Raw genomic sequence first — 72,089 nt, 5'->3', positions numbered from 1 at the left:
AAGATCGTTTTGAATGTTTAATTTGAAAATTTCAGTTCACGTAATTTTAATTAATTTTAAAATTAATAATTTAAATTATTTTCTTGGATTTTAATTTTGAATATTGTAATTATAATAAATTTTATTTATTCTAATTATTTTACTAAAATTAAAATCATGAATTAATTTAAATACGACTGAATTAAATTAAACTTCTGGATTCAATTATAAATTGATATGAGCTTTAAATTTTAATTAAATTTGTATGTTTCCGGTTGGACTAGAAATACATTTTTATGTTTAAAATTAGTAAAGTATATAAATTTATTGGTTTAAGTGGGAGCGTTTTTTAGTCATAAACTCTTGATTAGGTCTACAAATCCTTAAGGTTAAAACAACTTGATTAGAATTAATAAGGACTGAATAATTGGTAGATTATTGGTGCCCTTGATTAATTGCTGCAAATGTTTACGTGATGCATAATGTGTTTTACTAACCAGCTATGTGGGCCATTCATGATAATGAATGGGTGAATGGTATATATTGTATATGTACTGTTTTGCAGGTTATGAAGTGACTAGTATGGCCCAAATAGGATAGAAAATATGGTCTGCGTACCATTAATTTGAATGTAATTGGTCTAAAGTACCAAAGTTGTTTTTCAATTCAAATATGGTCTGCGAACCATCAAATAGTTGTAATTAGTTATAGCTTATCCTATTTGAAGAAAATGGTGCCTCCCACGGAGATTTTCAAGACGGACTTTGAAGTCAAAGCTTCAAGATGAAGTCGGGCCATACTAGATCACAAATATCTTATGCATGTTTTAAGTTATTTATTGCTTTTAAATATGTCTTAAAATGCATGAGATCAAAAGCTTGATTATGTTGCATGATTAAGGATTTTAGTTCACTTAAAATCTAACCAACATAGTAAGAGCCTTAAGTTCCAAACTTAAAAATTGAGTTAAAAGGTGCCATGCCAAAATATACACTTGCTTGGATATCCTTTACATCAATCTAGTAATAGTTTTCGCTCAGCGAGGTGTTACTTATTGGTCCTAAAGGGGCAAGGTACACAAATAATTGTGAGTACATGTTAGTTTTGGTGAAACTCAACGATATAAGTAAGGAGTCCTTTTATGTCGTGGCAAATTCGATAGGTTTACCTAATAAGTTCTTAGACGTACCTATCAACCAAGAATAGTTTCTAGACTATTAGCAAAAGGCTTTTGCTTACCTAAGATGTTCTAGGATTAAGTCGACAAACTGTGCTTAGTTCTTCAATGATTTTAGGATCTTGGAATCATTTTATTCACACCTGCCGGAACACATAATTTGAATAAAATGCTTAATAAACATTGAATTATGCATGTATGCTAGAATTTAAGTTTATTAAGAGAAACTGTGAATGGTTATTTATTTGTTTATTCTTTTCAATTGTAGTTTTTAATATGGCAAACAACAATTCATTCAACATTCGATCAATTCTCGAAAAGGAGAAGTTGAACGGGAAAAACTTCCTTGACTGGCAAAGGAACTTGCAAATAGTTCTTATGCAGGAAGAAAAGGAGTATGTCCTAGATGAGGCGATGCCCGAAGCTGCAGGCGACGGGGTCACTCAGGCAGCCCTCAATCGTTGGATTGATGCCAACAAGGATGTGAAATGTCTAATGCTCGCCACCATGAGTGCGGATCTGCAGAAAACGTTCATCAACTCAGATGCTTTCACAATCATCAGTGAGTTGAAGAACATGTTCCAAGATCTGGCTCGAGTCGAAAGATTCGAGACTCATAGGCAAATTCTTGAGACCAAGCTTAAGAAAGGCGAGCCCGTAAGTCCACATTTTCTCAAAATGATTGGACTCATTGAGAATATGAGTCGGCTGGATCAGCAATTTTCTCAGGAAATGGCTATAGACACCATCCTCCATTCTCTTCATAGCGGGTATGATCAGTTCAAACTGAACTACAGTATGAATAGTCTGGACAAAACGCTCACTGAGCTTCACGGTATGCTGAAGACCGCTGAAAAGACGCTCAAAAGTGATAAGCAGGATGTGCTTATGGTGCGTGGGGGCAAGTTCAAGAAATCTGGAAAGAAGAGGAATGCTAAGAAAGGTGGCAACAAGGCCAGCCCAACTAAGCAAACTGGCGCCAAATCTGCAAAGAGGAAGGTCAGTCAACCCACTTCTGAATCCGAATGCTTCTACTGCAAGAAGAAGGGGCATTGGAAGAGAGATTGCTTGAAGCTAAAGGAAGATCAGAAGAACGGAACAGTCGTTCCATCTTCAGGTATTTTCGTTATAGACTGTATACTTGCTAATTCAACTTCTTGGGTATTAGATACAGGTTGTGGCTCACACTTATGTTCCAATCCACAGGGACTAAGAAGAAGTAGAAAGTTAAGCAAGGGTGAAGTCGACCTACGAGTGGGAAATGGAGCACGGATTGCTGCATTAGCCGTAGGAACTTACTATTTGTCGTTGCCCTCCGGGCTAGTTTTGGAACTGGAAGAATGTTTCCATGTTCCAAGTCTTACTAAAAACATCATTTCAGTTTCTTGCTTAGATGCTAAGGGATTTTCCTTTTTAATAAAAGACAATAGTTGTTCGTTTTATTTTAAAGAGATGTTTTATGGATCTGCTAGATTAGTCAATGGACTTTATTTATTAGATCACGACAAACAAGTATATAACATAAATACCAAAAAGGCCAAAAAGGATGATTCAGATCTCACCTATCTGTGGCATTGTCGATTAGGCCATATAAACTTGAAACGCTTAGAAAGTCTTCAAAAGGAAGGAATTCTAGAACCATTTGACTTAGAGGATTATGGTAAATGCGAATCATGTTTACTTGGCAAAATGACAAAGCAACCTTTCTCTAAAGTTGGAGAAAGAGCAAATGAACTATTGGGTTTAATCCATACAGATGTATGTGGACCAATGAGTACAAATGCTAGAGGTGGTTTCAGCTACTTTATCACTTTCACTGATGACTTCAGTAGGTATGGTTATGTCTACCTAATGAAGCATAAGTCTGAATCCTTTGACAAATTCAAGGAATTTCAGAGTGAAGTAGAGAATCAATTAGGCAAGAAGATTAAGGCACTGCGGTCTGATAGAGGCGGTGAATATCTGAGCTATGAATTTGATGACCATCTGAAAGAATGTGGAATTCTATCAGAATTGACTCCTCCTGGAACACCACAATGGAACGGTGTGTCGGAACGGAGGAACAGAACCTTGCTAGACATGGTCAGGTCAATGATGGGTCAGGCCGAACTTCCATTAGAATTTTGGGGACATGCACTAAATACAGCTGCACTCACTATAAATAGAGCTCCGTCTAAAGCTGTCGAAAAGACTCCATACGAATTATGGTTTGGAAAGCCTCCAAATGTGTCTTTTCTTAAGATTTGGGGATGTGAAGTATACGTCAAACGATTAATTTCAGACAAACTTCATCCAAAATCTGACAAATGTATCCTTGTGGGCTATCCAAAGGAAACAAAGGGGTATTACTTCTACAATACATCTGAGAACAAAGTGTTTGTTGCTCGAGATGGTGTCTTTTTGGAGAAGGATCACATTTCCAAAATGACAAGTGGGAGAAAAGTAGACCTCGAAGAAATTCGAGTCGAACAACAAACTCTAGAGAATGCTCAAGATGACATTCAGGATGAAACTCAGAGATCTTTAGAAGAATCTGGTGAGAATCATGGTCAATCTAGAAATGTTACCCCGCGTAGATCGCAAAGATATAGATCTCAACCGGAAAGGTACTTAGGTATTTTGACGAACGAGAGCTATGACGTTCTATTACTTGAAAGTGATGAACCTGCGACTTACAAGCAAGCTATGACGAGCCCTAGCTCCAAGCAGTGGCAAGAAGCCATGCAATCTGAATTAGACTCCATGTCTGAAAACCAAGTATGGGATTTGGTCGATTTGCCAGATGGCTACCAAGCCATTGGAAGCAAATGGGTTTTCAAACTGAAAAAGGACAAGGATGGGAAACTTGAAGTTTTCAAAGCTAGATTGGTCGCAAAAGGTTACAGGAAAGTCCACGGTGTGGATTACGATGAAACCTTTTCACCAGTTGCAATGCTAAAGTCTATTCGAATAATGTTAGCAATCGCTGCATATTACGATTACGAAATATGGCAGATGGATGTCAAAACTGCTTTCTTAAACGGCGTTTTAACAGAAACTGTGTTTATGACACAGCCTGAAGGTTTTGAGGATCCAAAGAATGCTAAAAAGGTATGCAAGCTAAAGAAGTCAATCTACGGATTGAAGCAGGCATCCAGGAGCTGGAATATACGTTTTGATGAAGCAGTCAGTGACTTTGGTTTCATCAAGAACGCGGACGAATCTTGTGTATACAAGAAGGTCAGTGGGAGCAAAATTGCTTTCCTAGTATTATATGTCGACGACATATTGCTTATCGGAAATGACATTCCTATGTTGAACTCTGTCAAGATTTGGCTTGGGAAATGTTTTTCGATGAAGGATCTAGGAGAAGCACAGTACATATTGGGCATCAAGATTTATAGAGATAGATCTAAAAGGATGATTGGACTTAGTCAAAGCACTTATATCAATAAGGTGCTTGATAGGTTCAAGATGGCGGACTCCAAGCGAGGCTACCTACCCATGTCTCATGGAATGACTCTAAGCAAGACTCAGTGCCCAAAAACACTTGATGAGCGTAGACGAATGAATGGGATTCCATATGCATCATTGATTGGTTCAATAATGTATGCTATGATATGTACACGCCCGGATGTTGCGTACGCACTCAGTGCTACGAGCAGATACCAGTCAGACCCAGGAGAGGCGCATTGGACTGCTGCCAAGAATATTCTGAAGTACCTGAAAAGGCACAAAGATGACTTCCTGGTCTATGGTGGAGATGATGAATTAATTGTTAAAGGCTATACGGATGCAAGTTTCCAAACCGACAAAGATGATTTTAGATCACAGTCTGGGTTTGTCTTCTGCCTCAACGGAGGAGCAGTAAGCTGGAAAAGTGCTAAGCAAAGCACCATTGCGGATTCTACAACTGAAGCGGAGTACATTGCTGCACATGAAGCAGCAAAGGAAGCTATATGGCTAAGGAAGTTCATAGGAGAACTTGGTGTAGTCCCCTCCATTAAAGGACCAATAGCCCTGTATTGTGATAATAACGGAGCTATTGCACAGGCAAAAGAGCCTAGACACCACCAGAGAGTCAAGCATGTACTTCGTAGATTTCACCTTCTACGAGAGTTCGTTGAAAGAAAAGAAGTCGAGATAAGAAAAATTGGAACTGATGACAACATATCAGATCCATTAACTAAACCTCTGCCGCAGGCGAAGCACAACTCGCACACTGCAGCTATGGGAATCAAGCATATTGGAGAATGGCTTTGATGTCTCTGTTTAATGTTTTAAAGTTTTAGAGTTTAAATCTTTGTAAAACATTATTGGTTAATCATTCACAATAAATGAAAAGAATTCATTTTTCCATTTAATTTGTGGTTTATTAAATGATGAGTCCCTTCAATTTGACGATATATTCAAGATAGACTGTCAGGACCAGTCCTGTGACTAAGAAATGTCTATCAAGTGAACTTGAATGTCAAAGGTTGAAAATGGTCCCTAATCGGAGTTTTCTATAAAATTGGACGCATAGAAAACGTTAGACGATTAGAATGCAAGATGACTAGTAGTTCTGTTTCTTGAACTATGTGGACATGGCAATGTCATAATCATTTGCATAGATACTTACTTTGGGAAGACTAGTATCGGACAAGACCTATGAAACTTTACTGTAAGAGATGAAAATCTGTCATGAGTAAATTTCATTAAATTATTAGACACTAAATCCTCAATACCTGAGTGATTTGAGATTACTTGTTTGAGAACTGGTTGCTTTGACGTTGACCAACCGTCGCACCGTAAAAGGAGGCTATAAAGGCAACGCTCAGGTAATCACCTATCAAACGAAGTCTAATCTCAAGATCGCAAGATTGGGATTGTCCTCCCATAAATCGGGATGAGATGCTTAAAAGTTGTACAAGGCCACTCGGAGAGCTAGAAACTGTGAAATGCATGGCCGTGCTCGGATGAATCATAGGCTATGATTATCTGTTTATTTGATCAGTTGAACTCTGAAACCGAGGAACACCTCTGGACGTAATAAGGATGACAACTCTTACCTTATGTTCAAGAGCAAGCATCGAGCGACAAAGGAATTAGGAAATGCACACTTGTCCCTAAGGACAAGTGGGAGACTGAAGGAAATAATGCCCTTGGTCCAAGTATGCATTCTATGTTAAGTCTAATAAATGCGGTTCAGTATTAATTAACAAGTTAATAATTCAGTGAGATCAAGTGAGCTGAATGCCTAGCTAGAGGCCGCTTCAGTTCAAGTGGAATTAATGATATTAATCCACAGCTTACTCTTGACTGAACCCGTAGGGTCACACAAATAGTACGTAAACGGATCAAGTATTTAATGGCATTAAATACTCCATCTATGAATATTCGGAACCGACGGATCTTGGTTTCAGTGGGAGCTAAGATCGTCACAGGCAAGAAATGAATACTCCGGAAACGATGATATTGCCGGAAACGGAAATATGGATCGTATCGGAAATATAAATATTATCCAAGTCGTAGATGTTGCCGGAAACGGAAACATGGTACGTATCGGAAAATATTATCGGAAATGGAAATATTGCCAGAATCGGAAATATTGCCGGAAACGGAAATATTGTCAGAATCGGAAATATTACCGGAATCGGAAAATAATTCCGGAAACGGAAATATTAAATATTTGTTCGAAACGGAAATTAATTCCGGAATCAGAAATATTAAATATTGTTCGTATCGGAAATGAATTCCGGAATCGGAAAATTTAATCGGAAGCGCATCGTACGAATAAGCATCGGACGAGGCCTGCCGGACGAGGCCCAGCACGAAGCCAGGCCATCGCCCAGCAAGCCAAGCGCGCCGCACAAACAGCCACGCCAGGCCCAGCGCAAGGCCAGGCCCAGCAGGCTGCGCAGCGCGCACAGCACGCACAGCGCGCACAGCACGCGCAGCGCGCAGCGCGCGCGGGCGCTGTGTGGGCTGCTGCTCGCGCGCACGCATGGGGCCCATCGTGGCAGCCGTGCGTGTGTGTGCAAGTGTTTGTGTTCGTGCACGTTTCCTAAAACATGCAGAGTTCGGTTAATGATTAAATTCCTAATTCTATTTGATAAATTAATTAAATTAGAGTTCTTGTAGGATTCTAGGTTTAATTAATTTGTATCTGAATAGGATTTCGATTCCCTTTCCATACCCCTATAAATATGAGGCTAGGGCTCACAATTTATAACAAGTTTCAAAGTATTCAAAAGTGAGTTTTTTGAGAGAAAATTAAAACACACATCTTGCTCATAAAGTGCCGAAATTTTCTAGTACCTTAAGGGCGATTCTAGTTGGTCAATCTTAAGGCGGATCCGGACGTGCTGTGGACTATCTACGGAGGGACGACACTTGGAGTCCTAAAGACTTGTTCTTGTTCGGTTCGGGCGCAGCTAGGGAGGGCACGCAACAAAGAGTATGCATCTAAATTATGCTATATGATTATGTGTAAATAATATGTTGTCCTGGGTTAATGGTTGTTTCCGCATGATCTATGTAATGTCATATGTATCATAACCTAACAAGAATATCATACATATTCAGTTGCGTGCTTTGAGTGACGGATTTCTAACTCCCTGTCAAGTTCAATACGAAAGTCACTTGGTAGGAAAGAGACCATATCTTAAATGTCACTAAGTGTTAATTCAAATCGAAAGATATTGACACCTATTCAATTGTTTTGTTTTGCCCAAAATCAATATCTTTATCTTCTTTCTTTCTTTTCCACATCTTCGAACCTGTGGGGGATTGTTGGAAGTTCTGTTTGGGAAACACAGAGAAAAATAGTGTAATAAGAGAGTCTCACATCGGAAAAACTCCTCATCTTCTCTTTGTTTATCAATTGGAGTGTGGGTGTAATTCTTGTTTGAAAAAGTGTGAGAGTGGTATGGGTGGACACGTAACACATACGCGCGTGTTGGGACGGACTCAGGCCGTGGGCCATGGACTTTTGTTGTGACTCCAAAATACGATAGTCCTAATTAGAGGAAGAACAAGAAACCTGATTAAGATGAAAGTTGCGTGTGATTATTTGTCCAACAAGTCTTTAATCCCATGTTATGCATGTATTTTTTTTTCAAAAATACCAATGGTTAATTTTTAACTAGTTTTTGCGTCCATGCAATGTACGAGTTTACTCCTAATTCAAAATAGAAATTTCTTTGGAGGTGAGAATTTTTTTAGGATATCTAGAAAACATCCTTTAACATTGTGTTTGACAACTAAATGCATGTAATGTGGAAAACCAAGTAAAACTGTAGCTAGATTTGTATGAGTTCCTCAATTTTACCATATTTGTTTATTGAAAGTGGAAACAATAGAAAAGTAAATGTGTGGACGTAAATTCTTATTTATAAGTGGTGTACAATAAATATTGTATAGCGGAGTAAAAGTTAACCTAAGAAACTTAAAATGGACCCTTATACTCCGTATAGGTAATAGTTATCTATTTTTTGGTGATAAAAAATTTCATTTTAATAAAAAAAGTTTTTCAAAATCACTAATATGGTATAAAATTAATCATTTACCTCTTGAAAATGTTTATCTATTCACTTTTTTTCTAATAACATAAAAAGTTAATAAAAACATATTAAAATCTACAATAAGCAAATTATAAAAAAAACTGGGTAAAAATGATTTTGAAGTACAATAAATTTATTGTACATCTTGTACGTGCAAGACCTTTTGATATGGGGAAGTATATGAAAAAAATTAACTCAAATATTTTCTATAGTTTTTCCATCAAAATCAATGAAAAAACTGTATATCATTTTACTTTTCAGTATTTAGAAAATCGCTTCTCCTAGTATAACTACAATGGTAAGTACTTAGGCCCTGTTTAGTTCACCTTATTTCAGGACCTTATTACTTATTTCAGATTTAATCAGATCAGATCAGACCAGATCAGAAAAAATAAGTTCATATCAGATCATATCAGATCAGACCAGATTATTATTATTATTATTATTATTATTATTATTATTATTATTATTATTATTATTATTTATTATTATTATTATTATTATTTTTATTATTTTTATTATTATTATTAATTTATTATTATTGTTTTATTATTATTATTATTATATTATTTTATTATTTATTATTATTATTATTATTGGTATATGGTTATATCATTGTAATTATATTTAATATTTTATTAATATTATTGCTTTAATAAAAAAATAATGTTGTTGTCGGTGCAATTAAAATCTACTCCGTATTATTTAAGGCATAAAAAAACATTAACAAAACATTCAAATTCATCATGTCCAAATTAAAATCATTATGTTTAGATCAGAAACGATATGATCAGGTCATGTCCATATCAGAATTGATTTTTATAGATCATAACCATTATATATCCAGACCAGAACTGATAGGATCAGATAATATCCAAATCATAATTGATCTGTACAGATCATGTCCAGATCATGTTCAAAAATCTGCAAAGATCTTGTCTACATCAGAACCGATCCTTACATAACCAATATGTTCAAATCAAAACTGATTTGTACAGATCATGTCCAGATCAGAATCGATATGTCCAAATTATAATTGGTCTAGATATCGACTCTGTACAGATTATGTTCAGATCAGAATCGATCTGCAAAGATCATGTCCATGTCAGAATTGATTTGTACAGATTATGACCAGATTAGAACTGGTCTATGCAGATCATGACCATATCAGAACTGATCTGCATAGATCATGTTCAGATCAGAACTGATCTGTACAGATCATGTCCAGTCAGAACTGATCTGTACATATCATGTCCAGTCATAACTGAACTGTATAGATCATGTCCAGATCGGAACGGATCTATACAGATCAGAACTGATCTGTACAAATCATGTCCAGATCAGGATCGATATGTACAGATCATATCCAGATCAGAACTTATATGTCTAGATCATAACAGATCTATCTAGATCATGTATAGGTCTATCTAATATAAGGAATAGTTAAATCATGCGCAAAGTCAAATAAATAATAACAATATTATAAATTTGTGTAATATTTATTTTACACGTAAGTCGTTTAATATTAATGAATGCAGATTTTTGTTTAAACTTAATTCTGAAGAATCAGATCAGATCTGATCTGATCTGATCTGATCTGATCTGATCAGATCAGATTAGATCAGAAAAAATAAGTTCAGATCAGATCAGACCAGATCAGATCGGATCAGGAGAAATAAGGTGAATTAAGCAGGACCTTATTTATGTGTAATGATTGGAAGGATTACTTTAATCTAAGCTTTGTTTGGTGTGTATGTGTTCCAATACCACACTGATTGTTTGCTTAATCTAAGTATTAAGAAGTAGTTCAAGAGTAGTAGTTGATATTTTCGTGTTATTATTTGGATGGGACGCGCTCGATGTAGTATCTGTACTCGATTTTATTCTTCATCAAATTATAATTTACCATGCTCTTCACGATCCCAGTTGAAAAACATCACCAAGGAAAGCACCAAAGTCACCCGAAATCATCGGAGGGGACGTTCTTAATAAACTTGATGCCGGAAGTTAAAATACCTCAGAAAACTATTTCCGAGTGAAGATAAAAGTCCTGATGCTATGATTTTGGTGTTATAATTTTGGGTGAAAAATGAAGAAGAAGGATGAAAAAAGTATGTTATAAAGAAGAGGAATTCGTCGTGGAAGAAAGGAGGGAAAAAAAAAAATGGAAAATGAAATAATGGCCCCATAAACGGAAAACTTAGCAGTTTTCGTTAAGTGGTGGTAGTAGCTTTGAAGGCTTATGTAAATACGTAGTATAAGGTGATAATTTTGAAATAAAATTTTATAAGGTGTTAATTTGAAAAAGTGAACTTTATAGTTTATAAGGTGTTAATTATGAAAAATCCTTAATAAATCAAACAAGTGGCAATTATAATTTCCATTACTTTACTTTTCCACATATTTCCATAGTTTCAATTTTTCAGATTTCTCCTCTACTCGAATTCTCAAACACACTATAAGAGAGGAGGTTGTAGGCTGTTTTTGGTTATAACTCCCTAGGATTAAGGAGTCTAGATTGTTCTAGGTTAAACAAAGCAATCTTTCCAAAACACTTTAGTAGCTTTATAAGAGTGAGTATATCCATCATATTCAATCCAAAATTTAGACTCTGTCACATCATTTTTCACTAACTTTTACCTACATTTTTATTATTTATACGACATTTTATGTATACATCTATTTTTTTTAGGGGAATATTGAAATGATGTTTTCTTATGCAATAAAGTAACTTATAATTTGGAAAAAAAAAATGAAAATAAAACTAGAATGTTTACTTGAAAATTGGCATATACAATTAGAGACAACAATACAACACAATAAATTAAAAAGTTCTAATACATGAATTTAAAGGTAGATGAAACCTATTAATACATGCAAAATAAAGCAACAATAATGGAGTGAAGAGTGAGTCTTAAATTTTCCATATTAGTTGTACAACTATTCTAATGGGTCGGACCAAGTCGAATTTTACAAACTCCATATCCAAATCACCTCTATCCAAAGCTTTGTGTTGGGTTGTAATTTGTAAATAACGCAAATAACTTAAGTTGACAATTAGTTGGACTGGGATCTTTGGTTAGGCAATGGTAGCAACTTTGTTCTTACTTGGCCAACTTTACCCATGAGCTTAAATGCATTGGTAATCAAGGAATCATCTAGGCAGCAAGCTTTGTGTAACACGAGTCAAACGTTAGAGTATATACATAGATCTTGGCTGGCATTTTTTGTTTCAAGAGTACCTACATCCGATCGCTTTTATGGTGAGTTATATTTGTCACTGATCAATTGATTGATAAGAATGTAATGGAGGCCGCCCGAGAAGGAATTTAAAGGGAAAGTCAACACAATATATACAACAGAGCCAATAGACATGGACATGTTTACGTAGAAGCTTTATCATGTAGTCGTACTCGTCTTCCGAGCAGAGAAAACTTCATGACGAATACGGAGTAAAGAGGGAAAAATGCATAAGACATTATTTACATACGCAATGAGATTAGGTTTTTAGGTTTGAATCCTCGTCACAATTTTGCCTCTCACAGTACTATTTCATACTAACATCCTTGAACCTGTCAGCTAAGCATGGTTGGATGGCCTGTTTGGAGCATCCTTTTGATCATATCCATTCCAAACGTAGTATCTGATGAGCTGAATTAAGAAATATTACATTAATAGACTATGTTGGCCACATAATTAACAGGAAAACAGGAAAGAACAAAATACATACATTTACGTGTAAAATGCTAGACGTGGCTATTCCATCACTAATGGTGTACAGATACAAAGTATATGTAGTTCTCATAGTAAGATTTCGTAAAACAGTTTCAGAAACAAGTATATGTATCAATATATTGAAGCCCCTCTGGGAAAACCAACAACACACTCGTCCACAAGCAGCAGAAGCAACAAAATACACATCCATACAAAAATAATAACATATTGTACTTCACGATACAACATATTGTACTTCATGATACAACATATTGTACTTTACGAAACAAAGTAAATGCATGAATGAAAAGAGAAGGCACGTTAAATCAAAAGTAATAAAGAAAGAGCTAGCATTTAAACAAAATTTCAATCAAAAGAGGGTGGGTTCTTATTAAGGTAGACAACAAAACATGAGTAGCCTGAAAGGGTATAGATGCCACACCTTGGGATAGTAATCTCATAGGGAAATGAGATACCTTCACGACTTGGAATAGGAGGAATGTGATCCTTTTTCTCATTTACAAATTTTATTATCTGAAACAGAACCTCTCGAAGTGACACTTCTATTGCAGCCCTACGAGCACTTCTCTCCTCAGATGCACCTTCTAATATCATACATAAAAGGTTAAATATTGGGAAAATCTCTTGGAGCATAAGCACAATCATATAAGCATGCTGGCAAACTACCTGAGTCTACAACTTTGGAGTGGTGAGATTTGCTAGAGGTTGGTTTGTGATGTTGTGCAACATTCAGATTTATATACCATTGTTCCCAATACAAGCGTTCAACTTTGTTCGAGAACCATATCGCCTTGTTGTTCTTTACTTCATAAAAAGACAGACATATCTGTGCAGCAACCATTCAAAATAATTAAGTTAGAACTTTAATGGCATCAACCGTAAAATACACTCCCCATCAACACAAAGATATTTCAGATGATTCCAACGCTCTCCCAGAGAGAAAACAGAAAGGGCACTGCCGGCACTCCTCTATCAAGGACTCCATCATCAAATCAATCTTTCTAAACAGAAAACCTGGATTTTGCGCATAATGTCTGACATGGATGCTATTATGCTAAAATGGGATAATGGGACAATGTACAATGAACAGACTAAAAAAACGCAAGTAACTTTCCCAGAGCAAAAATGGTTTAACTTGTGAGGACGGATGCATGCATACAGAAGAGCAACAAGATTATGTCTGATACAACAGCAGATCCTTTCAATGACCAACCATAGCTGAGAATGCTAATATACTAAAACATACAGACCAGATATCAAGCAAAAGCTGCAGATTCCACTAATGTGATGACAGAGATGATCCTCACCTGACTTTTCTTGTTAGGGTGCTTCTCTACCCAACAAATGAACTGGTCAATCTTCTCATCTATCTTCTTTTCAAGTTCCACATCTCCACACTGGACCTACAACAACATTTTCATGAGGTTAAATAACACTAAAGAGCTTTATAATAACACGTTGAATCATATGTCCTAACTCCTAAGTAAAAAAATTCAGTGCATGACTTTGCAACAACCGCATTTGCAGAGGAAAAACCAAACTTGATATAACAGGATAATAGTATAAAAGTTTGAGTGCCACAAACGAAATGGCATCTACAGCTAAACATGTCCGAATTCTATCCACCTTCTACAACACTTTAAAGTGAAAACTTACATATGTAATGTCAAAAAGTTCTAAATCAACATCTTTTGGACGCACGAGGCCTAGAGCCCTGTGGAACATAATTGTATGTAGTATACCTGCAATAAATTTGAATAAGTAATTAGTTCATGAGTTCTTGTATTTGTAAAAAAAAGTAATTAGCACATGATTACTTATCTTCAAAATGGAATTGCAACCACCATATTTAAACAATTAACTTGAACAATTACAAGATTTGTTGAAGAAGGCAAGCTCAGGAGGAAAAAAGAAGAGACGGAATGACCATATACACATGCCAATTGCTAAATGAAGCGATTCTTGTTATATTCACATGAGTCTGGTCATAGAAATACGCCATATTGAACCCGAGATGCAATGTAGTATTGGTGTGACAACCTATATTACTCAGACTCGGCCATTTTCTGAAAATTTAGCATAATTTTGGATGAACATAAAGTGTCATGCCATGCTCCTGTCCGAGTGTTGAACTGTTGACTATCCGATGTGAGTACTTGAGGAAAATTGAAGAATAACATAGATGAGTAGGTGCCAACTGAAACCATGACCTATTATCCCTTAAACAGTTTTCTTTTACGTATCGTAAAGTGCTAAATGATATACTCAATTGAATCAACGAGGAATTCTCGATATTATGAAAGCAATCATGTCCAGAATTTAGCTTTGCTTTAGGGTTATTGAGAAGCACATCAATCTAGAAACCAAGCTGCAACTACAACTAGACCTCAAAATGATCTAGCGAAAAAGGTCTACTATGCAGCTATACCTAAACCACAATTCGGCAAAAGAAGCTACCAAATTGACAGGCAACAACCTTCCTCCTACCAAATTGATAAATAAAAAAAACGCAACAAATTCCTAAAAATGGATAATTTAGGATATGAAGCATAATAATAATCGAGAATTTATAAAATCAATTGTAAAAAAGCTAATTCATCGCAATTACAGGTTATTGTCATCTCAAAAAGGGGTAAACTTACATCTCAAAACTTCTCTGATCTCGAAGTGTTCCACTTCCTGCAAAAATTCAAAACAAAATCGACAATTGAAGACCTAACGATTGTTGTTGAGAAATAAATTAGAGGAAGAAGTATGAAATTAAAGAGGTTAACCAGTTCTTTGAGTTGGGAAACTTCGCAATTCATTCGGAGCTCGTGTTAGGAATCTGAATTGGAATTGATAATATGAGATATTCGAACACTTGAAGTTTAAATTTGAATAGTTATTCTGCTTCAATTCGTCGATTATAGAACCAGTTCCGGTCAAAATGGTGGCAGGGGAAAGAGAGAGGGAGCAAGCAATTGATTGTTGGTCGGGGAGAAAGTGATGATCGATGATCGGTAATTTGGTAATGCACAGATTCTTAAATTACTTCCAGGTATGAGGGTTTCTAAACCCCAATGGGCTTGTGTCCATATGGATACAAGTCAGTACCAATACAGAAAATTTAGTACTAATACAGAAAATTTAGTATTAATACTAATATTTTAATACCAATAAAAAATAATTGCTTAGAAGTACCAATACAAGTCATTTTATGTTATTGGTACTAAAATATAATGTATTAGTACTAAAATTTTTGTATTGGTACTGACTTGTGTCCATATGGACACAAGCCACTTGAAGCCAAGACTTCCTCTCCAGGTATACAATGAATATTGTAGGGCGGGTGAAGTTATACTTCCTCCGTCTTTTAATACTCACACGTTTGTTAGTTTCACGCGTGTCAATGTACAACTTTGATCATTTATATCTTAAATTCTCTTTATGCAAAAATTATAAAAATTTGATATTTTGAAAATACACATTGAGACGAATCTAACAAGATCTCACATGACTATGTTTTATCTTATATAAAAAGCACTAAGAATAGTCAAAGTAGATTATATGAATAGTCAAACGTTGCGAGTATTAAAATACTTAAAAGCTAGAGTTATTTATACTCCAACTTATTTTATTAGGAGTCACATGTTGACCGACACAGGTATTAAGGAAGACGAGTTGAATCTAACAAAAAGAATAAAGTAAGTGGAGAGAGTGAATAATAAATAAATAGAGATGATGGAAAAATATTTTTATCAAAGTAGAAAGGGAATTTATTGTAGTGGTAGTCCTTGGTGGAAATCTAATCTAATATATATCTATAGAAATGAGGCATATTTGCTGAATTATTAGAGTGTCATGTAGGAAATCTAATGGTTTCGGCCAATGAAAAATAAGATTTCTAATTTATTTTGGAATTAAAAAAATTGAGTGTCACGTAGATAATTAATTAGTTGCCACATAGATATATCACGTAGAAAATCTAATGGTTTCGGCCAATGAAAAATAAGATTTCTAATATATTTTTGAATTAAAAAATCGAGTACTGCGTAGATAATTAGTTAAGTGCCACATGGATATTTTAATTAATTAATTAATTAATTACTAAAATATACAACTCCATCCAAAATCAAACACACTAACAATTAAAAAATAAATCTAAAATAAAATTCAATCCAAAATCAAACACTAATCTTAAATAAAATTCAATCCTAAATAATCCAATAGTAGGGCGCCACGTAGGATATCTAAGTGTTTTGTCAATGAAAAATAAGATTTCAAAATTATTTATGAATTAAAAAAGTCGAGTGCCACATAGATAAATAATTAGGTGTCACGTAGATAATTTATTAATTAATTACTAATACTACGTATATACAACTTCATCCAAAATCAAACACTCTAATAATTAAAATAAATTAAACATCAATTTTCTTAGACATAGTAACCATTTTAAAGTAACCATTTTAAATAAATTGAATCAAAGTAACCCTATGTTTTTAAAAGAGAATTGTAACTTAAAATTACATTATTCAAGCACAACATGGACTAACGACACCAATTTGATAATTTTTCATAATAATTCTAATTAACACGTCAAAATAAATTAAATGTAAATCATCCTCGCAGCTACATCAAATTGTTTCAGAAAAGGTAGTATATTCCAGCGATATGTACGAGAGACGATATCCCATATTGCAAGATTTTCCAAGGATCGTAGTTTTGATGAAGGAATACCTCTTTTTGATTAAATTTGTTATGCATTTGTTAAATCTGATTTCTATAGATGTGTTATGACTTTTTATAATGAATTAATTTTACATTTTTTAAAAAAATCTAGCGCCTTCAAAGCTCATTAGCAGGACCGGCATAAAAAATATCTTCAAGATCATGTTGCAAAATCAAAAGATGACAATTTCGAAGTGCTAGAGATTTTACGAGAATGGAAAAACTTAACCTGAGCTAAAAATACGTATGCCTATTGACTAGTTACAAGATGTGCAAGATAATTTCTACGGTTTTTTCATGAAATGTCCCTGAGGTTTCACGAAATTCACCAAATACCCCTGCGTGTTTCAAAATACATAGTATACCCCTATTTTTTTCGTATTGTTCACCAAATACCCCTATTTTGACTTTCCGTTAGTCCTCCGTTAAGTCATGTTTATAATTCACCAAATGCACCTATTTATAAATGTCTTGCACAATATACCCATATTTGTAAATTTGTTTGCACCAAATACCAAAACTGCTTTTTAAATTGCAGAATTTGAATCTAACGTACACAAGCATCTTCACCTCTAGATGTTTCCTTTGTTAAGTCAGGAGTGTTTTTTCTTCTAGTAGTTCTTCCCAACTGGGACGGAGCACCTTTGCCTCCAGAATTCCAGATGTTCCATTACCCAACAGTGGACTGACAACTTCCTTTTAGCTCCGATATTCTTGCATCCCTCATGTCCCTAAACAAAGAAAATGCAGATTGGAAATCCTGGCTTGACATTGACGCTTCTATTAGAGAGTCATAACAACTAACATCCAAGTGCAAGCCAGAACAATTGATCTCCGCTACCATTTGTGCAGCTTCAGCTGTCCGATACTCTTTACAGTAGGATTTTAAGATTGACAAATACACACCCCAAGTCCAACAGAAGCTCCTTTAGCTTTCATCTCATCCAATATACTATGTGCTTTATCCAACATCCCAAGTACAATACAAGCATTAACAATACCAAACCCCGTAGATTGTTCCCCAACGACATTTCAGGCTCTGACATTTTAGCTTCAACAACCAATGCTGCTAAATCCTTAATACTCTCATGCTTTAGAAACCCTTTCACAATCTCACAGTAAGTGTCTTCACTAAATTTTGAACACCAAAATTGCAAAAGAAATTACCAAGGCAATCGAAATCCATATTTGAGGAACACTAAAATTGCAAAAGAAATTACCAAGACAATCGAAAACCCAACAAAATTGAATTGGGGCAAATCGTTCAATTTTGCGAATAAAAGCTATGAACCCTAGAAATTGGGGATTTCAAGAATCAACAATTATTTGATTGAAGATTCGAAAGGAGAAATTAGTGAATGAAATCAGAAGTGGTGTTGGTTGAGTGGAGGAGAAAGAAAGTTTGTGAGTGAAATCGAAATCGCGTCAAACATCCGAACAGTACGAAAAAATACCCATGTTTGTGTTTCTGAGTAATTTGAGGTGAATCTGCCATTGATGAATTGGGGGTGAGATCGAAATCGCGTCAAATATCCTTTTTTGTCGCGAATTCACCCAAAGAACACCCAGATTTTGTAGCATTTGAGTAGAATTGAAGGAAGAAGAACAGGGGAGATGAGAGACGAGAAGAAGATGTTTTTTTTTTTTTTGATTTTCAAGGTTTTTCATCCTTAATCGCCCTAAATACGAATTAAGGGTAAAATGGTAAAACACAGCTAACGGCAGGCTAACGTCCGTTAAGTACAGGTGCATTTAATGAACAGTACGGATAAATAGGGGTATACTATGTATTTTGAAACACGCAGGAGTATTTGGTGAATTTCGTGAAACCTCATGGGCATTTCATGAAAAAACCGTAATTTCTAATAACAACACATGTTGATGTTGTATTGTATGATAGGTGCACCTTATTCAGGGTGCACCACCTCAGTACCTCACATTTTCTCCACACAAGTTTAGAGAATTTTAGGAAGGTATGGGATGAAAGTATGAAACATAAGAGAATCAATTAACCAATGCACATAAAGACTTCTTTTGGTATATGCAGCGTCCAAATGCACCTAAAATTTTATAACATAATTGTCTTTAAAAGAACTCGTAAATATTCATTTTAAACAACTCAGGTGGAGGAGGAAACAATGCCATTCTTATTAGTTTTATGTTGTCTAGTGTCTAGGAAGTGTGGTAGGACTGGTAGCCGATTTATAAAACATATTTTTCAAATGTTTACTGAATTAACAAAATTGAAGGGAATTAATACGCGTATACTCCTAGGTTATTATAAAATTGTTCCATTCAACATTATATCATTTACTTCAGTACGGCAGTACGCTAGGACTGTTAACGTGTTCGATAGTAGAGTTTAACACAGTGGATAGCGTTTTAAATGGTAAGATTTGTAAGTGTTTGATAAGGTAGTTCGATTTAGATATCGATTAACGTTAGAGATAACATTTAGGTAGTTATTCTCAAATGCTAAAAATAATAGTGTTCAAAACTATCAGGTGGCATTTGATAAAATTATAGTAAAGTTTTAAACAAATCATACGACAGTTAGCCACTAGTTTGACAGCTAACTATTACCCACTACTTTGACGACTAACTATTACCCATTATTGTTCAATACTACCCGTAACTCCAACAGCTACCCGCTAAGTGCTAACATTAGTTTTTCCTAACAGGTAAGAGTATATGTACACAAAATAAAGTTCTAGAATTTTCTATACACATAAGTGTGTTTCTTTTTAATAAGATAGATTGTCCTAACGAATCCAAAACTAGAATTTTGCATACCCTAAGTGTGTTTCTTTTTAGTAAGATAGGGATGGTCCAAACGAACCCAAAACTCAAATCGAGTTAACCGGGCTAGATCTTTGTTTTTTTTGGGTGCTAATGAGTTACAAAGTCAATATAAATTCTAAATGCAGTATGGAGATTCTAACCTGAACCCTATTGTACACAGGCCTTAACCACTAGGCCAAAATCTTTATGAGTAGCGGAGAATGGTAAAGGGATCTCCAGGCCACCAGCTCACCCTCGGCCACTCACACTCTCACGGTTTTGGATCCTCTAGAGTTCTAAAATAACTGTACAAGCCTACAAGGTAGAGTTTGAACAATATCAACCATTGAATGAAAAACCAATGGCTCATATATTATCTTTCTAAAATTTCCCCTATTTTTTCTCATCAATATCAACCTCCTGATTTTCCCTTACCACTAATATGAACCATTTATTTTTAAAATGTATGGTTTAGATACAACTCTACCTTGTATAGTTTTATTAAAACTCTAGAGGATCTGGACTCCTCTCTCACAGTACTCTGATTTCTTTTCAGTTAAGCCAAACTTAAATTAGAAGGTGCTTGTAAACTTGTAAAGCATGTATTGTGTATTTGTGTTAAACTCCACTGAGTCAAGTCGAACCCAATAACGAAAGAGAATTTGGCCGCACATAAATCTAATGGAATTTCATCCTAAAACGAATTGGTTGTAATCAAATCCCTCTATGGGACAAATAGTCGCATCTCACACATGGTATAGTCTTCTCAACAAATACTATACTTCACTAAACTTTTTTTTATAGATTTAATTAGTACTCCACTTGTTTAAAAACATAAACTAGTGCAGAAAGTGCTGTACTAGAAGCCGAAAACCATCCACTAAAAACTTTGGATTTGGCGCAAATGACAAAACCCTCGCACAAACATGGCATGTGCTTAAGCGCAGAAAACCAGTGCCGTGCCTGATGCCACGCTCACTCCGTGCCAATGCCGGACTCCTGCACCCAAGTGTTAGGCTTAATTCAACGTAAGTGTGAACCTGAAGCCAGTGTGATTAGGTGGATGTTGATATTAACCAAATACAATAATATTATACATACAAATACAATTAAAAAAAAAAAAAAAAGGCTTGGAAAAGGCGGTGTTTTTTTCGAGTTATGTACATCAACAGTTGATCTAATAGTCCTACAACTCTACAACATTACAAATAAGTTAAGTTGCCTGAATGAATATACCAAAACTCTGTTAGCAGAACTCCAACTCTGTGCATATAACTTAACCAGGCAATGGGGGGAGCAAAGAGAGGATGATCAATTCCCAGTTGCCGAAAGTCTCTTGCTAACAACCAACCCATGTCATGTCGATTTTACCGCATTGACATTAGAACACGCACCATTTTTTGCCTTTCTGCTTTCCTGGCTGCCGGTGTCCTCTCTAGCTTCCGCTGATCCTCCAACCAAATATGCCTCACCTTTTCTATTGAGTTCAGCAACTTTTTTCGTGGGGTGAAGAAAGCGACTTCTTTCCCTTTTCTATCAGCATTATCATCCGTAACCTCGCATGATTCTGGACTGGGTTTTGAAATGCCCTTCTCTTGATCAAGCTGATTGCTTGATGTTGAAGCACCGTCTTCTTGTTGAGGAGCTTCTATCGTTTGATCATCACGTAGTTGAGCTCTTTTCCTCTCAATAGCCTGCGTTACCATCAATATAAAACATCAATATCAGACAATACAAGTATACCATGTTACTGACTTTTCATTTCACTTGAATTACCCAGGTTGGATTCTCGGACACTCCATCATGGGTATTGACACTTGACAAGCTTTTTCCCCAAATAATAAATAAATGTCATAAATATAACCCATGTCTGTTATGAGTACCCAACTCTATGTATCTCGGGAAAACATTCAACAAAACTTTTAGAAAACAAGCAAAAGAATATTCGAAGTCTATCTAGTTTGGTGTTGATTCAGTTTTAGTATTAGTCAATGTCTGACATAGGTTGTTGCACTTGGAGGCAGATAGAAAGCAATAATTCAGGATCATATATATTTTGTAACAGATAAAAATAGAAATATAACAGAAGTTAGTTAGTTCACCAAACAACACATGTTAATGGGATCATCTCAAGTGTGACTTAACCTGTTTTTTGGAGTCAACGGCTTAGGTCATTAGATATGGTGACAGTATGTAGGAACCAAATCAATGTTTGATCATTCTAAAGGATTTGTAGCTTTATAGAGTTTACAACCAACCAAAACTTGTGAAACTCAATCTCTGAAGACCCATTTGGTAAATGGTAATAAAGAGCAATAACGGTAATAGATCTAAGTGTAATTTTATGAGAAAAATCCCATATCAATATCCACATATATGCAACTTCACATCAAAATATGTGTTTATCTAATTAGATTTTTCATTACCACGTCGAATTTTGCATTGAGTGGTAAAAAAAAAACTATGCAGAAAATTAAGAAAAACAGAAACTTGGAGATAAAATTGTATAACATGAGTATAAACCTTAAGGTAAACCTTGCAAAATTACCCGCGAACTCATTGCCATTGCAATTGCAGTCCAGCAAACAACCAGAAAGAGTTACTTTATTTATTAAAGAAAAAGGCCATGATTCCCCGACACAAAATTGGAATATACTTGATTCCTAATCATAGAAGATGCATGCTTAATAAACATATTCATCACAAACACCCACATCAAATCATTAACTAAACATTATAGTTACTGATTACGCCAAATGCCAATGAAAGAACACAATAATTTACCAAAATTGAATGACAAGGTGAAAGTAATTACCCTAACAATAGCAGTAATGTCCTTTAGAGGTGTCCTGGGGTACCAAGAAGGTAAAACACTGCCTCTTCCAAGGCCTTTTCTTACACTTCTCGGCCTTCGATTTTCTTTACCAACAAATGACCTATTCACATATCGACGACGGCTTGTTCTTTGCAATCCGGACCTTTGCTTGCTTGATTTACTAGTATCACCGCTACTTTGTCCTGTAGATACATTCTGGGTAGATAAACCCATCCAATGCAACCCAGGTTCATCTACTACCAGATCAACTCGCCGTTCTGCGGTTTGCAGTAAAGAGGAAATGTCAACAGGTCTTGGCAATCTATCTCTGGATGGATGCATAATTTTGAACCTTCAATATCCTTTCTTTTCTTCAACAAGCACAAAAAGAAATAAATCAGACAATCAAAATATTTGAAAATTATTTGTCAGATTGGTTTAAATTAAGCAATTAGAAAAACAATGAAATATGGAAACATACAACTAATGCTGCTTGGACTTCATTTCAACTTAAACACCTATGTCGGATCCTCCACATTCCCGACATAAGTATGGACACTTTGACACTTCATTTTGGAAGAAAAGCATGGAACTTTTTCACAAAATGTACACTTGGACACATACCCGAGTTTGAATAACATAGTAATTGAGTTATAGAAAAATATAAACTCAAACTAATCAGAAGAATTGCCAATATTTGATCAAAAGTTTCTGAAAAGCACAGCCACCCAATGGGAAATGTTCTGTAATTGTCCAAAGGCAGTTGCTTTAAGCTTTGAATTAATTCATTTATTGAAGAAAAAAAAGTCCCAAAAAAGCAAATTCAATCAAACTAAATATAGACAGGAATGCCATCAGCATCATACAACCCAAAAATCCCCAAAAAACTATAGAACAAATTAATTAAATTAAGGAAGAACACACATCCAACTAAAAATTTAAAATACCCAGTTTGCGAAATTTTCAGTAATTTTATTGGGATTTGCAGAAGCCCAGAAAAAAAGCTCTTCAATACTGTATATATTTTCTTCCCAAAATGACATTTCTCAAAAGCAACCCTAAACTTAAATTGAGCAAAAACTATCCAAACAAAGGAAACAAAACTACACCAAATTTGAAAAAACAAAAAACCCATGTTTGATTTATACAGAAATGTACAAATTGTGGGAAGAAATGACAGAAATTGGGGGAAATAAATAGCAAATCTTAATCAATTTTTTAACGAAAAAAATGAGTGAACAACATGAAAAATTAAGGAGTGAAGAAGAAGATACCTAGATTTGAAATCGTTGAGTCTTCTTTACTTCAAAAATTTGGCAAAATGATTGATAAGCAGCTCCGTTAGTCAATGAATATGGAGAAAGTAGGAGAGAGAAAAACAAAAAGGGGAAAAAGTGGCCAAATAGCGAGTGGGGGAGTAATGGATAGCGGTAGTTCAGAAACCACATGCTAAATTTTGGTGTTTAAATTTTCTTAATTTTGGATTTGAATTTGAATTTACTTAAATTTTGGGCTTAATTTTTCATTTTTGGTAGTTTTTGAAATTTACGGTCTCAAAGGCGGGATTTTGAACTTTGTTTTGAAATGCCAATCTTAATTTTACAGTTTTTTTGCGCAAAATGTTAGGGTTCGGAAATTTGGTGTGTTTGAACCGGGACAAGAGACATTATAACATGGGTGCCCCACGGCCCCATGCCTTCAGTCATAATGACGATCATTAAATAAATTGAGTGTAAGTAATGTTATATTTTTATTTGTTTAAAGTATTCGAACAATTAATTTCTATGTTTTTAATTATTTTTTTTGAGGGAAATGTTTATAAATTTATATAATTTGAATATTAATAGTTTAATACAAGTATTTTAAAAAAGTTATTATTTGTTCTCTTAGAGCAATTCCAATGGTGAGCTACAAGATGTTGTGGCTAAGTTTACCACATCAAATTTCTAACTACAATAAATTAAAACTACAAATTATTACATTGGTGGTTTACAATACTTTGCAGCTCTCTATAATATTTAATTTAAATAATTTATTTATTTTATCTATAATTTTTTGAGCTATGTATCCCAAAATAGCTACAATGTTTTAACAGCTGTTTATGTCATTGTTGTACCAATGGTGGGCTACCTGCTCACATGCTCTTTTTTTTGTGAGCAGATCCATTTTGTAACCATTGGAGTTGCTTTTAGGTGCTCTATTCAACTTATTTGACCTGAACTTATCTGAATTTATCTGATCTGAACTTATCTGATCTGAACTTATTGGAACTTATTGAAACTTATTATTAATAATATTAACAATAATAATTAATAATTAATAATTAATAATTAATAATTAATAAATAATAAATAATAAATAATAAATAATGATAAATAATATAAATAATGATAAATAATAATAAAAAATTATAATACGGAGTATAGAAACTTATTGAAACTTATCTGAACTTTTTGGAACTTATCTGAACTTATTGGACCTGGAACTTATTTTTTAAAGGCGAACAGAATGCCCTCTTAATTGTTTGCCCCATTCCCAAAAATGTTTTATTAAAAGTTGGATGGATGAATTTGAGAGGAGACAGAAATGAGCAGACCAAAAATAATTTATGTGAGAGTAAAAGTTGTGGTCCCGTAACAATTTTAATAATGGATCATTTTTTTGGGAACGGATCAAAATGACAAATAGGGCAAACAAAAGGGGACGAAAGAGTATAACATATATTTTTTTTTGTTGACGGGAGTATAACATAAACAAAAATGCTTAAATTCTTAAGCTAAAAATTGAGGCTAATGTGTTTTTAGATAAGCATATTTTTGTACTTCGTATTGATTAAAATATATGGTAAGAGATAGCAAATACAGAGTGCTAATTTTTAAACGGAAAAGAGTGAAAGCTGAGTTCAAGTAGCTACATAAGGAGGAATCCAGACACATCCATGGTAGAATTGAGATGCTCATAAGTGACCTAGATGAGGTATAGTCTCAGTTCGAATGATTATAGAACTTGCGTGGTATTTTTGTGTGTGTGTGAAAGGTAAGGAAAAATACATATTTCTCTCAGGGGTAACACCTAAATAATCACTACTGCGTATAGGGGGAAGTTGCTGACTATTACAAGTATGAATACACATTGAGGGCTAACTAGTGACCTACATTAGCAATCAAATTAGATGCTCTATTAGCTTTGCGATAAACATGTTTAAGTTCCCAAAAATCAAAATGTCGAAGTAGATGCTTGATGTAGTTGACTATGAGGGTGTTTGGTTAGGAGAGGTTTGAGGGAAAAAGAGCTTTTTGGGGTGAATTAGAGGTTTGACCTTTAGAAAAAGCTAATTGGGAGTGTTTGGTTAGGAGAGGATTGGAAGAGAGTTTTGGGGTGAAAAAGCTAATTTTGAAAAAGCTCAATATAGGAGCTTTTTGCAATTAGAGGTTTGAGAAAGTGGATGAAAATGACTATTTTGTCCTACTATTGCTTATTATTACAACCACTATCAACCTTGTTACCCTACATATTTTTCTCCTAAAAACATTACTGACACTTTCTTTTTCATTTCACCATATTTACTAGATTCGTTTTTTGTTGTAATAAATTTTATATTAGTACTTTGAATCAATTGAAGTATATTGCAATCATACTTAGAATTTCATTAGTAATATTTATCTATTTGAAAAATATATATTAAAAAATTAAATAAAGAATAGTTTATTTATTTATTTATTTTGTCAATGTTTATTAGAAAAATATAGAGAGAAAAAATTAACACAATAAAATATTTGTCTAATATTAATAAGAAACAAAGTATGTCAATGTCCTTAATGGTCATTTTACATATTAAACAGCTATCAACTATCAGCTAATTTACCAAACACTTTTACACAAACAGCTAATGCAACCAGCTAGTCAAATCAGCTAATGCAAACAGCTAACAGTTAGTCAAACCAGCTATCAGCTAACAACTAACAGCTCCTAACCAAACAGGGCCTATATTGTGAAGCTTCCAATGAGATAGATCAAATAGTATTCACCTTGTTAACGACGAGAAGGTTATCTCCTTCAATGCAGAGGCGTTTGATATTGTGGCAATAGCTTGTTGCAAACCTTTATGGAGGCCGAAGCTTCTACTGTAAATGCCTGGGAGGTGCCTAGATCAAAGGTGTGAGCCACAATAGGGCATGGTGATCTGACAATTTACTAATTGTGAAATCTGTGAAATAGTCTAGCTTTTACGAGAATTTGTTCAAAAATGAAAATAGGTGACTATTATAAATAAATATATAAATAAATTTTAAAAATTGATGCAAATATTATGAATTAGAAACGGGTCGATACTAATTGTAGAGATTTTTAAAAATAATCATGTGATAAATCATAATGATCCTTACTATAATATGTTCAACGATAGAGTTTTCACCGAGTATCTCTATTTTATAAGGGAACTCTTGAGGTCAATTTAGTAATTATACTCTTGATGTCCCCCTATGAAATAGACCATAATAACCTCACTAACTTAATAAGTTAGATATGAAAATTATTATTAAATCAAGCAAGTTAGATATGGAAATAATAAGTGTAATAAATTGGGCAGTAATAGATACTGAAAACAAGAAAAATCAATCAAGCAAATTTGTAATTGAAATAATAAGTAAATTGGGTAATACATACTACACATTCTTTCAATCATAATATTCTATAGAATACAACATTAAATACCCCTAATAATAACAAATTAATAAATGACTATTGAGTCATATATTTTCTTCTGAAAGTTAATTTCAAGCCCATAACCATAGCCTATGCGTTCAATGTTTTTTTTTTCAACTGATAATACTTAATTTCCTTATTCGATTATATATATGTACAACTTACATCGTTCATTTTTCAAAGTCCAAATACATCTTTACTTTTAATTATTTTTTATCTAATACCAAACAAGTATGTCCATGGTCGTCAATGATTATTCTTCAATTGATAATTAAGCTAAAAATTTGGAAATAATACCAATCAACCAATAATTCATGCCGATTACTTTGTAATTTTTAACATGTCAAAAATAAATAACACTTCTATGTTCTAATTCCTCCGTTTTTATTTACATGACACAATTGGGTTTAGACACTATTCACACAAGCTCGTTTGACTTCCTTTTGTGATTTATACTTAAGAAAAAACATAGTCGTGTGGGGTCTTGTTATATTCACCTCAATGAATATTTCTTATATATCAACTTTTATAATTTATTCTTATCCATAATTGAAGATATTAATGTTTGAAATCGTGCATTGACAAACGTGACTACATAATTGTATTATTTAAATAAGAACAGGGGATTAATTAAGAAAATAACGTGTAAAACATTGAAAAATAAATTAAGAGGTTGAAGACCTTGAAGTTACATGAAAATGTCGTTGCATAAGAAATTAATAACCAGAAAAACTGAAACTAATATAAACTTACCAACAAGATTTTAATAATTTGAGTAAAAGAGAAATATTCCAGGATAGTCTATAGCTGTTGTGGGATATGAAAACATAATTATTAATCCTGCACATTCATATGAAAACAATTTAGTAGAATTCTAAAATAAATATTTTTATTTTCACAAAAAAAAAACATAGATATTGTTATGAAGAGAAAATTAGTTTTATGAGTAATTTGTGAAATAATATTAATACGGTTATAACAGTATTTCCCAAAAACGAAGATATAATAATGTCAGTAAATTGAAATTACGTATGTGTTGTTTTAGAGTTTTCTAATGGACGAAAACGAAGATCAATGTACATTAGACTAAAGGTTGAAATACAGGGATAAAAAAATACGACAAAGAGAATCACTCATCTCATAATTAAAAAGACGTCAAAGTTCCAAGGAATAATCCATGTTTAATTTCCATAAACTCTCGCACGCATCGCGTGCAATATAGGACTAGTAAACAAGGTCGTGATAACCAAATTTTAGCATCCGTTGATTCTTTCTTTTCAACTCGCAATATATGATCATAACATACTCCTTTTGGAGTTGTCACAATCAAATTTGATGATTGTTAATTTAGCACTTTAAGTAGCTTTTTAAGGTTAATAATTTTTATATAAAAAAAATGTTTTCTATAATATGGAAAATCTAGTTCTTCAGTTTCTTTGTTCTCTAAAAATTGTACCCGTAGAGTTTTACGTTTTCCGTACATGACTTTGGCATATAAAGTGCGTTATATTTATCTGATTTTCACTTATTTTTTCAAATTTATCTTATCTGAATTTATTAAAATTTATTTTAGTTATAAATTGTACTCCCTTCGTATTTATTAAATAGATACCTTTAATCAGCACGTAGTTTTAGGAGGAGAAATTGAACTTATTAAAATAAGATGAAAGTGAGTACATCATAGGGGTTTACAAGTTTCCAGTAACGCTTATCCAAGAAATTCATTTGATGATGGGTCAAAAGATAGCAAGAGGAAGATCCACCGGAAGAGTTGGGAAAACTTATGCGAACCAAAATGCCTCGGTGGCATGGGCTTTCGGAACTTAAGTGTCTTCAATGATTCTCTTTTTGGCAAGCAGATTTGGAGACTAATTGATGCGCTTCCACTAGTCGTTAATCATAGGAGCACACGGAAGTGATACAATTTCTTTTCCACTTGACTCAATCCTATGGCACTACACAATGTGTAGTAGACAAGGGGTAAGTAAGGGGTCGAACTCTCGGAGATCAAACGTTTTCTATACTAGCAAGGAACATGTAGCTACTAACACAATTTCCTCTAAAACAACAGTCAACTGTTGGGTTGTTTGCACAACTTGTTACCAATTGCACAAACAATGAAAAGAACAATGGTAAAGGAATAGGACTAGGGAAGAGGGATTCTGCCTAGCATAAGTGTGGCAAGTCACAATTATATATTGCAATACAAATCGAAACATGAAAAGAACCTATGCACCCTATAAATATGGGCCACCCTACATACTTCTTAGTATGTAATCTACTTCCAGCGGATAGTCATAGTACTCCCAAGACATTAAGCACAACACTATGGTCATCTCAATCCACCCTACAAAACATGAAAGGGGCTTAGGCTCCCAATAAGTACGGGACACCCGATGGTCACAGTGTAGCATACGCTTTCTAGTGTGTAATTTGTTTCCAGCGTATACTCAGAATACTCCTAAGACATTGAGCATGACACTATGGTCATTTCATACTAAGAGGGTAAATATCAACTTCGATGAACACATAATCCTACATAGCCCCGATGGTCGTGACCACTAGAATTCTGAATCCACTTAGTAACATCTCATAAAAACAAGGCTATCAGTACCCCCGGACCCTCCTATGTACCACTGTAAGGTCACGCAAGGGGTGTAGGAACAAAAAAATTGAGTAGGCACCCCGATGATCATACTACTAAGAAAAAAGCCCAAATCACCACAACAATTCATAGAAACGAAAATATCCCAAGGGAAAGAGAATTATGCCATAGTTCTACTAGGGGTCACCCAACCCCTAGGCCTAAGGAAACTACTCACATATGGTAGAACTCAAACCTAGAAGATCTAAGGAAATCGTACATGTAAACATGACTTGCTATTTTGGGCAAGAAACTCAACCTAAAAGATGAACTTGAGGATGAACACCAAGAACATACCAAATTGGTTAAAGAAACTCAACCACAAATCATAAAGTAAAGTTTCAGAAATTAGAACTAAACATATAAACGAAAAAAACTACTTGAATTAAAGGAGGAGATCTTGCTCCAAGATTTCAGAAACTAAAAGACAAACTAAAGTAACTAAGAACTACTAGAAATAAATAAAGTGGTGAGAGTGTCTTAACCCCAAAGGAAAACACAATGAAGGATAATTGGGTCTAATATACACTCCACACATGTTAACTAAAGGGTAGCTTCTATTATACTAAGGGGAACATGTGCCCAAAATTTAGGGTTGTCGTCAGATATTGTACGGGGTTCATAAAATCTTGCAAGGTTGTGTAAGAGTTGCACGACCCCAACTGTCAATTTTTACGAGCTACTGCCTGCACGACCTTGGGAAAGTTGCACGGTCCGTGCAGCGGCCTGCAATGTATACTTCCCTTAAAAACATCATATCTCAATTTTCACTCATCGAAAAAAGGCGTGTGACCACTCGTTGGAAATTTATTGATATAACATATCACCTCCAACTTCACCTTAAAATGTAGAGTAGATCTGGAGTTATGGGTAGTTCAAATTGACCCTTGTGCAAGTGCTCTCCCGAATTCTTCCGCGACGACTTCAAGCTATCTAAGGTGTTTCTCCTTTGCATAAATATTTCCTTGGCCCATGAAATTGACCTCGTGTGAGCCTTCTATCTAGGACCTCATTCATGTAAGTACTTTGAAGATGGTGATGAGAGGGAAGCAAGGAAGCCCTGGGGCTACGTTCGTTCCTCATGGATGTGGATCTTCTATCTTTTGGATTAGCGTGATTCCTTATTCCAATGCGTTTCTTTGAGTTGACCTGAAAATAGTTAGAGAAGATCTCTCCATAGAAAACAAGCAAAAAATACAAAGGAATAAGATTTTCTCTAAATGCAACTATATGCAACTAGACTACGCTAATATGAAATCATAATTGACTCCTAAATATGTACAAATTACAAGCACATCACTAATGATGAAAACTTTTTTGTTGAGTCGTGATTCGTGAACTGCAAGAAAAAATATTTCATGTACTCGTAGGTTCTTGGAGCTTCCCTTGGTATTTGTCCTAGCTATTCGTGGTGTAGCATTTGGAGCTACAAAGCTCTTGTGCTCGACGGGTTGGTTTGGAGAGTAGGTAATAGGATGAGAATTAATGTCTGGAACGACCCTTAGGCTCGTGGATGATGTTGGCAGAGTATCTACGACCGCAAGGAATGAGAGTGAGGTGACGATCATGGAAGGCCTTGTTGATTGAGACAATTGTTTATGGGATGTTGAGAAAGTGGACCCCATTTTCGACGCTAGAGATGCAGGTTGATTCTAGCTATCCCTCTAAGTGTGAGATTTCCAAAAGACTCGATGGTATGGGATTTGTCGAAACATGGTGCGTATGAGGTAAGCTCGGCCTACCATCTTGAAAAATCCCATCAAATGGGGTTGATGGAGAAGCATTGGATTGATGTGTGGAAGACAGATATTACTCCCAAGGTTAGACATTTTATTTGGCGTTGTTGTACTAATACTCTTCCCAATAGGTATCTCCTCCAAACAGACACATTTTTTAGGATGCATTGTGTCCTTTGTGTGAGGGTGGAGGTGGATACTACTTCTCATGCCCTTTTCTACATTCCAATGGTGTACATTGTGCCCCCTTTGGGATGGTTTTCAGTGCGAGGGGGTTGTTGGTGCGAATGCTTTATCGTTGTTTGGCGAGACTCTCATGGCTTGGATGGAGAACCATGACTGGAAGCTAGGCCAACGTACTTGGTTTTTGGCCTGCAAGTCTCTTTGGTGTCGTCGAAATAAGTGGATTTTCGATCGAGTGTGGGAACCTGATGGAATTTTTCTCAATATAATGGGGAGGCTGGATGAGGATTATGGATCGTATACAGCTAAAATATATGGAGGAGTTGTCCTTAGTAGGAGACAAAGTAGTGTTGCCTGGGTTCCTCTGCTGACGGACATAGTCAAGATCAATATGGACGCATCTCCCAGTGAGGAAGGATGGATTGTTTTGGGTACGGTGGCTCGTAATTGGAAAGGGGAAGTTTTGTATGCGGTTGTTAGGGGTGTCCGAGCTCGATGGTACCCCTGGTAGCTGAAGCTATGGCATCTCTCTTTGGTCTCAAAAGCGCAACAACATGGCTTTCACGGCGTGATTGTGGAGTCTGACTCCGATTTGAAGTCTTGATTAGAAAATTGAACAAAGATTCTTTCAAGTTTTCATTAATTGGTAGTGCGTTAGAGGACATTGTCTCTATTAGTATCAATTTAAATTTCGGATATTTCATGAAATACCCCCGAGGTTTAAGTTAATTCACCAGGTACCCTCGTTGTTTCAGTAATCTACCAGGTACCCCTCAGGTTTCATTTTCTCGCATGACTTAACCCTGTCGTTAAGTGGCCGTTAGAAACTTTTTTTCACCAGGTACCCTCGTAATTTATTTCACCAGGTACCCCTGAGGTTTTTTAGATTTTCACCAGGTGCCCTTGTGCTTTATGGTAATTTCACCAGATACCCCTGCTCACCAACGGCTAGTTTTTTTAAAAAAAAACTAGCCGTTGGTAAGCCTTCTCTATTTAAAGGGGGAGCCGCTGCAACTCTTCACTACAAATTTCTGTTCTTCCCCTTAACCAACTCATATTTTCCCTAATTCCCAACTCACCTTCAAATGAGCTCATATTCTCAATCCCAATCTTCTTCTACAACGTATGAATCCTCATACGTTGTAGTTCCAAACAAAACATGCAACATATGTGGGAAAAATTTTGCAATAAGAAGTTCTGAAACAATGAAAAATCCTCAAAGACTATATTACAAGTGTGACTTATGTGACAACTTCAAGTGGTGCAAGGGAAGCATTGAGCAACCACTGCCAATCAGAAACAACAGAGGTAGCACAAAGGAAGGAGAAATTGAAGAAAACAGAAGCTTGGATGAAGAAATTCACCAAATGAAGAAGAAACTCAAGAAGCAAAAGAAATTAATGCATGGAACTATCAAAATTGGCATTGTAATGTTTTTTATTCTAGTATTTGTAATGAGAAAGTGAATGATGACATTTCATCAATAATATGATATTTCATTTCCGAATTAAGTAGCTTTACAAAAGTGTGCCCCCGACACGCAAAAACTTTAAGTGTAGCTCTACAAAAACTTGCTCCCATTGGCAAAAGATATACATGATAAGTTTAGCAAAAAGTTATGCATAAATCACAAAATCAAGTACGCTTCCTTTTTCCCTTACTTGATGCATTACGTTGTTGCTGTGAACTGGAAGCACCTTGATCTCCCCCTTGCTGTAAACCAGCTGCACCAGAACCAGCTGCACCAGCAGAACCAAAAGCACCAGCAGCAGCAGCAGCAGCAGCCTTCTTTTGCTTTGCAGTGGCCCCACCTCTGCATGTCCTTGCATTGTGTCCCACCTCCTTGCACTTACCACACCTCACAGTGCTATTTCTCTTTCCCCTTTTTGGATCATGTTTACCTCTTTTTCTCAGGTTAGGGGGTCTACCTGATGCTCTCTTCATGGGTGGTGGGAGGATAATAGGAAGGTCAAAAGAAGGCCATTGGGTTGGGTCAGGCATGGGGTGTATGTGCTCTGAGTAAGTTAACTTGTATGCTTGCCCTTTGAAGTAGTGAGACACAAAATCAGTAGCCTCAAGTCTTTGGTGGTAAATAACCCTAAGGCCATGTCTGCAAGGTATGCCAGATATTTGCCATACTCCACAACCACAAGTCCTTGCATCAAACTTAATAGGGTATTTGACAGCCCCCTCTTTCACTTCATATTCCCCTCCCCCAGCAACTGTTACAGAACAAAACCTGGTGAAACTAGCCGTTGGTGAGCAGGGGTATCTGGTGAAATTACCATAAAGCACAAGGGCACCTGGTGAAAATCTAAAAAACCTCAGGGGTACCTGGTGAAATAAATTACGAGGGTACCTGGTGAAAAAAAGTTTCTAACGGCCACTTAACGGCAGGGTTAAATCATGCGAGAAAATGAAACCTGAGGGGTACCTGGTAGATTACTGAAACAACGAGGGTACCTGGTGAATTAACTTAAACCTCGGGGGTATTTCATGAAATATCCGTTTAAATTTCCTTCGTTGGTCACATGTTAAGAGAGATGGTAATAGCGTAGCCCATCATCTTGCAAAGCTAGTGCCGTTTGGAGTAGACCAATGTTGGGAGCATCAATCACCTAATGAGGTTTCCCCTTATGTACTCATAAATATTCGTTCTATTTAATATATGCTCTATCTCTTTCTCTCAAAAAAAAAATTGTTATTATTTATTCTAAAAAATTGACCGTGGGTGAATTATTTACTATAGAAAAAAGATGTGAGTAAGTGTGGGGACAACAAGAGGGAGAGAAAGATTAATATAATTGGAAGTAAGGACCATAACATGCAAAAATTAGAAAGTGTATACCTCAATATAATACAGTTGAATAAGGAAATAGTATCTCTTAAATAAATACAGAGGGAGTACTTGTTCAACCCTTATTTTTATTGAACTTATCTTATCTGGACTTATTTTTCCTGAAATAAATGGAAATAAAGTGAACAGAAAAGAGCCTTAGGTAGTGTTCTCTTCACCTGAATTTCACTTATCTTATTGACCCTGAACTTATCTTATTTTATCCTATTTTATCTTATTGGTCATTATCTTATCTTATCTGAACTTATTGACCTTTATCTTATCTTATCTTATCTTATTGACTCTTATCTTATCTTATTGAAACTTATAAAATGACCTTATGTAATATTTACCTTACCTTACCTTACCTTATCTTATCTTATTGGCCATGAACTTATCTTATCTTATCTGTATTTATTGACCCTTATTTTATCTTATTTTATCTTATCATATCTTATTAGACATGAAATAAGTGAAAATAAAGTGAAGAAAACATAACCTTAATATATTAAATTATGTATAAGTAAAAATTATGTAAAAAAAAAGGTTAATATTTTAAAAATATACTACGTAAATTGGTGTGAATCTAACAAGATTTTACATAATCAACTACATGTATTTTTTCTTATGGGTAAATTTCAAAAGTTGGTCAAATGTTATAGTATAAATAGTTTAAAAGTCCAAAATGTACCGTTTTTTAGAAATTGTTTTTTTTGTTTTGTTTTGTTGGGAAAGCCCTTAGGGGCAAGTAACTTTTATTCATAATCAAATCCAAAATGAATAACAAAACGATACAAGAAGGGAAATTCGAAAACAAACTTTTCTACCAAGGTTCCAAGAACGTATGAGGTACGTTTAATCGCATCATACCCCTAAAACAAATGATTGTAAAAAGTATAATATTAGAAGCATCTTCAATGTTAACCTACAAGACAATTTAGTTTTGTTTGTCATATTAGATTTTAAGCTATACTACTTTCAAGCTACAAACTCTCCCACTAGTTGGCTACAAGTGTACAGCTCAACAGGCCTACAACATTTTGTAGCTTGCATAATTCTCATCCTTTAGTTATTCAACACTAATTTATTTTTAATGATAATTTTTTTTCGAGTTTGTAGCTTTGCTAAGCTACAACTATTTGCAAGGAGGTTAATTAGATAAATTGCCCCCCATGGTTGTAGCTAAGCAGGTCTTTTATATCAATTATTCAAGTTGCTCTTAAATGACCCAAGTATCCTACTTTTTCTCTTCTATTACTCCCCCCGTCTCTAAAAGATTGTCCCAATATCCTTTTTGATATGCCCCTTTGAATTTTCTCCATATCATTTATAGTACCTGTTCCGCATATATTTTCTTTCTCATTCTATTATTTAAATTGGCAAAATGAAAAAATTACCAACCCAATTACTTTCTTTTCCCTTCTTTCCTAATAATGTGCAAAATGTTGCTTGGGGAAATCTTTTAATTAAGGACGGATAGAGTACTAATTATTTATTTAGGTGGTCTGCTTTTATTCTCAAATCTATTACTATATAGTAAAAGACACACCAGATATGACACGTGTCACATCCTGATGAGTCCATAGTATTTTTTTTTTTCTTTTATATATATAAAAAAATTAATTGAAGAATCTTTTATCATTAATATTTTTTATTTTTTTTAAAAACATATTTTAATTGAATAATCTTTTAGAATATCCGATTTCCTGATTTGTTTTCTTCTTATTTTTCCTTCTATTTAATATAATAGAAGTATATATGGAAAAATAATAATTATGATTTCATGTATTACGACAAGGATAAAACAAATATATTAATACTGATGTGAACATGTATGTTACGGATATCCTGGTGAGTCCTTAGTATTTTTTAAAATAGCAAAATAATTTTTCTATTTTCATATAAAATTTTCAAAAAAAATCATTATACTCTCAACCTACCATAGTCAATAAATAAATAAGTTACTCTGAAATGTGCTACGGAGTGTAATACAACCATACCCAAACAAAAAAAAGTATTTATTTTTAATTTTATGTAAAACAAGTGTTAAAAAGTGGGTTCAACAAAATTACTTATAAACCCGAAATACAGTTATATACCCGGTCTAGAAAATAGGGTATTATAACTGATATGGTTATCAAATCAATACTATATCCAAAAATTTGGATAGATCGAGGGTACGGGTATGGTTACAGTTATAGATAATTATTCAATTCCAGCAGAAAAGGGTATCTAATAATTGTCTATTAAGTGTTTTTTTCTTATATTTTCCCAACTTAAGTATTTTTTGTCGAAACGCTAAACTCATAAAATCGCACTAATCACTTTACAATTCAAATAAATAATAATTTCTCTGATTTTTCCAACACCCCTTGATAAAACTTGATTTTATTTTATTAATAATATATAACTTCTTTTAAATAAATTACTCAGAAAAAAAATTAGTCTCATCTGTGCGTTGTACGGGACCTAACCTAGTTATGGTTATAAAACTATCAGTTTTTTTTGAAAGTAAACAAATTACATAAATTTAATCCTAAACGTTATTGATAAAAGGATGGGTTAATGATTGAAAGTTTGAAACAAAGGCATAAATCTAATTTGGCAGAGGATTACAAATTTTTGGAAATCTAAATAGATTGTTAAAGAAAATTGGTTCACTAAGTGCTTCTACTTTTGAATAATGACAAGTGATTTAAAGTCGAATGTCAAAATAATAGTTAGTTTTGGAATTAGAAATTGAAAATGGTCCTATTATGTATTAAAAATACGATTTTTTTTGTGAGAAATAACCTTTTAAAGTCCAAAACTTGTGATAAAAGATCGTATAAAAAATTATTGTGAGATAGGATCTAAAATTGAATTTTTGTTGTGAGATGGTACATTTACCCATGTTTTTATGGTTGACTCTAAATTTTCGGCGTTGACTAGCGAATGTCGGTCACGTGTTTATTAAAAAATATTTTATTTATTTATTTTCCATAAGCTTTCCCTCCAATTCCCTCCCCATTTAACTAACCTATAAACCCAAAAAATAAAAATAAAACTGGTCATAAGATTGCTAAGGAGATGTGGTTAGATTTATAGCAACGCTATTTCATCACCAATTATCGAAATCAGCTTAAATCTGAATGTCACTTGCTCCGAGAAAAAGGCATGAGTGTGGTTTCCTATTTTAAGAAATTCAATTGTGGGATGAATTCTATGGTTAAGAGGATTTTACATGTGGTTGTGTTTTCTCATTTCTCAAAGCTCTGTTCCCCCTCTTAATGTTCTTCGACCATTCAATTTGTGCACGATACCTTAAAAAACTCCCCATAACAATTCGTTGTTAGTCGAACAAGGTAAGAGCAAAAGCCCCAATTTGCATGGAAAATATTTTCATGGAAATGATTTTTCCCTTTTCAATCATTTTACGTTGTTTGGTTTGGCAAGGGATGTAAAACAATTTTCCATTCCCTTAAAGTTGGAAAAACATTTTCTATTTGAAAGGAAGGGAAACCACTTTTCCATCTTTCCTCCTTATCTCCATTTTCCTTCTTCCCATCAATCTTTACCCATACTCTCCCACTTTCCTTTTCATGTTAATTTTCTTGTAAGGAAACAAACAAAGGAAAACATTGGAATTGTATTTTCCCTTGAAAAAACGTTTTTTGCATAAAATTATTTTTCATTGAAAACGTTTTACGTCAAACCAAATGGAGCCTTAGTGTATGTGCTAGACTTTTCCCACGAATCTTTTATGCTATGTGCTACTCTGAATAAAATTCGAACAAGTATTTGTTTTTATCATTGTATTACCTCCGTTTCAGAAAGTTCTTTACGCTTTGGAAAATGTGTCCAAAGTATAAAAACTTTGACCGTAAATTCTCACCATTATATACATCAAAACGTTACATGTAAGATCTTGTTAGATTAGTCTCGGGATGTATTTTCAGAATATCAAATTTTTATAATTTTTTCACATACAAAATGGGATATATTATTAGTTAAATATTGCATTGGAGTCCGTGCAAATAGTAACTGTAAAGATCTTTTTGAAACGGAGGTAGTACTACGTAAGTACGTAAATATTAGCGGATTAACCTTCGGGGTGACGCCCCGTTTTCCTAAAAACTCCCGCATTTAATGCATGAAAGTAGGATTTTTCCCTTTTAATGTTCATGCACTCACTCACTCCAATAATAATAATAATAATAATAATAATAATAATAATAATAATAATAATAATAATAAGGATTAATTGACCAGAATAATCCCAACTTTAGGTGGTTTGCTTTTAATAATCCCAACTATAAGTTTTTTTTTAATAATCCGAACTTTTACACCTATTGACTTTTAACGGGCCTAGCAGGTAAGTTACTTACTGTAGCAGGTAATGTATGGCGTGGCGCTGACATGGCAATAGAGAGTTAGTTTTTTTTTTTCCTTTAAATGCATTTATTCCCCCTTATTTATTTTCCTTAATAAATCTCCTTATAACCCTTGTTTCTCATTTTGTCATTTTCTTTGATTCTCCACCCAAAATTTTAAATGTTTTCAAACCTCATATTTTAATGTGACATTTAATAGCTGAACGAAGTAAACTTCATATGTTAGATCCACCGGGTCATTTTCGGGTTCAAGGGGGTGTATTCCTTTGGGTTTTTTTTATAAAGGATACAGAGTTCAATTTATTTAAATGGGTTACTACCAGTAACTTACTAGTAGTAACAAGGTTGATGACCTTTGATTTCAGTTATTTGAAAGGGATACAACCATAGCAGAAATGGTGGTTACCAAATGAAGCACGATGAAGATGATGTAGTATGATTTAAGTTTATTTACCTGCCAAATTAAACAAATAACACAAAGTAAAAACAAAAATGTCAAAATGAACCTCCTTTTACAATCAAAAAATTGTCAAATTACAATCTAAGGTTAAACATACGAGCATGGAAGGTGTTTGATTTTTGTTTTTATTTTATTTTACAGCAGATGAAAAACAAAAAGGGTTTAACTTTGGGTGAATGGATATTGAATGAATGACGTGTACCAAATTTTTTAGAGAGAAACTAAAAGCCCAAGTCCAAATTTGCAAGTGTTTACCATTTTAACAGGTTACCGGTTTTTGGGATTGTTAAAAGTCATTAGGGGTAAAAGTTTGGATTATTAAAAAAAAAACCATAGTTGGGATTAATAAAAGTGAAACGTTCAAAGTTGGGATTTTTCCAGTCAATTATTCCTAATAATAATAATAATAATAACAACAACAACAACAACAAAAAATGAAAGAAGAAAAGATACCAATATATGCCCACCAACAATGCAAGAAGCAACGACGACCGGTTCTTTACCTACGAACATCACGAGCCTCTACATCACCCCCATTTCTCTCTCGATCTCTTTCTCTCTCTGCTTCGGTGTTTTGGCGAGTTCTGATTTTGGGTGCAATAATGGCGATGGCAGACGGGCTAAGTGGATTCACCTATTTGGATTTTTTGATAATTTTATTTTAAAGAAATCAGGCCGTGCACCGCCATTGCACCGACAACACAGTTGTCGCACACGGGGATTGTGGCGTTGACACGACGGCCACAGAGATCTTGTGCGCGACCGCTGTGTCGCCTGCGCAAACCCTATGCACGACAGCCGTGTCGCTGGCTCAATGGCGGTGGGCGACAATTTTTATTTTTTTGTTATTCCTTTTCTTCTTCTTATTGTTATTCTTTTATTATTATTATGGATTATTATTATTATTATTTTTGTTGGAAGGGTTGAACTATACAGGGGCAAATATGTATTTTCCTACTCTACTACGGACGTTTTTTGAAAATGCGTGTAACGATACACTTAAACTTAAGAATACGAACAAATGAGTATGCATTATTGTTGGTATAAGAAAGATAATTAAGTGAATTGAAAAACAATGAAACAAAAGCTTAATTATGACATTTCTTACATAAAACTTTGTACTCCATATGAAGTTTAAATTCATGTATAGCTCAACAATTTGGCAACAAATTCTTCAATGTTCCTATCCGAGCTACCACCTTCTTCCATTGCCTCTTTAGAGAGTTGCTTCCACTTAATTGCATTAGTTCTAATCTCTTCTGCTCGTTCTCCTTCCATAACCTCGCGAATGCAAAACTCGATTTCATCAGCTTGTAAAAAACCCTTATCATCCACCTTGACTCGAACCCCAATCTTCCAAAAATCAACAATACATTTGGCATTAGTAGGTTGATCGGTCCATTGTGGGAACGCAACCATAGGCACTCCTAAACTCACAGCCTCCAACGTCGAGTTCCATCCACAATGTGTTACGAAACAACCTAAGGCACGATGAGCCAATACCTCGAGTTGAGAGCACCAATTGACTATCAAACCTTTCATTGACGTCTTCTCTTTGAAATTCAACGGAAGTTTATTCTCTTCTGAAGCCCTAACGACCCATAGAAAAAACTTGTCGCATTTTTCTAAACCCTTGGCTATTTCTACCATTTGTTCACCTCCTAAAGAAGCCAAACTACCCATTGAAACATAGACCACAGAGCCGGTCTCTCTTGCATCAAGCCATTGGATACAAGCTTCAGTTTGGGCTTGAAAAAGACTAAGGCCATAGTCATTGTCGTTTGGTAATCGCTTGTCTAAGTACATCGAGGGAATGCATGGTCCTATTGTCTTCACTGCCCATTGGCTTCCCATCCAATTTACTACCTACAAGTTCAATAACCAAATGCAATACATTTCATTTCGAAACTATAATCATAGTCTACAATAAATAAATAGTTACGGAGTAAATGATAATATATCAGCATTTTTTTTTGGAATACTTGTTCTTTATTCACGCGATGCGTGCATTAGTGTACGAAAATGGTTAGGCAAAATAAATTTAAAGTATCAACGGATCATTAAAAAAGACATTACTTCCTCCGGTCCCTTAATACTCGCACCGGTGTGAAGTTTAAGACATTTGAATTGACTTATTAATTTAATGGGTGTTAGTTGATAGTGGGGTATTTTTTAATATAGTTAGTGGAAAATGTATAAGGGTGAGAAGTGGTGAGTGGGGGATGTGGATTTTTAAATGATTTTTTGTAGGGAATAGGGGTGTAGGTGGGATAATAGATAAGTGTGAAAAATAATATAATATTGGTAAAGATTTTCATTTATAGAAGCGGTGCAAATATTAAGGGACGACCCGAAAAGAAAAGCGGTGCGAGTATTAAGCGACGGATGGAGTAAATGTTACTCCGTATATCACACCGTATGACCTTAGACCTTAGTGAACATGTTTTAAAGTATATCGATGGAAATAAAAAGCAGAGACACAAAACCAAAAAAAGTAATACTCTCTTTGTTCTTTAAAGAACTTCTCATTTTCCTTTGGCACACATGCCAATGTATATTTTTTATCGTTAATATCTCTAACTACGGAGTATATGTTAATAATTTTTTTTTTTTGATATTGTTAAAATATTTATTGAGACAAATCAAATAAGATCCTACAGGGCCACAGTACATGACTATGTTGTTTTCCTAATATATTAGAAAAAATTTAGAAGATTATCTTCCATTGTAAAAGTGTCAAGATTCCAAATGGGAAGAATTAAAGGGAATGGAAGGAGTAGAATCAAAAGAGATATAAAATTAGTGAAGTTGAAAGGAACAAAAGGAAACATGATTAAATGTGAAAGGAAAAGTTAATATTTTTCGAAAATGATAAAGGTCGCAACATGCGACCTTTAAGCCGTGTCACAATGATGACATGACATGATTATGTGTCATGATTTAAATTGAAAACTAAAACATTTAACTTATATAACCTGTTATACATGTTACAAAAAAGGTAGGAAAACCTTAATATTCTAATTTTTTTTCCTTCTTTATATCGACTACCTTATTTACATATTTTCATAGTAAAAATATTGCATTGATAGTAAAAACATATTATGATGACTCATAACCTACGTGGCGCCTATATGTACCAATTAAATTCCGACACGTAAGATTGTGACAACTAAATGTTGTCGCAACTTGCAACCTTTGTCGTAATATTTTTATATGAATTTATGTCGTCGAGACGTCGAGTTCTGCACGAGGTACTCCCCCTCCGTTTTTTTTACACTTTAAGTTTTGTGGTTAAATTTTGAAAACTTTGACTCTAAGTACTCATAATTATAATCACCAAAATATTATGGTTGAGATATTTATGAAATTTTATCAATATATATTTTCAAATTATCAACATTTTTTGAAAAGAAATATATGTAATTGGATTTACTAATGATCAAATGTGTGCACATGAGACCGTGAAAAATAAAATGTTAAAAAAGTAAGTAAGAAAGAAAGAAATAGAGAGTACTATGTCATCATTCTTAATTTCTATTAACATTAAGAGTGCATTATCTTCAACAGGTGAAATATGAATTTATCTGAACTTATATGGTTTGCACTTATTTGAATTTATTGGAATGGTTGACCTGATAAGACCCGATTGAGATTTATTGGACATGATATGACTGTATTAATAGAGAATAAACTTACATGACCTTGTTGTATGAAAGTATGAAACTGATTGACCTTATAGGTCATGATTGCAATTTATTTGAAATTATTAGACCTGAATCTCACTACGTATTTTTTCAAGGTGAAGAGTGCACATACAATGATGTGTTTTATTCACCTGACGTTCACTTATTACCCGAACTTAACTGAACTTATCTGAAAATGTTTGATTTCTCAAAACTTATTTTAGTTATAAAATGTATTTCGTACTTAGTTAATCTTTATTTTTCATGAACTTATCTAATCTTATCTAATCTTATTCTTTTTGAAATAAGTGGAAAGAAGATGAAAAGAACGGTTTAAAAGGACTTATATACTACGAAAACAATAATATTGTGATAAATTATTTTCCCAATTATTTTTGCTTTTTTTCACAATGATATTTGGTTTGTGTTTTTCTGAATCTTCCGTATGATAGAATTTTACTTTTTATACTTGGATATTGTTTGAGTTTTTTGTTTCCTGCTTTCTAAATTGACAATTATGTGGAGTAATCCGTCCGTATGATTTTTGCCTCCAAATTAAATTTGCTTCACTTATGGTTGTAAATTTGAGTTTTTCTCCCAAATTGTAAAGTTATGAATTATCAAATTAAACAATGATTTTAGCTCAAAACACATGTTTTCGTGGAGATATTTGTTACTTTTGAAAATAGATAAAATTCAAGGGAATAGAGACAATATTTTTATTTTAGTGTCAGCACCCGATTCTCTTTTAGGGCTAATCCGAAATTAATATAAACAATTTAACGAAATACAAATACACACAACAACACCCAAAATTAACACGAGATCAAATACAAACGATTTTCCTTACCCATTTCTTATCCTTTTCCGGTTTTCCCTCAGTGGCTCAGTGCTACCCATTTCTTATCCCTTTCCCTGTTGTATTACGGAAATACGGAGTAGTGATTACGGTCCACATGCTATTTTAATTTTTAAGAAGACAAATGCCGTGTGGGGTCACCTATATTTTATTGTACTCCCTCCGTCCCATAATATAGTGCCTGTTTGACCAAAATCACGGTTATTAAGGTAAAGTATAACATTGATAATAAAAACAATAATTATTTGTTCTTTCAAGATAAAGTACATGTTAGTTGGCTTTTATGGAGAGAGAAATTAGAGATTAAAGGTGTGTACATAATAAATAGGCCTAAAAAAGACAAAAATCAAGCACATGGGTTGAATAAAAGTCAAAAAATACAATTTTCAAAGTAAAAATTAATGGTTTAAAATAGAAATAGGCACATCATTTAGGGACACCATTTTAGGAAAACAGGCACTATATTATGGGACGGAGGGAGTAACAAAAATTAGAGCCGTCCAAAGTTCCAAACTCGAAGCTCGCACAGAACTCACTAGTCAACAGTTTAGACTATGCTTTCAATTTGGACGAATCTTTTTTCTTTAAGAGCATCTCCAATGGTTGTAGCTAGGGACTTGCTTGCAATTTTTAGAGCTACTAGCTTGACCGTTAGAGTTGAAATAATAAATTAGCTTGGCCAAGCAAATTAGCTTAAATATAAGCTAATTTGCTTGAAAAAACTTGGCCAATGAAATAATATTAAATTAAATTAAATTAAATTAAAATATTGATTGACAAATATGATTACATTAAATATCAAGCTAGTAGCTAACCACTAGGGTACTAACTAGCTAGAAAGGGAAGTAGCTTGGAATATTATGTGGCATGACAAGCTAATTTAGAAATTAGCTTACCATTGTAGATGCTCTAAACAAAATTAAATAAAAATCTGTATCTAACTACATGTCTACATGTACCTAACTTCCTGACTTAAATAGAACATTTTAACTGAAAAGGCGAAAATTATTAAAGGTGTTGAAAATCCTAAACACATTTTTTTAACGTAATTTTCAATCTATATATTTTTATATTGAGTAAGCATAAAACCGTCAAACAGGACACATAAATGATAAATCATCCGTTTACTTTTCAATTTATTACATAGTGTTCCCCCGTCCCGAAATGCTTTTTGTTTGCAAGTTTAATTTCTGCACATATAGTACTAGTGGAGTACAAAGAATTATTGATTATTAAACATTTAATTAAGTGCGGAGGAGCAGAAGCAGGTTGGAGAGGTTATGAGTTGGTGTTTTCTCCCTTGCATGGATGTTTATCAAGATGTATTGTATGCCGAGTTGGGAGTATTTTGGGTGGTTTTGTTGTATAGTTTTTTGGAAACTTTTAATAGCTTTGGTTGTCCATGCGTTTCATCGGGTTGCAAGTTTTTGGGTTAATCACGATGTTAATTGTAAAACCTACTTATTAATATAATATAATATCTCTTTTATGCGTAAAAAAAGTGCCGAGAACGTAACTATACTACTCATTTCGTTCCATAATGATGTTCCAATTTCTATTTTTCACGTTTGTCAATGTCATTTGGTATCATTTATATATCTCTAATTACACATTAGCAAAAATTATAAAATTTTAATATTGGTCAAATATTCATTGAAATAAATCAAACAAAACTCTACATGAATATGTTTTTTCTTTTGTATTGAAAATAATTTAGAAGATTCTCTTAAATTATAAATAATATCCAAATTCTTAATTTAAACATCATTATGAAATGAGAAGAGTATAAACAAAATAATAATATTTTAAATTATGCGGAGGCTAATAAAATTAACAAGACTTTGACAATACTTTTTGAAAATATATGCATATGATCGAGAATATATAGTCAAAGTTATTGACACGTTCTATGCAAGACGAATATGTACGGAGTATACAGGACAAGTTTTGACCTCTTTAATCAAAACACCATAATTTTTGCATTAGTTCTTGGGGTGTTTGGTTAGGAGAGGTTTGAGAGAAAAAGAGCTTTTTAGGGTGAATTAGAGGTTTGACTTTTAGAAAAAGCTATTTAGAATTGTTTGGTTAAGAATGGTTTGGAAGAGAGTTTTGGGGTGAAAAAGCTAATTTTGGAAAAGGTCAATATAAGAGTTTTTTTGCAATTAGAGATTTAAGAAAGTGGATGAAAAAGACTATTTTGTCCTACTATTGCCTATAATTACAACCACTATGTTAAACCATATTGTAACTTTTAAGGTTCTATGATTACTTAGATATCATACCTCATTCTCTAGCATATCCATGGTATTGACAAACAAACAATCCACCTCTTCCAAATTTGAGAACTGATCGAATAAAACCTTGACCAACGCAACCGGGTATAAGGCAGGAGTAGACACAAAGGTAGGCAAATCATGACCCCGTAACAACGACCCGACCGAAGGCAAGGACACATGGTCCGACCCATATTTAGGAGTGTTGAGATGACCTTTATAAGCATGGTAATAAATTGTATTAACCACACAAGATTGGGTAAAAAAAGGAGCCCCTTGAAGCCCACATTTTTTAACCACTTGTAAAACCCAAGGCATAATAGCATCATAAATGACCATATTTGGTGTAGGGTAAAGATTCATGCTATTTTGCTTGTAATAGTCAAGTAAACCAAACAAGCTCTTGCATAATGAATCCCTTAGACGATTAAGGTATGCCTCTACGTCTACTTTGTCGGGTTCGTCCTCAAAACCATCGTAAACACGAACAAACTCGAGGGTGGAAGAGGAGGAGTCGGTGTTGGATGGTTGATTGGCGGAGACGCTAGTGGTGGTGATCACGGCGACTTTGAGGCCTTTAGAAGCTAAGCGTTTAGAGAATTGGAGCATAGGGTTAATGTGGCCTTGTAGAGGGTATGAGACTACTAAAACATTAGCTCCTTTACTTGGTTTTTCATAAAGTTCACCCTCCATTATCATGATTGTTTTTTTTATAATCTTTCCTTCTTATATGATGTATATGTATATACTACAATGTTTGGATCATCAGATCATGATATATAAATGTAAGTTAAAGTTATGTCATATTATATGTGTTGAAGTCGTGTTTAATTGGGAATGGACATATATAGTAAGTATACCTAAATACTCATGTCCAAAAATAAATGTGTACCACTTTGTTATGGTAAATACCTAAATGGGTGGAGTCTCAAATATTTGTACCATTAAACTCATACTCCCTAGTCCCTACTACGTAGCTAGCATAACTAAGAACACGTTCGGTATCGTTTTTTGTTTTTTATTTTTTGTTTTCAGTTTTCTGATGTTTTTACAAAATTAAAAACAAAAATATGAAAAGCACAAAGTGGTTTCTAGTTTTGTTGTTGTCATTTTTCAGATTCAACATGATGATTGATGACTACGTAGTATATAGGAATGGCTAGTTTTTAGTTCATATTCACTTTAAATCATATGACTTTTAAAACAAAAAACCAAAAACTGAAAATTGACAGTACTACCGAAAGAGCCCTAACTAATTAACTTTTACAAGCAATTGGTTAGTCATCTAACTTAGCTAATCTTAGTAATAAACTAGTGTTAAGAGGATGAAAAGGTTGATGCGGAGCATGATCGATGGCGTCCTGAGGGTTTTTGTCTGATTCTGATCTAACCCCTTCGAATAGTTGAAGATATTGAATGACCAATAATGACCATCATGCTCATAAATTTATTCATAGTACTAACCTAGATGGCTAGATAGTTGAAGATATTGAGTGACCAAGAATTCTAACCTAGTACTACGTACGTACATATTTATTCATAAATTTGCATTTCTATCTAATATCACTCTCCAAATGAGAGTGATGGATAGCTCAGTTGGTTAGAGCTTCCATCCCGGTTCCAGGTGATCCTGGGATCGATTCTCATCCCCGCCCTTGTGGCTCATTCGCACCAAAAAAAAATATCACTCTCCAAATAGTAATGACTAATGAATGGTAAATGGAAATTTACCATAGAAATAAATATTAATTTTGATTCCATACAAATTCATTGACATTATTTATGATCGGCTACCAAATAAATCAATAATTAAAGTATATATGAACTATATTTATGGTTCCTTTAGACTTAAAAATCACGGGCCACTAACATATATACTTACGTTACAGATTTAGATTGCATATAAAAATGGTTTTAGCTTATTTTCTACGGTATTTATATTTTTTTTATTGTTTTCTGTTGCTAGTTGTAAGTTATACTCCACTTAGATAGTAAATACGGCAATTTATTAGGTGATCAGACTAGAGAATAGAGACATTGTGACAAAGAAGGGACCATTGCTGGAAGAAAGACTAGTAAATAGCACCACGTAAATTACAAGGAAATTAGGTTTGTGACAATGAATTGAAGGGACCCTTGTCCAAGTTTATTGCCGGTATCGTGGTTAAATACGTGAAAAAGACATGACTATAGATATATACACACGATACATATAACATATACATACATGCAAACTGATCCAAATTTTGATTATTTTTTCGGACGAGATTATCTTATACAATTCCTTTCTAAGTAGTTCTTAAATAACCTCAAGCCATATATTTTGCACAATAATTATATTCCTCAAATGAAACCCTCTTATTATTCGTAATTAATTAACAATCATAATATGCTCCTAAAAGTATGCTCCTAAAAGTCCTAATACTTTGTTATCACTACAAGAAATTGTACTATTAACGACGGGAAATCCCGTCGCTAAAGCCTAATTGTTGATTAACGACAGGATTTTCCGTCGCGAACCCGTCATAAAAAGGGGTCGTCGTTAATGGAAAATCCCGTCGTTAACCCGTCGTAAAAAACATTTGCGACGATTGTTCCCGTCTTTGTTGGATTATTATCCCGTTGTAAAAGTCCTTTTACGACGGGATTTTTACCCATCGTTATTAGGTTGTCATAAAATATACAAATTCTTGTAGTGTATGTAATAAATTTATATTCTAGCATTATCTCCTTAAAATCAGGACAAACATGTATGATTTCTGAAAACGAAACTACGCATTATTGCATTATTGGAGGTAGACAACGTCATATATAGTTACGTTCATCTTCAACAAACTAAAACGACACCTCCACTACCTAAAACCAAAAGTAGCGAGCATATATAACGACCCAAATGTCGTTATCTAATATCTTCCTTTAGCTTTTGTGCCAATCACATCTTCTTTCACCACGGACAAATTAAGCTATAGCTCGTGTATCACGGGGGCCGAATACGGAGTACTTCCTCTGTTCCGCAATAGATGCAATCGTTTCTCTTTTGGACACTATTTATTAACTAACTTTGACAATTATTCTTTCACATTATGTAAAAACAAAAATAGTGAAGTGAGATCTCGTTAAATTCGCATCAATGTGAGGATTTCAATTATCAACTTTTTATAATTTTAACTTACACGCAATTAGATATATTAATGATCAAAGAAGCATGTTGGATACGTGAAAATATAAATGATGCATCCTTTGCGGAACGGAGGAAGTATATATTAGTATCAACTGACTCTATGAAAACTTGAAGTAGCAAACTAGCAAACCATAAATAGTTGATAAAATAAATTAGGAAAATTTGTGAAACACTACCTTAATGTTTGGACGTTTTGTGAATTACTACCTTATAAAAACTTTTTTATATTTTACTACCTTATAAGTTTGATATGTTCTAGTAACACTATCTTATAACAGAAAACGTCAAATCTGTCCGTTTGTGGGGCCCACTCCAACAATTTTATTCCCTTTCCCTTTCCTCTTTCTCAATCTCTGTTTTCTACTTCTCTTCATCAATCTTTATCTCTCATTTCCAAAAATCCCTTGTGCGTAACTTGGGATCAATAACGACGATCTCAACCTGGATTGATTTACATTCTAACGGCTACCGAAAATTAATCAACAAAACTTCAAATTTTAATAATGCTAATTTACCCCCAAATCGCGTTTCTACAACATGCTCCAAAAAACTAGCCGTTACAGAACTCCCGTATCCAACCACGGTTCACCTAATTGTCCCATTTTCTTCCCTTCTCAATTTCTCATTATCATCGCAAAAAACCCATCTCTCTCTCTCTTTAGTTCTCTCCATCAATTCCAGTTTAAGAAAGTAAAATGGCAACTCAAACAAAAGACACACTTATTGCCTCAATTGCAAAACTCAGGGTCAACAATACCACTACAATTGATGCTAGTGCCCCCTTGAAAAGACCCACTTATATTGGCCCACTCATATTTAGGAAATTTAAACTTATCTTTGGTCATCAAAGCAGGAAAAAAATAAAGGAGAGGTTGTATCATTTCAGCAAGAAGTACAGGGATAGCAGCAAGAAAATAAATGGAAGCAGAGCAGCAGCTCCGACACCTTGATGGCAGAAGGTGCAACCGTGCAACAGAGAAAGCCAAGAAGGTGTCGGCAGACAAAGTTCGTCGGCAGAATGTGATGGTGGAAGCGGTGGCCAAGGGGTGGTGTTCGATTAAATGTCGTCGAGAATATAAAGAAGTAAAAGAACCATGAGAATATGAACCCGAATGCCTAAAAATCGGATGGTGATCATAAAGATGATGATGATGATTACGAGGATACAAAGAAATGACTTAATGGTTGTCTGGATTTTGAGAAATGAGAGGATAAGGATTGAGAAAGAGAAGCATAGAACAGACATTGAGAAAGAGGAAAGAGAAATGTAATAAAGTCGTTGGCGATGGGCCCACAAACGGAGAGATTTAACGTTTTCTGTTACAAGGTAGTGTTACTAAAACATATCAAACTTATAAGGTAGTAAAATATAAAAAAGTTTTTATAAGGTAGTAATTCACAAAACGTCCAAACATTAAGGTAGTGTTTCACAAAATTTCCAATAAATTATAAAAAATGTTTCGTGTATAAAACCACAAGTAATATTAAAGTAAATTTTTTAAACAAGTATTGTATCAAAGACGACATAAGCTATTATAGATACACGTACTTGAAAGCTCTTTAAAAATGGAAAATTTAGTCAATCACTGATAAATCTAATGTTTGTACGGAGTACTACATATAAGAAGAATCATATTCTTTAAACGTTTCATAACATAATATTTTTAAAATTGTTAGGAACATAGTTCAAGAAAACTACAGAGTATAGAGTTGAACTTTTTAAAACAAAAAAAAATGGAAAAGTAGATGTGCTCTTCAAAATGAAGAAGTAAAGGTAAAGGCAAAAAAATAAAGCACAATTTTGCTATTAGGCAGATTTGATCCCTAGACTTGGGCCCTGTTCGGCAAAATTAGCGGTAGCGGGTAGCGGTTAGCGGTTGAGTAGCGGGTAGCGGTTAAAGTAGCGAGTAGCGGTGAATAGTAGCGGGTAACGGTTAGCTATCAAAGTAGCGGTAACTAATATGAGTGTTCGGTAAAAGTAGCGGTTGATATTATAAAAATAAAAATAAACGGAAGAATATTATTTAAAACTTTATTATAAATTTGTCAAACGCTACCCGCTACCTTAAACGCTACTAATTTTAACGTTTGACAAAAGCTACCCAACCGCTACCTCAACCGCTAACCGCTACCTAAATCGCTACTTTACCAAATACTTACAAATTTTACAAGTAGCGTCTCAACTAGGTCAAAATGCTACCCGCTACCTCAAACGCTACCGCCGAACACGCACTTGATCGACTTAGGTTCTCAACGAACTGACGAAGAGGGGTTAAAACCAATGCGGCACTCTCGCTTGCTTCTTTAATTAATTACTCCGTAAGAAGTTGATATTAATTGATTTAATACAAATATTTCTGCTGACTGACAGGGGCTCAGGCAGGCCCCCTTGGTCCCCAATTAAAAACTATACTAATAACAAGCTCATTCAATGAATTGATGTATACTTTACATTGAGTATACAATCATAGTACGTAGTACATGTTACGGAGTAACATATATGCTGTTTACGATAGGTTATAATGTTATATACTTATATCTTATATGTATGACTATATAAATGTATCTCCTTAATTTTCAGTTGTTTGTCATTCCTTACGATATTTTATTGCTTTTTGGATAGTTTATTTTATTATTTTACTATTGGCAAGAGCCAAGAAATCAAATGAACGAATTGTTATTGGTAGATAGGCTAATGGATTGTACTTGTGTGTATGAAAACACAACCTAAGATTGCGGATGGAAAGTAGTTGTTTAGATGGTTTGTGGAAGTTCGAACGATTAAATGAGTATATTTAAGATTTATTGATTTTACAGTAGCGTTCGGATGGAATATAATATTTCAGTTAAATATTTTATAAAAATAGATAAATATAATATTATAATATATGTATGTACACTGCACAAAACCTGATCTAGGCTGATTATTTAATTTAAATTATATACGGCTCCGTAATAAAGGAAGCTATGTTAATAGAAGCAGATCAACTAAATTTATCTAGCTACAATAATACAAGTGTACGTTCCACACTTTACTTTGAAGTTGTACTCTGTAAGTTTGAAACGAATTCTATGTGTTTTATGAGTAGCATTATTAATTTATTATACTCCGTAGATGATTAGAGTTTTAACGTATGTCGACCAATTAAAACGATAATAAAGTGATAATTGAACGATCGAATGGAGTATATAGTACGTACCTTACTCTCAAGGCTATCAAAAGTATTAAAGAAACGCCAATGAGCATCTCCACAATTTGAGAATTGATCAAGCACAAGCTTCTCAAGAGAAGGGTGCAATCCCACTGCACGAACAAAGGATGGCACGTCCCTTCCTTCAAACAAAGGCATTATCCCATCATCAACACAAACTTGTTAGCTATATCTAAACCCCAAGGAATGCCAGAATCATATACAAGACATCTAACGTTATGACCAACACCAAGTTTATTCTCAATTAGTTGAGTTAAACTCGGTGGTGCAACCACGTTAAATCTTTCGATGTATCCATCCACGTTTACCGGATTCGCGGTTTCATTGTTGTTACTTCCGTCGGATATGGTTTCTATGGTGATTGAGCTCGATTTGAACTCGTTGAATTTAGAGGAGAAGGAGGAGGTTGTGGCTAATGTAACTTTAAGGCCTCTTGAAGCAAGTTGTTTTGAGAATTGGAGCATGGGATTAATGTGGCCTTGAACTGGATATGGGATTACTATTACATGTACTTCACCTTGTCTTCTACTTGCTTCATTGTTCTCCATTTTTGTGTTTTCTTTTCTTAGGCACATGATATGTATAACATATTTATAATGTAGCTAGTCAACGCTGGATTAATTTAATTTATTATATTAGGTCAATCTTGCTTGTGTGTGGATAACAAGTTATGAAACCAAATAATACAAACGTGATTGGATCTGTAATCTAATATTTTCTTCTCAAAGCTTTAAACAACTAAATTAGTTAACATTTGCATAAAGACCATCAATATTCATAAAAAGATGTACCTAAAATTTGTACGGAGTATATATGACATTCATATATGAGGCCAAGTCGTTCACCTAAAGAAGAAAACCACATAATAGACCATAATTAAGCATAATAGTATAATACAAATTCTTTTGTCATAATTGTCAATGCATAACCCCAACCAATTTTTCATCAATAACCAAAAATTAAAATTTTGATATCAATTAATAAAAATATGTACACATCGTAAGAATCTAACTATATCTCACATGACTATATGTTTTTTGTTTAGTATCAATAGAAAAGATAGTAAAATATACGTAGTATTATGAAAATACGAAGTAGTGTGTAGAAATATAAAAAGCAGATTCACCGAACTACAATCCACCCGTTGAGATTTGTGAAAATAGAAAGAGAACTAACGATGTAACTAGGTTTCTTTAGGTCATTATGTCCATGCAATCGAATGACAAATAGTTTCTAATCACAAGATAAACTAATTTTACGGTCCCTTTATATTTGTCCTATTGAATATGTCCCTAAAAAATTACCCTGATATTAAAAATAGTTAAGAAGACGGTAACTTTATTTAACCTTAATACATTTGCTCTCCTAACTTTTGTTTTCCTCAATTCCACGCAACCTAATTAATTCCTAAAAATCCACAATACAAAACATACACAATGCTATAAGTGAGGCTGAATATAAAATGGCAGACAAAAAGGGATACGGGTAGACTCATGATTCAATGAATCACGCCACCTTTGTTGGTAATTAGAGGTAAGTGCTTACGATTAGTACGTAGTAGTAGATTCATCCCGCAAAAGAAAATAATATAAGTTAATTATGAAAACGAATTACGATTACAATAAAACAAGATCTAATTAAGGGGACCCCCACAATAGCCCAAATTGCGTAATATTCAATTCAATAATTGATCTAATGATCTCAATGGGTGATCTCACTATTTTCTATGTAATTCTTCGCTAGAAGATTCTCCAGATGCATTCTCGATGAAATCAAATGAGTAAGCAGAAATATTTTGCAAATCTATATATCTATTACTATATATTAAAAGAAACACTAGGAATGACACGCGTCATTTTCTGGTGCGATTTTTTCCAGCCAATTTTTTTTTATTGTTTTACTTTAAAATAATAAATTACATTACGTATTTTTTAGGAAACTAAGATAAAAATATATTTTAATTACCTTAGATGTGTACTGCATAATATTTTATTGGAGTAAAGCTAAATCAATATTATTTTTTCCTTTATGATATAATTTTATTTATGTATTATTATAACTTTTTAATCTGATAAGAAATATAAAAAATATTGATGAATGAACTTCTAATGTTAGTCTACTATTAATAATATAATACATGGTAACGAGTAACTGGTAACTGGTAAGTAAGAATGTTAATTAAAATAATAATACATGGTAAGTAGACTAACATATAAGTTAATTTATCAAGATTTTACTCAATTCAAAATATGTTGTATTTGACTAACTCGGTTATGCTCGGGTCTTTTCGAAAATTAGTCTTGACTTATTCGGGTTTGGTTAACGTTGTTAGATCATTCTACATACATGTAAACGACTATAATGTTTAACTTTGTATAGTAATATGCAAATTTAGTTCATTTGAATATTTATTTTACACAACTTTGAATTTATACTTTTTCATATATCCTTTTTACTTTCATGTTTTCCTAATATCACAAGTCTTTTAGTTACTATTAAAATAATTAATTTTTTTTAGTAATAGCCGTGCGGTGCACGGGCCCTAAACTATTATTATTAAATTTATAAGGCAATGCATGATATATCTCCACGTGTCGCCATTACTTGGTAAATGATATGGAGCCATGTCATGCGCACATATACACATATTGTTATCTCACAAAAAAAATGTTGGTATCGATACTCAAACTTATGATCTTGCTTTAATTGATGTAAAGTTTAACCACCACTCCAATTCATCATGTTATGACTTTAAATCAATAAAAAATAATATGTTCTATAAATGTTAATAATTTAATGCCCAATATTTGAGTAACCATTTATGATAACTGTTGTGGGATCTTTTACGGTGCTGACGTGGTACGCGTTCCTCGGAGGTATCAAGTATGACCTGGCGCGAACTTCTGGCAACCTGCAAAACAAGAATATTCCCGTAGGAATATTCCCTCCGATGCTTAAGTAAGTATAAGCTAGAGAGAGAAGTAACTTGTAGAGAGAAGGCAGAGCAAAGATAGTTTTAGGTTGGTAGGAATGAATTGATTACCTTTACCTTGGGATCTGAGCTATTTATAGTGCTAGGGTTTCTTGGGAACTGATCTCTCAACCCTAGCTGTGGGGTGCGTGCCCCTTGGGGATTTAGGACACGTGTCATTTGCCCAACAATGATGAGCCTTTTTACGAATTGGACCTGGTTTCTCAGAGAAGATGGGCTTTCCAAAATGGGGCTGTGCTCTTATTTCGTTTAGGTACCAAGGTTTGGGCCTACTTCCTAGGCTTGGGCCCAGCTGGCCTGTATGGGTCATTGTAGCCTCTTTGGGCCTTATGGTGGAGATATTCAAGCCCAGATCATTTGCCCCTCATGAGGAGTGAAAACAGACGTTAGTTTTCACTGCTCTTGGAGTGTTCAATGGGATGACGACGCGTGGCAGGGGTAATCATTTTTTACCCCTCTATAAATAAGTGGCCATTTCGAGTGACTTTCCCCCTCATTTCTAGCGATTATTTGAGAGCTATAAGAGGAGGCGATTTCCGACGTCTTTACATCCACCGAAGTTCACTGTAGCGCCGCCACAATCTTCAAAGCCTTATTCTTGCAGTTCTTCATCAAAGTTCTTCACAAACTCTCTTTGATCTATCAGGTAATGCTCTCTTTTGGGAAAATTTGTTTGTTGATTTTGATTCTTCCCACTTCTCTTTTCTTAACTATGCAAGGGGTACGTCAAACTGAGGGCGTCAACCTGTCCTTTTGACGCCTTCTCTTTTCAAGTAATTAATGCCCCGTGTCTTGAGCCAAGTCTTCAGCCTGTGCAGGATTTCATGGCGCGAATAGAGGACGAAGATCAATTTGAAGGAGAATCTTCTTCTCCCATAGAGGAGGACGTCCCCGAGCGCGCCGATGTCGCGCCGACGAGCACGTCAGGTGGGGAGGAAGGTCACCTTCACCCCAGCGCAATCTTCCCACTTCAGCCGTGGCTGAACTTCCTCACCCTCAAGGGGAAGGACTATGGGAGGTCTCTGAACCTAGGCTCGGAATATAAGTTTCGTATGCCGGCTGGTATGGACTGCACCAGCTTTGGACTGGTGGAAGGGGAATTCGCCGTGTACGGCTCTTTTCTGAAGCTTGGTATGAGATTCCCCCCTCACCCCTTTGTGGTGGAGTTGCTGGACGGCTTCAACATTGGCCTGAACCAAATGTCCCCCAACTCTTGGGCGGGTGTGTTCGGCTATATCGCTCGTTGTGAGCTCGAAGGTATCACTCCCTCCTTCCCGGCGTTCCTAAGGATCGCCTCCATGTCCCAAGTTTCAAAAGCCGTCGCGGGTTGGCTAATTCTTACGTACAAGGGAGCTTATCGGACGGTGATGGGCAAGACGTCCAAATGGCATCACAGGAGGAAGAAGTGGGTGGTTATCAAAACCACAAATTTGGAGATGTGCGAGCGGATGAGACGTTGGAACGTCAAGCCCAACTTGGTTGGAAAGGGCAGCTCTTTCCCTCCGGTCTCCGCCGCTCTCTAGGAACGGATCTCGTCTTTGTTCAAGGCCAAGCCGCTCATAATTAAAGACAAGACGACCTACATACCCGAGGGGTGCTTGCCTCATCTGGATCAACTGGGCGATCCCGTTTTCCTCTCGGTTGTGGGCTTGTGTCCGTATATGCCGAGAGGTAATGTATCTATACTTCCAATCTTTCACTGTTTCATCAAAACTATACTAATGTTTTTATTTGTTTTTTCAGACGAGGCCATGGATAAGCTGGACGATGCCTCCAAAGGCCAAGTGGATATGTCGTCCTGGCTGGCAAAGGTACTTGACGCCACTACCTATAAGGCTTGGCAGCGTCAGCAGGCGGCCGAACAAGCCGTCCCAGAGCAGATGGCTCCCCCTCCTGCTGAGGAGAAGGTATTGATCAGGCCTTCCTATGTAATTCCCTTTATTGTTTGCAATTTATATGTTCTCATTTCTTCAGAAGGAGAGGAAGGCGGCCACGGACGCGGCACCTTCTTCTAAGCGCAGGGCTGGCGGCACAGGGAAACCCGTCTTCAAGTCAACGGCTTCGAAGGCTCCTAAGGTGTTTACCGTCCCCAAGGCTGCATCCGCTTCTCCTAGCTTCCGGAAAGCTGGAGCGACGGCCGATCCTCTTGCGGGGATTCCTGAAGCCGTCCGCCGGAATATTCCTCTGAAAGTGGAGGAAAGAGCTAGAAATTCTTGGGGTAAGTTTTACTCCAACATCGTAACCACCTGTCGTTCCTCGTCTAGCAGTTCTATAGTCTCTCCCAGGGATACTAAGGCCGTTGTTTTTCCCATAGAAATTCCCGACCCTCAGAAAGACATTGATGCTGAATTGGATCAGATCCCTTCTTCAGGCGGGTTCAATTCTCATGACCGCAGGAAGATAATGACGTTGATGCGTAATGCCATTCCTCCCAAGTATGCTGAGACTCTTCCCGAGGCGACCGAGAATATGCTTGCCGCTATGCAGTCCTCGGCACTGGATGTGAGTTTCATTATGCCTTTATTATTTACATATACTTGTTTCTCTTGTGTTTTACTCTTGCTGTTTTTGTGCAGACGTTCATTCTGCTGGACTCGCTGAAGAAGTGGCGCACTGCTTTGGTGCATGAAGAGGCTCGACACCGTCTTCTGGCTAGTCAGTGTGGCGATCAGCATTTTGCTGAGCTGGAGAAACTTCGCTTTGACAGGCGGGAGGAGATTGACGTTGTGACCACCGCCCTGGCTTCCCAAAATGCTGAGAACGCGGCTCGTCTCCTGCAATTTGATCAGAACTTTTCTGAAATGGAGGACCTTTCTAAGAAAATCAAGGAGAAAGAAGCTGAGTTTTCTCGTCTTGAGACTCAGTTTAAGGAGTTGGAGGTCCAGCTGGAGGCGGCTCGCAAGGAGGTTGCTTTGTCAAAGAGTGTTCTCAACCAGTTGGCCATGCTAGGTGAGAAATCAACCTGAAGGGGTATGGAGCTTGCATGGAATGCCGAATTTGCCAGTGAACGTCCCTTCAGCTGGTTCGAGAAGTTCCTCACCTATCAGATTGAGGTGGAGAAGGCTCAGAAGGAAGGACGCACTCCTCCTGAGTTTGTTCCCAGCGAGGATGAGGAATGAGAGCTCTTAGGCGTCTTGTATTTATTTTGAACTTGTTTTCATGACGCCTTGCTTAATGGCATTGTGCATAATTTTTGTAATTATGACTAATTTTTTGGAATGACATGGCGTCTTTTGAACGTCCTATTGCTTTTTAGCTTTTGTCATCTGTTTTTGTGATTGATTCTACGATTATGTCTGACGCCTCTGAATTGAGACGTCAGATGCCTGCCCTGGTCTTTTTGCCGAGGTCTTTAGCTACATTATATAGCTATGTTTAGAAATGTGTGACCCCTGTGTTCTAGGTGATCATCCTAGTAAGGGTGCTAATCTGGGCCACTTCTTAGGCCTTTAAACGACTAGTCTTTATTTCTTGGGAGAACGTTAGTTTGCATTTTCCAAGGAATTTGATAACATATTTGTCATAAAGATTTCCCAGCAAGGCCGGCTTGCAGGGAATTTTTCATTTAATGTTTAAAGCATGCTACATGGTGCGTCTAGGTTCTGGACGTCTTTACAAAACATATAATCAAGATAACATAAGTGTTAATCTAGAAAAAGTACTTCTTGAGGTTATCCGCATTCCATGTACGCAAGATCGGACGTCCCTGCATGTCTTGGATCCGGTATGTTCCGTCTCGAACCTCCTCGTAAATCTCATATGGACCTTCCCAAGTAGGAGTGAGTTTCCCTTGTTCATTGGCGCGTCCGACGACTTCCATTTTTCTAAGCACAAAATCTCCGACTTTTAGTATTCTTGTAGAAACCCTTTTGTTGTACTCCCTTGTCATCCGGAGTTTGTATAGCTGCCGTCGTAGAGCCGCGTTTCCTCTTGTTTCTGGTAAGAAATCCAAGGCCGCCTTCATCATTTCCCAATTGGCATCTTCATTAAACAACATGACGCGCAGAGTTGGTTCACGCATTTCAATGGGTAGGACGGCTTCAGCCCCATAAGCTAACAAGAATGGTGTTTCTCCTGTGGAATTTTTTGCCGTGGTCCGTATAGACCATAAAACATAGGGTAACTCGTCAGCCCATAAGCCCTTTGCCTCATCAAGCTTCTTCTTCATTCCTTCAGAGATGATTTTGTTGAATGCTTCTACTTGTCTGTTAGCTTGGGGGCGTCCTACTGATGCAAAACATATTGTGATACCATGGTCAGCCAACCAATCTTCCAATTTGGGCATCTTGAATTGTGGCCCGTTGTCGAATACAATAGACTGAGACACGCAAAATCTTGTGATGATGTTTTTCCAGATGAATGCTCTCACATCTTGTGCCTTAGTGTTTTTTAAAGCTTCGGCTTCTACCCATTTAGTGAAGTAGTCGACGACAACTATTACATAACGCAATCCTCCTGGTGCCGTCGTATAGGGACCTAATAAATCCATCCCCCATTTGGCGAATGGTATAGGGCTGGTGATTGGCGTCAGTTTCTGCGCCGGCCGTCGAATTAGATGAGCAAATCGTTGGCATTTATCATACCGCTTGACCAAGTTGAGAGCGTCTTCTTTGAGAGTGGGCCAATAGTATCCGGTTCTTAGGGCTTTTTCTTCCAGGGCCCTCCCTCCTATGTGAGAGCTGCATAATCCCTGATGAAGATCTTCCAGTACTTCATGCCCCTTCTCGGGGGTTACGCAGCGAAGAAGAGGCCGTGAAAAGGCTTTTTTGTATAGAGTCCCATTCAATATCTCGAACCAGGTGCATTTCTTTTGTAATCTTTCCGCCTGCTTGGAATCATCAGGGAGTACTCCATTCATTTTGAAGTTGACAATATCATCCATCCAGGTGGCTGTTCGGTCTAAGATGTCTGTTCTCGAGGCGTCAATGCTTTTGAACTATTTTACCTCCCAGAATAAATGACGTGGCGTGTCGCAGGATGCTGAGCTTGCCATCTTGGATAAAGCGTCTGCCTTGTTATTTTCAGACCGGGGTATATGTTGTATTTCAAAGTTAGACAGCTGCTGAACTTCTTGACGGACCTTTTCCAGATATTTTATCATGGCGTCATCCTTGGCCTCATATTCTCCTTTTACTTGACTGACGATTAACTGCGAGTTAGATAGAACTAGGACGTCTGCCGCCCCCGCGGCTTTGCTCATCTGAATTCCACATATCAGGGCTTCGTATTCAGCTTCGTTGTTTGACGCCTGAAAGTTAAAACGCATTGCATATTCATAGATATCCCCTTCTGGTGATTCGCAGATAATGCCGGCTCCCGACCCATTCTGGGTGGCAGAGCCGTCCACATCAACTATCCACTGGGTTTTCTCATTCTTCAAATAGGGTGGCTTGGTCAGTTCCGCAATGAAGTCAGCAAATGCCTGTCCCTTTATTGCCTTCCGCGGCTCATACGAAATATCAAACGTGTTAAGCTTAATTGCCCAGTTGAGCATTCTTCCGGACGCTTCTAGATTGGTGAACGGCCGCTTTAGCGGTTGATCCGTGTATACTACCAGTCGATGAGACAGGAAATATGGACGAAGCTTCTTACTAGCCAAGAACAGAGCGAAGCCAAACTTTTCAACTGTTGGATATTTGAGTTCAGCATTCTGCAGCATATGGCTGACAAAGTAGACAGGTAGTTGCGTCCCATCCCTTTCTGTAAGCAGGACGACACTTAGTGCGTACTCTGAGATGGCAAGGTACAGATACAAGACTTCTCCTGAGAGAGGGCTGACCAGTCGTGGCAAAGTATGAAAGTGTTCTTTTAGACGAAGGAAGACGGCCTCTGCCCGCAACGTCCACTCAAACTGGGTGCCCTTTTTGATGGTACTGAAAAAGTAATGACACTTATCTCCAGCTCTAGATCAAAATCGCCCCAAGGCGGCAAGACATCCAGTTAAGCGTTGCACATCTTTGACCGTCCTTGGCGACGTCATATTGATGACCGCCTGCACCTTGTCCGGATTTGCTTCAATGCCCCTTTCGTCAATCAAGAAGCCAAGGAACTTTCCAGAGGATACCCCGAATATGCACTTCTTGGGATTGAGTCTCATTTGGTATGTCCTGAGGGTCTCAAAGGTTTCTTTCAAATCGTCAAGGTGATCCATCTTTTGTTTTCTTTTTACAATCATATCGTCGATATAGGCTTCTATATTCCTCCCCAGCTGCTTCGCGAAAACCGTGTTCACCAACCGTTGGAAGGTGGCTGGGGCATTTTTTAAACCGAACGACATTACTTAGCAGTACAATCCTTGTTCCGTGACAAATGACGTCTTCTCTTGATCCTCGGGCCACAATGGGATCTGGTGAAATCCGGAATAGGCATCCATGAAGCTCATCATGGAATGTCCGGCCGTTGAGTCGACGAGTCGGTCTATCTTTGGCAGTGGGAAACTGTCCTTGGGGCAAGCTTTGTTGAGATCGGTGTAATCAACACACATCCTCCATGTCCCATTGGGCTTGGGTACCAGTACTACGTTAGCTACCCAGTCTGGGTACTGACACGGACGTATGAAGCCTGCATCCATTAGTTTCTTAACCTCGGCAGCGGCGGCCAAATTTCTTGCTTCTCCATGATTCCTCTTCTTCTGGCGTACTGGCTTTATGACGCTATCCACATTTAGCTTATGCACGGCTACCGCCGGATCAATGCATGGCATCTCCTCTACGGTGAAGGCAAATATTTCCTTGTATTCTCGGAGCAGTTGCACTAATGCTGCTGACATGGGGTCGTCAGGGTGAATCCCAATGGGGACCGTTCGAGACGGGTCTGCTAAGTCCAGAATTATAGCATAGTGTGCTCTCACTGGCTCAGGTCGTCTTTCTGCATTGTGCTCCGTTGGTGTCTCCCGGGTTTTACGACGGCTTGCCAGAGGTTTAGCTTGCTCTTTTCCCTTTGGAGAGGCTCCCCAGGCCGTTGGCTCCAATGTCGATAAGTAACAATCCCTGGCCAACTGTTGATTTCCATAGAGAGACCCAACGCGTCCGTTACTTCCAACAAATTTGACCAGTAGTAAATGAGGAACGATCACATCTTTTAGGTCGTTGAGTGTTGGAAGGCCGAGTATGATGTTGAATGTGGTGAGGTTTGCTACAATTATAAACCTGATGACACCTTCTTTGGTCACTGGGGGAACTCCAATAGAGGCCGGGAGTAATATGGAGCCGATTGGACGAACGATGCTCCCTCCGAATCCTACCAAGGGCCCGTACACTTTTTCTATGGCTTCAGGATCGTGTCTTAATTTCCGCAGACATTGCAGACTGATTATGTCGGACGAGCTCCCCGTGTCCACCAGTACTCTCTTCACCTTGAGGTTGGCCACCTTAATCTCTATAACCAGAGGGTCATCATCATATGGCGCTGCCGCCCTTCTGTAATCATCTTTGAAAATTTCTACAGAGGGTAGATTCATCTGTGCTGGGCGAAGATAAGATGGACCTTTTTGCCGTCCTTCCTTACATGGTTCTCCTGCAGCTATTCCCCCCGATATTACCATAACTCTTTCATCTGAATACTTCTTAAAGGTGGGGCTCATTTCTTTGTCCGTGTCCTTTAAATGGATGTACTGGCGGAGGTGTCCTTCAGCCACGTGGTCACTTAATATCTTCCTCAACCTCCGTAAATTTTGGGTGTCATGTCCTTCGTCATTGTGGAAAGCACAGAAAGGGGCCTGTTGGCTGGAGGTGGTCAGTCGTCGGGGGGACGGTTCTATTCCCAGATTCGGTCCCTCAGCAAGGACGATGTTTTCAAGAGTCGTGTTGAATATAAAGGAATCCCTGGAGGACGACCTCCTTCGCCTTCTTTTCTCCTCAGAGCCGCGGCCATTCTTTCTCCGAATGACGCTCTCATGCTGTCTTCTAGGAGTCTCTAGAGAGTGATGGCCCTGGGCCTCATTTTTCTTCTGTGAAGTTCGTCTCGTCCATTTTCCTGGACGTTCCTCATTGACATGCCGACTCTCTTTCTCCATGGTGCGTCCTTTCATAGGTGAGTCGGGATCTTCTGACAAAGACTCTACCATCCTGCCATTATCGTGCTTAGGATTGACTTCGTGAGCGCCATTCAACAAGTGCTGCACAGAAATGGCGGCAGCAGGCCGGCTAGCTGCCGCGTCACAATGAGTGTTGGACCCATCTTTCGACACCCCTCCTTTGACTGGGAGTCCCGTTTTGTCCTCGGATTTTCCGCACTCAGTTTGAAGTTCAGCCATGACACTGTACCTCCCCACAGACGGCGCCAAATGTTGTGGGATCTTTTACGGTGCTGACGTGGCACGCGTTTCTCGGAGGTATCAAGTATGACCTGGCGCGAACTTCTGGCAACCTGCAAAACAAGAATATTCCCGTAGGAATATTCCCTCCGATGCTTAAGTAAGTATAAGCTAGAGAGAGAAGTAACTTGTAGAGAGAAGGCAGAGCAAAGATAGTTTTAGGTTGGTAGGAATGAATTGATTACCTTTACCTTGGGATCTGAGCTATTTATAGTGCTAGGGTTTCTTGGGAACTGATCTCTCAACCCTAGCTGTGGGGTGTGTGCCCCTTGGGGATTTAGGACACGTGTCATTTGCCCAACAATGATGAGCCTTTTTACGAATTGGACCTGGTTTCTCAGAGAAGATGGGCTTTCCAAAATGGGGCTGTGCTCTTATTTCGTTTAGGTACCAAGGTTTGGGCCTACTTCCTAGGCTTGGGCCCAGCTGGCCTGTATGGGTCATTGTAGCCTCTTTGGACCTTATGGTGGAGATATTCAAGCCCAGATCAATAACAAAAATTTGTTTGATTTTTCTTTATATACTCAAATCACATACTTCCTCCGTTTCGGAAATATCGCAGTATTTTATTTTTTGCACTATTCAGACTATGACTTTTGGCGATTTTTTGTGATTCATATGTAAGAAAATTGTAGTCATGTGAGATCATGTTAGATTCGTATCCATATATATTTTCTAAATATCAATTTTTTATAATTTTTATTTACAGACGATATGAAATATTAAGAGTCAATATAATGTGTTAGAAGAGTAAAAGTCAACCATGGTGCGATATTCATGGAACAAATGAAGTATATATATATTTTTATTATTTATTTTTGAAAATTATTTAAATCTTACATGAAATTGTTAAAAAAATTAAAATATAAAATAGGGTGATAGTTCAGTAGGAACACTTGACAAGAGGGGGGGTGAATTATTTCTTGGGAACTTGGGTAAGTTTCTTGCGGAATTTAAACAATAAAGAGACTGAGAATAATGAGCGAAGAAAGATATAAAATGGAGGAACCTTCTTGACCCTAATCAAGAAGAACCTCACTACTCTTTTGTATTAATGCAATAACTCTATTACAAATACACTCTTTAACTCGAGTTCCTCTCGAACACGAGTTCCCCACAGCAATCCCCTTTGATTACTGTGCTCCTCTTTCTGTCTCTGACTTAACTCTAAGTCGCTCCTTTTCTCTTTGACTTAACTCTAAGTCGCTCTGTTTCTCTTTGACTTAACTCTAAGTCAATTAAGGATCACTCAACCCTTAAACCCAAAATACAATTTGATATAAAACTCCAGTACGTAATAAAGCTTATAATAATAAGGAACTCAAGGAACACTCTATTTTGCCAACTGATTCTTTTAAAACGTTTAAGGTCTTTAAGATAGATTTTGTAGAAATCAGTTGTGTTTTGAAAAGCCAAAACTCTTCTCCTTTTATAGGAGAGTTTTACCTAAGGTTGGGTACCCATGTTCTCCTCAACTACCCACTAACTGTTACTGCTCAGTAACATGGGCATAGTTGGAGAGAAACAGGGAGACCAAATCAAAACACTAAATGCACGTTTAAACAGAAATACGTGGGAGAGTTTTAAGGATCATGGAAAATCTTTTGCTTGAGAAATAAGGAGAATGAAAACAGAATCCTATGTTTACATTTATTAATTAAATTCATTTTATTTATTAACAAAGATTTTCCAACTTAAAACTCTTTTATAATTACAGTTAATATATTTCAATTTAAAACGTACCAAAATGCTTAGGTTCCTTTCGTTCCAAATTACGTATAAACAATATTAAATACTTACATAAATCCTAAACATAAACTCATATGTTGTAGTCTTCATGTTGCACCTTTAGAAGCTTCACTCGAAGACTTCCCAATTTGTTCCTTCTCTGGAACATTGTAGGATCCACATAATATATGAGGATCTCGCCTTAGGAACTCGCCTAAGGATCTCGCCTTTGTAAACTTGCTTAATGATTATATCTTCAATGTAGTGTCTGACATGGATCAATTACTTGCTTATATTCCACGTTGCTTAGTTTATCCAACTCAGGATCTCCTTAACTTAGCATTATCCCTCTAAGGATCTCGGAACCTATTATGCAACATAACTTAACCAATTGTCAGGAGTTTGCTTTGTCATCATCAAAACTTTAGGGTCAACAATATTCCCCCTTTTTGGTGATGACAACAAAAGCAAACTTTCACTAAATGTAACAATAATCAATTAGCATAAATATAAAGCAATAAATTAAATAAATTATTTTTATAAAAATTAATCTAAACTTCCTAAATGAAATTAAGGAAAATTGAAATTAATTTTAATAAACGAAAATAAAAATTTTACGAGAAATAAAATTTTTACGAGAAATAAAATTTTATAAACTTACATCGAGAAGAGAGTAGTGAGACGGATTCAAGTGATCAATTTAAGTTAAGTTTGCATTCATTTCCCCCTGTTGGCATTAACAAAAAGTAGAAAAATACAGTACTAATATATACCGATTATAGCGCCCTCCGATCAACGGTTGGCAAACTAAGTTAGCCTCAAAGTTAAGTTCCAACGTACTAAATTCGAATATAAAACATAATAATTAACAAGCCATGTTTTTAGAGATACGATCTTTTAGGAGTTCCACAGAAATAAAAGAATAAAAATCGTATGTTTCCCAACAGAGGGTGACATACCAAAAAAATATAAAAAAATAAAATAAAAAGTTCCAAAAAAAATCAAAAGCATAATGTAACACAGCTAGGACCAGGGAGGATGGTTTTGGTATGTAACAAGTGTAGGTTGGTCCTTTCACAACTTCATATCGATCCACATCCTTTCTCAATTTCTACTGCTTCCTTTAATTCTTCCACTTTCTCATAAATATCCTCATTATCAAAAGATGTATCAACAAACAACAGAGGACTATTCACCTTAGGAACCACTTTTAACCCTTTCATACTTTTTTTTTTTTTTTTTGGAGAAATAAAACAACGTCTTCCCCTTAATATTTACATCATAACCCATAAGTTCCTCAATATCAATTGCAAACCTCTTCACCAAATTTTCATCATCAACCGAAGGTACACGATTTGTTGTACTTTCCCCCTTAGAACGAGCATTGCCCCTTATTCTTTTTCTGTTTTTTTTTTATTTTTTTTTTTCGGGTTTTTGGGGCTGGGTTGTTCGGTCTCTGACGGGTCGGGGCTGGATTGGTTGTTTGAGGTCGGGTCGGGAAGTAATGGGACAAGGGGTGGTGGTGACTGGGCGGAATCGGGTGTGGGTTTGTGGGTTACCGGCGCCGCTTGGTTAGATGCGGCCTTCGCGGCTGGGTTACGGGAAGCGACAGCCACCAACGAGGGGACGTGGGTCGTCGTCGCTGGTGGCCCGCGTCTCATTGTGGTGCTATTTAGGGTGGCTAGCATGACGTAGGGAACAACAACCGTGCGCGGCTGAGAGAGGGGGACGAGACCGGCCGCTGGGTCACCATGGGCGAGGCCATAGGTCACGGCTGGCTAACAAGGGCCGCCGGTGATGGTGGTTGGTGTTTTAATTTAAAGGTTTTTGAATTTTAGGGTTTGAAATTGGGGATTTGTTATTTTTAGGGTTTCTTGTGTTTGAAATTGATGAGTTTTGAATTTGTGGTGGATTTGGGTATGAGAGATCCATAGGTGTGATCCATTAGCTTTTAATTTTGGAAAAAATAAAATTTAATGGAAAAAATAAATAAAAATATGGATATATAAAAAGAAATAAAAATAATTTGTGGAAAAATAAAAGATGGAAGAAAATTGTAACAAAAATAATATATCCATGATCCTCCTATTTTAGTGGAACTGTTTTAATTACGTATCTCATATTGCTTGACTAATTAAATACATATTTTAATTTTAAATTTTTAGTTGTTCCTTAACAATGGTAAACTTCAGTTATGCTTTACGCACATGTATTTATAATGGTATATAGTAGTTATGCATAAATCTATAAAAGTAATACCTTGTGAGGAACTTTCCTGCTTACTTATCTCAGCTTGATCATCCCGAGGTCCAATCTCATTTTCCCGTGCTTCTTTCTGCTTGTTTACTTTGCATGTTCCTTGCACAAATTTTCATTAGTTGTACCAAACAGTATATTATCAACGTAAAATTGTACAACTAGTGAGTCAGTTTCTTTTGATTTTAAGAAAAAAGTTTTGTCATATCTGCTTCGTTTAAAATCATTTTTCAGAAGGATTTTAGATAATATTTCGCACCACGATCTTGTAACTTGCTTTAACCCATGGAAAGCTTTGTCAGGCTTATAGATGTGATTTGAAAATTCATGATTTTTATAATGGGGAGGTTGTTCCACACAGACGTCCTTTTTAAAAAATTCATTTATGGAGACACGTTTGACGTCCATGTGGTACAACTTAATTTCTGTAAAGGCTGCAAAAACAATTAAAGTTTTTATAGTTTCTAATCTAACAACAGGAACAAAAGTTTCTTCGAAATTAGTACCTTCCTGTTGATTCTAGCCTTTAACAACTAACCTTGCTCTGTTCCTGACCATTGTTCCACATTTATCAAGCTTGATCTTGTATATCCATTTGAGTTCTATCCCCTTCTGGTTATTTGGCTTGATTATGGAGAGGAACGCATGGAAAGTACAGAAGTTCCTAAGTTCATATCTTGTCACAATTCCTCTTTCAATGTCGCTGACGATCAGATCCATTGGAGAGGAACTCTGATGTTTCCACGGCTTAGGTTGAGATTGAGCCACAAGAATATTCAAACTTTCCTCAGTTACTTCTGTTTCTTAAGTTCCTTGAGATCCTCGAGTTCCTTGTTCCTGTTGAATAATAGGGTGATCCTCAGGAACATGAACTTCTGGATCATGAACTCTAAGATCTTGTTCCTCTTGAGTAGGAACTCCCTGATTCACTTTGATTTCTTGAACTCCTGATTCAACTGTCTCTTTATGTTGTCTAGCTGGAGAAGTTTCCTCATTGTTATCTGTGAAGTGAATCAAACCATTTTCGAAATCCTTCTGTTCCTGAACTTCATTAGTTTCATCAAGCATAATATGTACATTTTCAACTCTTTTAAAAGAGTCTTTAAGAGAGGTGTTCCTGTCAGGCAACTGAAAGAACCTACCATGTACATCAGATTTAACATTATCGAGGTAGGTTGTGTGTTCTTTGCTAAGTTCCATTGCCTTGTCACTTTGAGCCTTTATTACGATAAGCTTTTTAAAAATGTCTAGAGTTTCTATCAATAATTCCACTAATTTATTTACAGACAGAGATTGAAGAGTTGAGGAACTTACTTCACTTGATGGATCTTGTGTTGATTCATCGATCTTTGCCATAAGACAAAGGTTTGCTGTTTCTTCTGGTTGATCCTCATCTTCTTCCGAGTCAGTGGCTTCTTCCCAAGCTTCGATCATTGCCTTCTTGAAGTTGGGCTTGGCAAAGGTGGATTTGTTGAATCTTTCCTTATATTGATCCTTTCCCTTGCCTTTCCCTTTTTCATTTTCCCACTGAGGGCAGTCTTTGATTTGATGGTCAGAATCACCGCACTTGAAACATCCTTGGTCAGACTTGGAACCGCTTGGTTTTCTCATTGAGCTCCTTCTTCTTAGATTTCCAGGTTTAGAGTTCCTGTAAAATCTTTTCATTCTTCTGACCAACGTAGCAACCTCATCTTCCCCAGGTTCTGAGTCCTCCTGTTCCTCAGCCTTGAGAGCAAGGCCTCGGTTCTCAGGAACAGCTGCTCCTAGATGTAATTCATGAGTCATCAAGGATCCCGCCAATTGTTCAATGTTGAATTTGGTGAAGTCCTTTGTTTCAAACAATGCAGTGACCTTGGTTCTCCATCTATCATCCTGTGGCATGCTCCTTAGGATCTTCCTAACCTGTTCATCAGAGGGAATAATTCTTCCAAGAGAAACTAGCTCATTAGTAATGTTAGTGAAACGAGTAAACATTTCCTGGATTGTTTCTCTTGGTTGCATTTCAAAACGTTCATACTTAGACATTAATAAATCAATTTTAGAACGTTTGACCTCATTAGTTCCTTCATGAGTTATTTGAAGGAGATCCCAGATTTGCTTTGCGCTCTTGCACCCCATAACTCTGTTATGTTCGTGAGGTCCAAGGCCGCAATGCAAGATTTTCAAAGCCATTGCATTGATTTCAAATTTTTCAAAATCTTCCTTAGTAAATTCAGACATGGGTTTAGGAACTACCTCATTTTGAGCATTGGTCATTGTTACCTTGAAATCACCGACTTCTATGACTCGCCAGACTTGATAGTTCACTGCCTTGATGTAGATCTCCATCCTGTTCTTCCAGTAGGTGTAGAATTTTCCGTTGAACATTGGAGGTCTTTGAGTGGAATAACCTTCCTCGAGTTTCTCGTAAGCGTTCATACTTTCCAGGAACTTTTTCTCAACAAGGTTTCCTGTATTTTTGTGAGATCCTGCTCTGATACCAACTGATAGTTCAGTAGGAACACTTGACAAGAGGGGGGGGTGAATTGTTTCTTGGGAACTTGGGTAAGTTTCTTGCGGAATTTAAACAATAAAGAGACTGAGAATAATGAGCGAAGAAAGATATAAAATGGAGGAACCTTCTTGACCCTAATCAAGAAGAACCTCACTACTCTTTTGTATTAATGCAATAACTCTATTACAAATACACTCTTTAACTCGAGTTCCTCTCGAACACGAGTTCCCCACAGCAATCCCCTTTGATTACTGTGCTCCTCTTTCTGTCTCTGACTTAACTCTAAGTCGCTCCTTTTCTCTTTGACTTAACTCTAAGTCGCTCTGTTTCTCTTTGACTTAACTCTAAGTCAATTAAGGATCACTCAACCCTTAAACCCAAAATACAATTTGATATAAAACTCTAGTACGTAATAAAGCTTATAATAATAAGGAACTCAAGGAACACTCTATTTTTCCAACTGATTCTTTTAAAACGTTTAAGCTCTTTAAGATAGATTTTGTAGAAATCAGTTGTGTTTTGAAAAGCCAAAACTCTTCTCCTTTTATAGGAGAGTTTTACCCAAGGTTGGGTACCCATGTTCTCCTCAACTACCCACTAACTGTTACTGCTCAGTAACATGGGCATAGTTGGAGAGAAACAGGGAGACCAAATCAAAACACTAAATGCACGTTTAAACAGAAATACGTGGGAGAGTTTTAAGGATCATGGAAAATCTTTTGCTTGAGAAATAAGGAGAATGAAAACAGAATCCTATGTTTACATTTATTAATTAAATTCATTTTATTTATTAACAAAGATTTTCCAACTTAAAACTCTTTTATAATTACAGTTAATATATTTCAATTTAAAACGTACCAAAATGCTTAGGTTCCTTTCGTTCCAAATTACGTATAAACAATATTAAATACTTACATAAATCCTAAACATAAACTCATATGTTGTAGTCTTCATGTTGCACCTTTAGAAGCTTCACTCGAAGACTTCCCAATTTGGTCCTTCTCTGGAACATGAGGATCTCGCCTTAGGAACTCGCCTAAGGATCTCGCCTTTGTAAACTTGCTTAATGATTATATCTTCAATGTAGTGTCTGACATGGATCAATTACTTGATTATATTCCACGTTGCTTAGTTTATCCAACTCAGGATCTCCTTAACTTAGCATTATCCCTCTAAGGATCTCGGAACCTATTATGCAACATAACTTAACCAATTGTCAGGAGTTTGCTTTGTCATCATCAAAACTTTAGGGTCAACATAGGGGAAAAAAAACATTATACTTAATTTTTAGTTGCCCTATAATATGTCCCCCCTAAAAGGTTTGTAAGGTTGTAACCCAATGTACAATTTGTAATTTAAGGAAATTTTTATAAGGTACTACGTATAAGTGAAGACCAAAAAATCGAGTTTTATACAAATCAAGTAAATTACTCAACAA

The 72,089-nt window shown here is 35.8% G+C and overlaps 4 protein-coding genes and 1 pseudogene across 8 annotated transcripts; all 5 read right to left on the bottom strand.

Moving 5' to 3' along the window:
* Window positions 1-12,007: 12,007 nt before the first annotated feature.
* Window positions 12,008-15,450, bottom strand: LOC110788931 (autophagy-related protein 101). Of its 2 annotated transcripts, none has more exons than XM_021993564.2 (7): window positions 15,189-15,450; window positions 15,057-15,093; window positions 14,071-14,156; window positions 13,722-13,817; window positions 13,081-13,240; window positions 12,836-12,995; window positions 12,008-12,330 (listed from the first exon to the last, which is right to left on the bottom strand). In XM_021993564.2, exons 1-7 carry the CDS (start codon window positions 15,219-15,221, stop codon window positions 12,255-12,257), a joined length of 648 nt encoding a protein of 215 aa, XP_021849256.1. In that variant the 5' UTR covers window positions 15,222-15,450; the 3' UTR covers window positions 12,008-12,254. The 2 variants fall into 2 exon arrangements, with proteins under 2 accessions (XP_021849256.1, XP_021849254.1); XM_021993562.2 differs by having other exon boundaries at window positions 12,836-12,998; window positions 15,189-15,443.
* Window positions 15,451-20,941: 5,491 nt separating this feature from the next.
* LOC110788932 (protein POLYCHOME) lies at window positions 20,942-24,258 on the bottom strand. Of its 4 annotated transcripts, none has more exons than XM_021993567.2 (3): window positions 23,998-24,258; window positions 22,724-23,089; window positions 20,942-21,602 (listed from the first exon to the last, which is right to left on the bottom strand). In XM_021993567.2, exons 2-3 carry the CDS (start codon window positions 23,063-23,065, stop codon window positions 21,276-21,278), a joined length of 669 nt encoding a protein of 222 aa, XP_021849259.1. In that variant the 5' UTR covers window positions 23,066-23,089; window positions 23,998-24,258; the 3' UTR covers window positions 20,942-21,275. The 4 variants fall into 4 exon arrangements, with proteins under 4 accessions (XP_021849259.1, XP_021849257.1, XP_021849258.1 ...); XM_021993565.2 differs by having other exon boundaries at window positions 22,724-23,094; window positions 23,998-24,254; XM_021993566.2 differs by lacking the exon at window positions 23,998-24,258 and adding an exon at window positions 23,205-23,893 and having other exon boundaries at window positions 22,724-23,094.
* A 9,147-nt stretch (window positions 24,259-33,405) lies between these two features.
* On the bottom strand, window positions 33,406-40,596 carry LOC130469939 (uncharacterized). Its single transcript, XM_056839474.1, has 2 exons — window positions 40,113-40,596; window positions 33,406-34,324 (listed from the first exon to the last, which is right to left on the bottom strand). The coding sequence occupies exons 1-2, from the start codon at window positions 40,170-40,172 to the stop codon at window positions 33,626-33,628; spliced, it is 759 nt and encodes a 252-aa protein (XP_056695452.1). The 5' UTR covers window positions 40,173-40,596; the 3' UTR covers window positions 33,406-33,625.
* Window positions 40,597-40,664: 68 nt separating this feature from the next.
* On the bottom strand, window positions 40,665-53,493 carry LOC110779069 (UDP-glycosyltransferase 74E2-like; annotated as a pseudogene).
* LOC130469940 (mogroside IE synthase) lies at window positions 44,193-47,289 on the bottom strand. The gene is made up of 2 exons (XM_056839475.1): window positions 46,484-47,289; window positions 44,193-44,382 (listed from the first exon to the last, which is right to left on the bottom strand). Exons 1-2 carry the CDS (start codon window positions 47,171-47,173, stop codon window positions 44,350-44,352), a joined length of 723 nt encoding a protein of 240 aa, XP_056695453.1. The 5' UTR covers window positions 47,174-47,289; the 3' UTR covers window positions 44,193-44,349.
* Window positions 53,494-72,089: the final 18,596 nt, after the last annotated feature.

This window comes from Spinacia oleracea, chromosome 3, assembly GCF_020520425.1.
Source record: "Spinacia oleracea cultivar Varoflay chromosome 3, BTI_SOV_V1, whole genome shotgun sequence".
Taxonomy (NCBI): Eukaryota; Viridiplantae; Streptophyta; class Magnoliopsida; order Caryophyllales; family Amaranthaceae; genus Spinacia; species Spinacia oleracea.
This window is presented reverse-complemented; position numbering and strand designations above follow the sequence as displayed.

Bases quoted from the DNA above. Each gene is read 5' to 3' on its own strand.
- LOC110788931 (XM_021993562.2), bottom strand. From the start codon at position 15,221: ATGAATTGCGAAGTTTCCCAACTCAAAGAACTG. The intron at 13,241-13,721 runs GTGAGGATCATC...GTTGCTGCACAG, and splicing joins ACCCTAACAAGAAAAGTCAG to ATATGTCTGTCTTTTTATGA. The intron at 12,999-13,080 runs GTAGTTTGCCAG...GTATGATATTAG, and splicing joins CTCCAAAGTTGTAGACTCAG to AAGGTGCATCTGAGGAGAGA.
- LOC110788932 (XM_021993567.2), bottom strand. From the start codon at position 23,065: ATGCATCCATCCAGAGATAGATTGCCAAGACCTGTTGACATTTCCTCT. The intron at 21,603-22,723 runs GTAATTACTTTC...ATGGTAACGCAG, and splicing joins ACATTACTGCTATTGTTAGG to GCTATTGAGAGGAAAAGAGC.
- LOC130469939 (XM_056839474.1), bottom strand. From the start codon at position 40,172: ATGTTCGTAGGTAAAGAACCGGTCGTCGTTGCTTCTTGCATTGTTGGT. The intron at 34,325-40,112 runs GTATCTTTTCTT...TTATTTCACCAG, and splicing joins TTGTTGGTGGGCATATATTG to GTACCCCTGAGGTTTTTTAG.
- LOC130469940 (XM_056839475.1), bottom strand. From the start codon at position 47,173: ATGATAATGGAGGGTGAACTTTATGAAAAACCAAGTAAAGGAGCTAAT. The intron at 44,383-46,483 runs GTATGATATCTA...TTGGTCAAACAG, and splicing joins TGGATATGCTAGAGAATGAG to GCACTATATTATGGGACGGA.